This window comes from Lactuca saligna, chromosome 4 (assembly GCF_052625555.1).
Source record: "Lactuca saligna cultivar CGN05327 chromosome 4, ASM5262555v1, whole genome shotgun sequence".
Taxonomy (NCBI): domain Eukaryota; kingdom Viridiplantae; phylum Streptophyta; class Magnoliopsida; order Asterales; family Asteraceae; genus Lactuca; species Lactuca saligna.
Window position 1 is genome coordinate 304,456,991 of NC_136420.1, and position 72,089 is coordinate 304,529,079.

A 72,089-nucleotide genomic window follows, 5' to 3' on the forward strand; every position below is an offset into this window, starting at 1 on the left:
GTAAATGAACCCTAGAATGACTCGTAGATTTCTCCTATAATCGTCCAGCGTATATAAGTTATATAAGATTTAAGTTAGATAAAACGTTGAATATAATGGGTCTGCCCTAGGTCCACAACCAAACAAGGAACATGAGATGAGGCGGGCCCCACCAATTCTAAGCCAATCGAGACTAAAATCTTATACGACTCAAACATATAAGCTCAGCGATTATAATTGAAGTCTTAACAATTCTAGATGAAATATAGTTTTAATGTCATAATAACTATTTTATGTGAACCCGGTACTTTGTATCTGTACCCTTTTCTGTATAAAGATCCGACACTTTGTATTTGTACCCTTTTTGTATAAAAATCCGACACTTTGTATTTGTACCCCTTTTTGTTTAAAGATCCGACACTTTGTATTGGTACCCCTTTTTTTGTATAAAAACCCGGTACTTTGTATTGGTAACCCTTTTTGTATAAAAGTCTTTGGTAATGTAAATGATCATAAATTATACCTATTATAGTTTATTAAAATGTTTTAAATGTATATGCAACCTAACTATACTTATTATAGTTTAGAATGTTTATTTGTGGTGTTTAAGAACCCTTTCTATATAAGTCAAATGTATAGTACAATATAGTTATGTTTATCTTGCTCCGTTTGGTACTATTGGTTATGATGGAGGATTCTTATAAATTCAGTGTGTGTTTTTCTATTATACAAATTGTACCACTACAAGAAATACTTGTAATATATGAAATTATCAAAGATTTAACACTTTGCTCAACATGTTACAAAGTGTTATGAAATTTATATGCTGTTAACTAATTTTAACATTTCTGCGCTGTTTTAGAAAAGTTATAGAAAAATCATACGAAGTCAAAAAATAAATCCGTAAATTCTGAGAGTTCCCAAAATGTGTCTAGTTTACTCATAATTTTATCATGATTTTTAGTGACATCCAACTTGGGTGAAAAAGTCCATAATCACAGACTGGTCCGGATTGGTGTTTGAAATGATAGACAGTTTTGTAAAAATCACCATAAATTGTAGAAAAATCGTATGGAGATGTTCAAGTAGTTATTTTAAAGCTAACAACTTGAACTATTTGCACCTAATACAGTTTTGAAAACTAAAATGTTTAAGTTGTCCAAAACAGTCCGTGAATGGAGTTGAACTTTTCTGATGAAGGCTGTTAGAAAATTTTAGTTATGTTTTTGGTGTTTTAACTTGTATTCCCCCCCTTAAAAACTTGAGAAAACATTAAAATGTAGGGGTATGAACTCACCTTGAGTGATTTCAATAGATGAGTGTTGAAGAAGAGAAGTGTTCAACTCAAGAACACTTGAAGATTCGAAGATCTAATAAGAATGTGATGATGTTTGTGTAAGCAATCTATGATTTTGAGTAGGAGGATGTGTAATAATCATAAGAAAGATGATGACACTTACTAAATGAAGGAGAAAAGTCTTGGAGTATGCCTTGAAGTTCTCGAATTTGAGAGGGAAACATGAGAGAGTTTGGAGTGTGGTTCTTGGTGGAAAAATGAGAGAATGAATGAAGTGTAAGGAGAGAGGAGACTTTTCTAGCTTTTGACCAAATGTGAAGTTGGAAAAAGGTGGGAAAAGTACAATGAAGTGACTTGGTAAGGGCTGATGGTGAATAGTGACATGGAGTGGGTATGGGAGTGGTTGCTTGTGTCATAAGGTAAAGCAAAGTCAACACTCCACCTCAATTATTCACCCACTAGATTTTATTATTTAAATAAGGATTTTCATGAAAATATGATTAAATTATGAATATTTAGGGTTTACTATGTTAAAATACGAGTTTGAGTGAAAATCCCGCGTTAAAATCTCGAAAAACGAGCTTAAAATGTTAAAAATATTGAAAATGGGTGAAAAGCATCAAAAATCTGAAATCTGGCCGGAGGTTCGGTCCTCTAATGCAAAGACCCGAGAGGGGAGAAAGAAGGATCGAGAGAGGGCAAAGAACCGAGAGGAGAGAAAGAAGACTGAGAGGAGAAAAGAGAGGACCGAGATGCGAAGGGAGGACCGAGAGGCGGAAAGAGGACCGAGAGAAGGGGAAGGAAGACCGAGACTCGGTCTCTGTTCTTGGCGGGTTCGGCTCTCAGGTTCGGTTCCAGGTCTCGGCTCTCAGGTTCGGCTACAGGTCTTAGTTTCGGCTGGGGCAGCGAGGTTCGGTCTCGGCTGCTAGTCCCGGTTTCGGTTCATTGCTGCTTTCGGTCCAAGGAGTTCGGCCCTAAGAGGCTTCGGCTCCTTAAGTCCATCTTTCTCGTTTTTAGGCTGTTTTAAGCCGTTTTTGACCCGGTTAAGGGTCAGGATGGCCCGAAAGATTATAAAAAGTTTAAGGAACTTTTGAGAGAGATTCCACATTCTTGGAGAGATTTCTCATAAAAAGAGAGATTTGGGAGAGATTTCACATACTTAGAGAGATTTGGGAGAGATTTCACATTCTTGGAGAGATTTCTCATACAAAGAGAGATTTCACATTCTTGGAGAGATTTCTCATACAAAGAGAGTTTTGGGAGAGATTTCACATTCTTGGAGAGATTTCTCATACAAAGAGAGCTTTCGGAGAGATTTCACATACTTAGAGAGATTTGGGAGAGATTCTAAATAGAGAGATATAGTGAAAACGATTGAGAGAGGTTTCGTGTGTGGCATTTGTGAGTGTCCGGCTTCGCCACGCAAGGTCCGTAAACCCTGTTAAGCCTTGTTTAAGGATCTTACACACTCCCGATGAGTATGCAACATTGTTTTATCGATTTGGCTCGCCACGTACCACAATTTTAGGTTAAGGAGATCTAGATGTTCGCACTTTTTGATTTATGATCTCTCATTATAATAGCGAGTTGTTTAGTAATTACATAACGTAAACCCTAGTACACCAGGGTTAATTGAGTTGACCGGTTTGACTTATTGACTTTATTTGACTTTGAATTGACTAGATTTTGACGGTTGTCACAGTCCAGAAACTGCATCGGACCGAAGTCCGGAACTAACCAGGGCCTTGCCCTCTGCATCGGACTGAAGTCCGAAAACTACATCGGATCGAAGTCCTGAACTGACTGAACATAACATAGCATAATCATAACTACTAGCATAAACACATATACTGCATACTGCATCAGACCGAAGTCCGGAACACATAATACAAAGACATGCTTGAATCACAAAGACATCAAGCACATTGGACTACTGCATCGGACCGAAGTCTGGAACTACTGCTAACTAAACGGGCTGACATTGTGGCCGTAGACCCGTTCCTACTGGAAGGAAAACTCACTTCACAAAGATGATTGGAGAATACTGCGTATAATACCTCATTGCTAGCTGGTAGATCCTCGAACTACTGATCTCACGACTCCCCGAGCTATCAATACCAACTTAACACTTAGTCCAAAACCATTAAGTTTCCTTAGGGTAAAATGACAATCTTACCCCTGATCTAATTTTGTCCAAGGCCTAGGCCCAATTCCATATAGTCTTTCTAAACCCACTAACGGCCCATTTATGGACCAATTTTCTAAATTGGGCCTAACTTCTCAAATGGGCCTTCCCTCTAGCTCAAAATATAATATAACCCAATAACAATCCAACAAAATAGTCCATTAAGGCCTATAATCAACTAGTCCAAGGAAATGACCCAAAAAGGCCCACTAACTTACGAACACAGGGCGTTCCTTTGTGGAACGCTGGGCGTTCCTTCGCAATCCTGGTCACGAGTCTCAATGGGAACGCAACGCGTTCCCAAGCCTTACGCAGCGTGTTCGTGCCTTGATTCCAAAAATTGGCCATTAAGCACTTAATGCTTAAGCCATGCTATCCAAACATAGATCCAAGCTGTTTAAGACCTCCTAAATCATAAAGTCACGGACTTGACGACTTTGCATGCACCGAAAAGTCCCAATCTCGAGAAATAGCAATCAACTTCCATAAAGATGGTCACAACTCTTGCATGGACCCATTAGGACCTTAAAGATGGCAACTTTCCTGCCTAAGGGACTTATATAGCCTCATGGGTGGCAACCCTAAGTCTAGAAACGAATTTGAAACATAAAAATCCATTCTTGAAACCAAAAGGGGACAATATCCATGAGGAACTAGATCTATGATGTAGAAGCACCAAGATGAGAACTTTATACATTCAATAGGCTGGAAATGATGCAAAACCTCTGGATCTACAAGCTCTCTTCAATCTCTTGCTTCTTCTCTAAACACCTTCTTCTTCAAATCACCCAAACAACACCAAAAGTACTCAAGGTAAGCTCAAAATGCATGCAAGAGGTTCAGGGTTTCGTTCTTAGGGTTAGATAGGATGGAGGCTGAAGGAAATAAGGGCTGGGGGTGAATCCAAGACCCGAAAATTAGGGTTTAGTCTTCCCAGACGAACATAACGTGTTCCCTTTGGGAACGCAAGGCGTTCCCATATGCACCCATGTCCATTTTCCTTTTGAACGCCATGCGTACACGGTTTGGCCCAAACCTTTCTAACTTCAAATAGCCATAACTTCTTCTTTACAACTCTTATTTTAACGTTCTTTATATATCCACGGAAAGCTAACGAGAAGCCCTATGCATATATCAACCTTATTTAACCTGAAAGCCAACCGAACTTAAATCCAAAATCCATAAATGGCCCGAACCAACGCCTTTGCCGATACCTTTGGGCTCCAAAACACAACCGAATAAATGGATCATCCAAACCACATCATTCACCTCCAAATGAGTCCAAACTCAACTCTTCAAGGTTTCTAACTCAGCCAATACCCACTCCTTGATCACCACCCTGAAATGGGAACGATTCAAAACGGGGCGTTACACTTTCACGTAAACCTTTGCAAGCTTTTCCACAGACCACTTCTCATTGGCTGCTATGAAATGTGCACCTTTTGTAAATCGATCGATGACCACCCAAATAATGTCGTGACCGCTCTTTGTAGTTTCAAACTGCTTGAACATATCAACATGAAAGTTGGAACAATATAGATTTATGAAGGACATAAGGAGTCTGGGTTACGGGTTAAAAGGGTTATACAGAAGCTTAGCTAAAAAGCAAGTGATAACATATTCTATAAGTCATTTAGGCGGCGTTTGGTTCACAAAATGTTTTTGAAGGAATTGAAATCTGTTAAGGAATTGGAATCTGTTTTGAATTGGAATGCAATTCAATATTCTATTGGATTAGCTGTAAATGGAATTTGAATCCAATTTTATATTTTGTTTGGTTGACAGAAAATGGAATTGGAATAGTGTAAAATGACAGAACTACCCTTCTTGGTTTTTGCTAACTTTTTCTTTCTTTTATAATTATATGTAAATATATTATATAAATTATAAAAATAGTAAATAGTGGTGGTGGCGGCGGCGATGGTGACAAAAGTGACGGTGCTGGTGATGACGGCAGTGTGTGGTGGTGACGACGGTGGAGGTGGTGGTGGTAGTAACATTACTAGTGTTGATGGTAAAGGCAGTGGTGGTTGTGGCGGCGACGGTGGTGGTGGGTGCGGGTGGCGGCGATAGTGGTGATGGTGGTGGTGGCAATAGAGGTGGTCGTGGTGATGATAAAGTTAGTAGTAACAACGATAATGGTAGGGTGGTGTTGTAGGTGGTAACAGATGTTATGGGTGGTGGTGGTGGTGATGGTGACGGTGGTGGTTGTAGTAGTATTGGTGATGGTGGTGGTGGTAATGGAAGTGGTGGTAATGTTGGGTGGCAGTGACGATGTAACGCCCGTAGATCCGGGCAAGTCAATTTAGAGGCAATATGGGTCGAAAACGATTTTTCGGCAAAAGACTATTTAGAATAAATAATTTTAACCAAGTTATAGTATATGTCACAAGGTTTCCGTACATATAAAGAACGCTGAAATCTGAGTTATAACGAAGAAGTTATGGCCTGTCGAAGTTTTACGGCAAAACCGGCACGGCACCGGGAAGCGTAAAAAGTGAATTTATGATAGAAGACTTTTTAGCCTTAGTTATCTAAACCAAAGTCGTAGAGTATGTTAAAATGAGAAAATCCGTAAAAAGAACGCCCAAATCTGACTTCGTATGAGGAAGTTATGATTTTTCAAAGTTTCAGCTTAGTAGTGTACAGCCCGAAACTCGAATTTTAGTTCGAGCAGTTTTTGGCTTACGCGAACTAAATGAGAGTTAAAGATCTCAATAATAGGAACTCAACAGTAAAAAGATGGACGAAAACGGAGTTCGTATGAAAGAGTTACGAATTCTTCGCGGTCATTTAACAGTCTAAACGCCTCATACTGTTAAATTTATGATCGGTCGAGAATTAGCTGACGGAGCCAAAATGAAAGTTGTAGATATTATTTTTACCTACGTATGGATATAAAGAACGTCGAAAACGGAGATAGTATGAGATAGATATAGACGAAGCTTAGTCGCTACTTTTCGAGCGCGGCGAATTCGATACAGTTTTGTAAATCCGAAATAGAATGAGAATTAGCCAACGAGGTCTAAATGAGAGTTGAAGATCTAATTAATAGGAACTCAACAGTAAAAAGACAGACAAAAATGGAGCTCGTATGCGAAATTTATGGACGAAGCTTAGTCCCTACTTTTCGAGCGCGGCGAATTCGATACAGTTTTGTAAATCCGAGATAGAATGAGAATTAGCTAACGAGGTCTAAACAAAAGTTGAAGATCTCATTAATAGGATCTCAACGGTAAAAAGACAGACAAAAACGAAGCTCGTATGCAAAAGTTACGGACGAAGCTTAGAGGCTACTTTACTATAAAACTCCTATAAATACAAGGGTGAACTCCTCATATTTTCTTCACACCATAAGCCTCTCTTTCTCTCTCTAACTTCTCTCTAGCCTCCCTAAACCCCTCCCAAGTCTACGGAACCTCCCTATCACGAGAAGAAAGCCCCGGAGCGCCCGACGGCTCCGAGAAGAAAAGCTTTCGGCTCGGAAACGCTGCTCCAACGAAGCCCGGTTTTTAATAAAAACCCATTGTAAGTGAGTTATGCCTATACTATATTTAATATAGCTTTTATTTAATTATAGTAACATTATTAGGACCTTAAAATAATTATTTGGGCTATTATTATGAGTTATATTGAGTGTTATTTAACGCTTATATAATAGTAATAATAGCTAGACTATTAATTAGTCGTGGTTAACGTTAAAAACTAAACCCTAGTGGTATTGATACTAGGTTTTGTCGAGGAAAATTGTTTTGAGATAACGAAGTGCTGTCTGAGTTCGGAATCACCACCTAATCAGGTGAGTGCATAGTCCCTTTCATCTTACACATAGATATGAAGTATTTATTATATAATTTACGTGTTGTGAGTGCATAGTCCCTTTCATCTAACACATAGATATGAAGTATTTTATATAAACTACGTGCTATGTGTGCATATTATCTGAATACTTGCTGTCTATGCTGGATGAACGTTTTATACATGTTTTAAAGGATTTAAACTGTATACGTATTTTATATATACGAATATGTTGGGTATGATGATGGGTAGATAAATGATGAGAGATAGAAGATGACGTGAGTATACATTGGCAACTATAGACTTAGGGCCTATGGGACAAACACCGGTAGCTATGGACTTAGTACCTGTTAGACGTTGGTAGCTATGGATTTAGTACCTGTTAGAAATTGGTAGCTATGGACTTAGTACCTATTAGTTAGACGCTGGTAGCTATGGATTTAGTACCTGTAGGAATTGGTAGCTATGGAATTAGTACCTGTTGAACGCTGGTAGCTATGGATTTAGTACCCGATGAGTAGGATATAGCAGCTATGGAATTAGTGCTTTACGAACTAACATCGGCAGTTATGGATTTAGTGCCAGTCCTATAACCCTGGAAGTAAGGGACTTAAGAATAAACAAATGCATGATAGACGACTCTTAGGTTAAATCCTTAAGAGTAAAGAAGATAACGGGGATGGGTAATGGGGTTAATTGTTTGATGATTAAACATAACAATTATATTATTGTGGGTTGAAAACCCTATGTACTCACCAGGTTTCCCAACCTGACCCACTCAGTTTATGTATATCACAGGTGACGAAGTGAAGTGACATTACACTGAGAGATTTAAAAGAGATGTAGATCACTAGTGTAAATCATTGTAAGTTCTGTTTATGCTTATGTTTCGGTATTAACGATGACATCCCAAACATTTTAAGATGAATAAAAATACGTTTCTTCAAAAATGTTTTAATAACGTATTTATCGTGTTTTTCTGGGAACAAATTACGCAACCTTTTTATAAAATGAAGTACTCTGATTTTTATAAAGCATAAACAAAATCGGTCTTTTTTGGCCGTGATTTTGGGGATGTCACAGTTGGTATCAGAGCATTAGTTTAAGCGAACTAGGAATATGGATTTATTTCTAGACTTAAACTTAGAATGCTAAGCGATGATTGTCAGGTGTGAGCACTAGCTTATTTTAGGAATGATGCCTAAATTGCTTTTATGTGCTAAATGCTTTGTGCATGATATGTTGTTATTTGTTCGGATCTATGGTCTGTTGCCGACCGGATCTGGAAGCCTTATATGTTTAGGATTCTAAGCGTTTAACTACGATATTAGAACTAGCATATAAACGTTTCGGGGTGATAAGTATGATTTAAGACGTCAATCCTAAATTAAGATCTAGATTCACCTTATTCGGTGTAGAGATCAAGATGGCAAGAACCCGTAGCGGAAACGTAAATGCGAATGGGAACCGAAACCAACCCCCAGTGGTTCAGCAAATACCTGTTGTTGAAGAAGTTGCGCCTGAGCCAGTCACCATGGTTGGAGTTCAAGCCATGATTCGGGCTATGTTAGCTGAAAAAAGGGAAGAAATGAGACAAATGTTGAACAGGGACGAACCTACCGTACATGTTGAATCGACAGAGCCAGTTCCCGAGCAATCAGAGGAAGGGAACTACAGCCGCCAAGTGAGTCAAGTAGGGACTCAAGGTGAGCAAAGGGATGGCCCTGAAGGGAGAAACAACAAGGATGGGCGGATATACAAGAATTTCTTGGGTGCGAAACCCCCAAGTCTCTTAGGAAGCCCGAAGCCGGTTGAGATTATGGATTGGATCTCTGAGATGGAGATGGTGTTTGAGAGCTGCAACTGTAATGAGAAACAGAAGACTGTCTTCGCAGTAAGACAACTGAAAGCTGGAGTCTTGAGCTGGTGGAAGCTATTGGCAGATACGATGCCACGAGGAGAAGCCTTAAGGATGTCGTGGGAAGAGTTTTTGGAGCAGTTGAAAATGCAGTACTGCTCGGAGGTAGATCTGATAGACCTAAACAACGAGTTTCAGAACCTGAAGAAAGGGAAGATGAGTATTGACGAGTATGACACCGCATTCACCGAAAGGATGAAGCTATTCCCCTACTTGGTGCCTACTGAACTCTCCAAGATTGATAGGTTTGCTAACGGACTGCCCATTGACTTTGGCCCAATGGTCAAAACGACAACTACCTTGAAAGCAGCTGTTAGGGCAGCTAAGAACGTAGAGGCCCAGATAAGAGAAAAGGGTCTAGAAAAAGATAAGGTAGGAGAGAAGCGGAAGTTTGAAGGATCTTCGAGGCCGAACAAGGAAAGCAAATTCTGAAAGCTTGGAGGAGCAAATGGAGGTGAAGCAAGATGGTGTGATAGATGCAAGAAGAAGCATGGTGGAAAGTGCAACGAAGAAGTGACTTGTTACAAGTGTGGGAGGACTAGTCACTATTCCAAAGACTGCACGCATAATGACAAAGTATGCTATGGATGTGGAGGCAAGGGGCACATGTCCAGAGACTGCCCAAGGAAAAATAAAGCAGCAAGACCGGAAACGCCACCAAGGCCAAGGGCATTTCACATGATCCTCGACGAAGCAGAGAACCATGCGAGGAATCTAGAATGAGGACTTCTTACCCGAGGATCGGATTATGCAGTAGTCATAGTTTCGTATGATGTAGCCTAGTAGAGGCATAGTCTAGGGTGAACTTGAACACCTATGTAATCGTTTCAAGAAATGATATAAAACCTTCGTTTTGTTATCTGATGTGTTGAATGATTGTATGAATTGCTGCATGGTGACTTGGGAAACTGCGAGACAATACTTGGGACGAGTATGAGTAGGTGTGAATGGTAGTAGAGGCCTATACTACCGGAAGCACAGGACTCACACTTGGATCGGGGAAAGTCACAAGGTTACCAAGAAGCTAGTAATTGATTTCATTTTTTTCAAGTATGTCATTACCATCGTTTCGATAACGACTAAAAAGATTGTTGATTTCCGACCCTAGTGGTCGTACCGAATTGAGTCCGACTACGATGAGTATGTTGCGTGGTTCAGGGAACCAAGTTCGATGTAGCGTCCGAGAAAAACCAAACAATTGAAATCAAAGCGATCAATAGAAGTATCGCGTTCGTTGTTAAAGAAGTTGGTAGCCAGAAACGCTACATGTTAAAGTGTGATTATATCACACTAGAACATGAAGGAAGGCATATTCTATTTTAGAATTTAACTCTAAGAGACCTAAGTCTAAACGTGCATCACATGATGATAGGTCATAATTTGAAGTCTAGCCTGAGGTAGAGAGCAGGTGCACGATCGAGTACTGCTTACAGTCAATGAGTCTAAGAGATAGACTTGAAGGAATATAGAAGTTATAATTATTACCTAGGATGAAGAGATGACGTATGGAGTCATTATACAAGCCCTATTTCGTTGATGATTCTGGGACGTAATCATCCTAAGGGGGAGATAATTGTAACGCCCGTAGATCCGGGCAAGTCAATTTAGAGGCAATATGGGTCGAAAACGACTTTTCGGCAAAATATTATTTAGAATAAATAATTTTAACCAAGTTATAGTATATGTCACAAGGTTTCCGTACATATAAAGAACGCCGAAATCTGAGTTATAACGAAGAAGTTATGGCCTGTCGAAGTTTTACGGCAAAACCGGCACGGCACCGGGAAGCGTAAAAAGTGAATTTATGATAGAAGACTTTTTAGCCTTAGTTATCTAAACCAAAGTCGTATAGTATGTTAAAATGAGAAAATCCGTAAAAAGAACGCCCAAATCTGACTTCGTATGAGGAAGTTATGATTTTTCAAAGTTTCAGCTTAGTAGTGTACAACTCGAAACTCAAATTTTAGTTCGAGTGGTTTTTGGCTTACGCGAACTAAATGAGAGTTAAAGATCTCAATAATAGGAACTCAACAGTAAAAAGATGGACGAAAACGGAGTTCGTATGAAAGAGTTACGAATTCTTCGCGGTCATTTAACAGTCTAAACGCCTCATACTGTTAAATTTATGATCGGTCGAGAATTAGCTGACGGAGCCAAAATGAAAGTTGTAGATATTATTTTTACCTACGTATGGATATAAAGAACGTCGAAAACGGAGATAGTATGAGATAGATATAGACGAAGCTTAGTCGCTACTTTTCGAGCGCGGCGAATTCGATACAGTTTTGTAAATCCGAAATAGAATGAGAATTAGCCAACGAGGTCTAAATGAGAGTTGAAGATCTAATTAATAGGAACTCAACGGTAAAAAGACAGACAAAAATGGAGCTCGTATGCGAAAGTTATGGACGAAGCTTAGTCCCTACTTTTCGAGCGCGGCGAATTCGATACAGTTTTGTAAATCCGAAATAGAATGAGAATTAGCCAACGAGGTCTAAATGAGAGTTGAATATCTAATTAATAGGAACTCAACGGTAAAAAGACAGACAAAAATGGAGCTCGTATGCGAAAGTTATGGACGAAGCTTAGTCCCTACTTTTCGAGCGCGGCGAATTCGATACAGTTTTGTAAATCCGAGATAGAATGAGAATTAGCTAACGAGGTCTAAACGAAAGTTGAAGATCTCATTAATAGGATCTCAACGGTAAAAAGACAGACAAAAACGAAGCTCGTATGCAAAAGTTACGGACGAAGCTTAGAGGCTACTTTACTATAAAACTCCTATAAATACATGGGTGAACTCCTCATATTTTCTTCACACCATAAGCCTCTCTTTCTCTCTCTAACTTCTCTCTAGCCTCCCTAAACCCCTCCCAAGTCTACGGAACCTCCCTATCACGAGAAGAAAGCCCCGGAGCGCCCGACGGCTCCGAGAAGAAAAGCTTTCGGCTCGGAAACGCTGCTCCAACGAAGCCCGGTTTTTAATAAAAACCCATTGTAAGTGAGTCATGCCTATACTATATTTAATATAGCTTTTATTTAATTATAGTAACATTATTAGGACCTTAAAATAATTATTTGGGCTATTATTATGAGTTATATTGAGTGTTATTTAACGCTTATATAATAGTAATAATAGCTAGACCATTAATTAGTCGTGGTTAACGTTAAAAACTAAACCCTAGTGGTATTGATACTAGGTTTTGTCGAGGAAAATTGTTTTGAGATAACGAAGTGTTGTCTGAGTTCGGAATCACCACCTAATCAGGTGAGAGCATAGTCCCTTTCATCTTACACATAGATATGAAGTATTTATTATATAATTTACGTGTTGTGAGTGCATAGTCCCTTTCATCTAACACATAGATATGAAGTATTTTATATAAACTACGTGCTATGTGTGCATATTATCTGAATACTTGCTGTCTATGCTGGATGAACGTTTTATACATGTTTTAAGGGATTTAAACTGTATACGTATTTTATATATACGAATATGTTGGGTATGATGATGGGTAGATAAATGATGAGAGATAGAAGATGACGTGAGTATACATTGGCAACTATAGACTTAGTGCCTATGGGACAAACACCGGTAGCTATGGACTTAGTACCTGTTAGACGTTGGTAGCTATGGATTTAGTACCTGTTAGAAATTGGTAGCTATGGACTTAGTACCTATTAGTTAGACGCTGGTAGCTATGGATTTAGTACCTGTAGGAATTGGTAGCTATGGAATTAGTACCTGTTGAACGCTGGTAGCTATGGATTTAGTACCCGATGAGTAGGATATAACAGCTATGGAATTAGTGCTTTACGAACTAACATCGGCAGTTATGGATTTAGTGCCAGTCCTATAACCCTGGAAGTAAGGGACTTAAGAATAAACAAATGCATGATAGACGACTCTTAGGTTAAATCCTTAAGAGTAAAGAAGATAACGGGGATGGGTAATGGGGTTAATTGTTTGATGATTAAACATAACAATTATATTATTGTGGGTTGAAAACCCTATGTACTCACCAGGTTTCCCAACCTGACCCACTCAGTTTATGTATATCACAGGTGACGAAGTGAAGTGACATTACACTGAGAGATTTAAAAGAGATGTAGATCACTAGTGTAAATCATTGTAAGTTCTGTTTATGCTTATGTTTCGGTATTAACGATGACATCCCAAACATTTTAAGATGAATAAAAATACGTTTCTTCGAAAATGTTTTAATAACGTATTTATCGTGTTTTTCTGGGAACAAATTCCACAACCTTTTTATAAAATGAAGTACTCTGATTTTTATAAAGCATAAACAAAATTGGTCTTTTTTGGCCGTGATTTTGGGGATGTATTAACAGCTAAAATACATTTTGCTTTACTTAAAAAAAATTACTAATTATTATTATTTCAAAGACAATAATTTTTTTTTACGAAAACATATTTTTTATACGAAAACATATTTTTTATACGAAAACGTATTTTTTAGAGACATAAAATAATATATTTTACGTAAAATAAATACATAAAAATACATACAAATTGTTTGTAAAAAACTATTTTTTTATAATACAGCTAAAATACATTTTGCTTTACTTAAAAAAAATTACATAAAAAAAATTGTTTTTTGTAATTTATTTATTATTTATGTATTAACGTTTTCGTTATTATATAAAATAGTTTTCGGAAGATATAACTAAATTAGTTTCCAGTTCAATTGGTAAGGGCCCTTGTGATATAAGGGGAGAGGTCTCGAGTTCAAGCTTTTCGCTTTTCTTCTTTAAGCTAATTATTTCACTTTTTCAAACAAACTTCGAAAATGGTCTCTGTGGTTTATCAAATGTCACGAATTCAGTGCCTTTATACTTGAAAAGACGAAAATGCCCTTACAGATTCAGTCCCTAACGGCTCAATACTAACGGTGTTAGTAAAAAGGGTTATCTTTGCAAGTTTTGCAAAACCAAAAGGACCATTTGCATCAAAAAAAATTAACAGAGACTGACTTTGTAACTTTTGGCAAATCACTGGAATATTTTTGTAATTTTGTCGTTATTTTATGAAAATATTTCCCTAATTTTCAAAGACTTCTTCCTTCCACTTTCCTAAATCCTTAATTTTAAAATAATATTGGGCCTGCCACAGATGATTTGCTTGATGATTTGCTTAAATATATAGGATACATAAATTTTCTTTATTATTTACTTGATAACCTTTATTATATTTAATAATTTTCTTAATTTCAACCCCATATGTTTATATATACGATTTAAATTTCATAGTTTCCAATTCTCATGTAACACTTTAAAATATATTAGTAATTTTAATTTATAATATATTTATCATTTAAATTTATATACGAAAGGATGTTGCTTGGATAATATTGTTTGGTTTTGTTTTTTTTGGTTATATATATAAAATTAGTCTTTTTAAAAGCAGAGTGGTTTAGGTGTTCGGATTTTAGTTTTGGTTTGTTATTATTATTATTATTTTTGCACGACCTTGGTAGTCGTAGTGGTTAGTATTTATACCCTTTAAAAATATATATATATATATATATATATATATATATATATATATATATATATATATATATATATATATATATATAGGGTTAAGTTCATGTGAGACGGTCTAATTTTGTAAGACCGTGAGACACATTTTTTTATTTTATTTTATTTTATTTATTTTAAAAAAAAAAATTTTAGTTAATTCAAGTTCCGAAAATAATATTTCAAAAAAGAATTTTTTGATTTTTCCATTTATTTTGCATTTTAAAATTATTTTTAGAATATATACAGTGTAATATTCTATTTAGAATATTTCACGTATTTTTTTAAAAAAAATAGGATTTTTTTTAGTTAATTCAAGTTCCGGAAATAATATTTAAAAAAGAATTTTTAGATTTTTCCATTTATTTTGCATTTTAAAATTATTTTTTAGAATATATCAGTGTAATATTCTATTTAGAATATTTCACATATTTTATAAAAAAAAAAAAAACGAGATTTTTTTTTTATTTTTTGTATTTATTTATTTATTTTTTATTTTTTTAGTTAATTCAAGTTCCGAAAATAATATTTAAAAAAAGAATTTTTGGATTTTTCCATTTATTTTGCATTTTAAAATTATTTTTAGATTTGGTCTCACGGTCTCACAAAATTAGAATGGTCTCAAATGAACCTGAACATATATATATATATATATATATATATATATATATATATATATATATATATATATATATATATATATATATATATATATATATATATATATATATCCGCTACTATAATAAAACAGTACCATTCATACCACGTGTCTTCTCATGCGCCAATCCCCAGCTTATTTTCCCGCCTATTTTATCAAAGCGAATTTACAAAATTGCCCTTCTTCTACTTTTTACCCCTTGGCCATTTAATGCGTCGTGTACATTCCTGATTTTTTGCAATCTAGCATTACAAAATTTAAATTCTTCCCACTAAGTAAGGAGAATATAATGCAGGTTATTTAAAATTTAAGAAGATATTTCAACTATAATAGATTATTTACCTCTATATATCGGGCCTATTAATTATTATTATTATTATTTTCCTTATTTTCAGCAATTTACATTACAAACAATCCAATTATCTACACTAAATCCGAAAGTAATACAATATTTAGGCAATTATATGATCTTATATTCCACCTATAATAAGAGATTAGGATTCAATTGCTTGAAAATAGGTAATCCTTATTATATCCAGCAACATTTTTCAATAAAAACCTCTTAAAATTATAACCTGTAACAGAAAATATCATATATCCTGTTTTTAATAAACTTTGAAACATAATATCTCCTATTTTCAATGCGATTTGAATCGATTTTATTTGTCAATCCCATGTTTTTTCAAATTATAAATACCTTAAACCTATATCAACATTTCATTCACACATCCGATCTCTCATAAATCATCTGCATAAATTGAAGGATAAAAACATCAACCTTCCATCAGTTTGATACTTCAAATCAGTGTATGGCGTTTTTAGTGTTTGCCTTTTACTCTGTTTGTATGTGTGTATTCCAATAATACTCTATCATTATTAGTTCTAACTCCTCTATTGCCTACCATTTTCTACGATGACATCACAGTGTGTCTCCTTTGAAGCATAAATCGATTTGCAGCCCCATATCTTCTTTTTTGAATTTGACTTATCAAAATCTTCAATTTTTCTTACAAGTAAGTTCCACATAATGACTTAAAAGTTAATTGAGATGTTTATAATAAGTCCACTTTTTTTGTTTATTTTTTTTTTTGCAATATGATTTTTTAGGATTAAGTTTTCTTAATTGTCGCTTTTTTAAACTTTAGATGTAAATGGTTGGTTTCATGTGTAGGAAAAGGACTGCTGGCTGACATAATTTGCATTGTTTGGTGCTGCTTAACAGTTGAGGAAATGTAAGTTTTGAACAAATATGGTTATATTTGTTGCATTCTTTGTATTTGAAATGTGTAATTGCAGTATATTGACATTTGGTAAAAAAAACTTTTACTTGATAGAAGCCCCTTTTATTGGGAAAGTTGTTATTAAAAGGGTAATTTGAGTGGTTGTGTTTGTTAAATTCTGTTATATTCTTTCTTATGTTTAAGGTCATGTCTGGTTTAGCTGGGGCTGGGATAGGAAGAAGTAAGATCACTATCAAAGGGTAACCTCTCCTTTTTGTATTTCATTTAAATGTATTGATGCATTTTTCTTTGAGAATGATGAGAATGCTCATTTACGGCAGTAGCTTCATTCAACGTTTATGAAAGTTTTCTTTGAATTTCACTTAAGATGCCATTGTTGTTGGTGATAATGGAAACAATGGTATTGATGTTGTTGAAGATAAACATAGAGAAGTATTATATACGCTTAAGTAAATGTTTTTATATAACTTATTACTTGTTATGTAATAGTTATAGCTTTTTAAAAATTTATTAGTTTATAACTTACTGAGTTGTCTCAAGACTGACATCACTTTTGACTTTTAATTGTTTTCAAGTTTTATTAGTTCATAGCTTAGTGCAACTTTGTTTAATTGCATATCTTTGTATTTGTCCCATAGAAGATTGCAGATTCATTTATCTCTTTTGAACAATTAAAGAGCAGTTTTTGTTTGTAACAAATTCACTTTAGCACTTGGTATCGGCTATTGGCCATAATACCCACTGCACCACTAGTCAAACAAATGCTTTGCTGTTTTACATTTAGTGTTTCTATACTAATTTTTATTTGCATTTTCTCAAAGTTTAACACGTTTAATTTTTTCATGTTCAATTTTAATTGATTTTCTGGTTAACCAAATTACTCAAAATTGGATAAATCAACATTTACTTGGTTTAGTTACAGTTAGTTTTAAAAAATGTTATAAACACGATAAAACCAGGGCCGATCCAAACATATATGAGGGCCGGGGCGAAAAGAAAAAAAGATCCCCTCAAAGACAAATATAATAAAGATTCAAAAAAAAAATCATTTATTCTTCAATATAGACGTGTTCAATTAGCAATAACAAACAAACTAAATTGTTTATCTTTTGAGCTAATTTGAGTTTCAACCAACTTTAGGAGCTAAAAATCATTTAGGTAATAATTTGTTTTTTATATATAATTAAATAGCCCATAAATTTTGGGCCCCTTGGAGTCATGAGCCCTGGACAGTTGTCCGGGTTGCCTACCGTTTGGACCGGTCCAGGATCAAACCATAAAATAAACTTGATTACATGGAAAATGGTACCATTCAATAAAAACCTCTCAAAATTATAACCTGCAACAGAAAATATCATATATCCTGTTTTTAATAAACTTTGAAACATAATATCTCCTATTTTCAATGTGATGTGAATCGATTTTCTTTGTCAATCCCATGTTTTTTCAAATTATAAATACCTTAAATCTATATCAACATTTCATTCACACGTCCGATCTCTCATAAATCATCTGCATAAATTGAAGGATAAAAACATCAACCTTCCATCAGTTTGATACTTCAAATCAGTGTATGTCATTTTTAGTGTTTACCTTTTACTCTGTTTGTATGTGTGTATTCCACTAATACTCTATCATTATTAGTTCTAACTCCTCTGTTGCCTACCATTTTCTACGATGACATCACAGTGTGTCTCCTTTGAAGCATAAATCGATTTGCAGCCCATATCTTCTTTTTTGAATTTGACTTATCAAAATCTTCAATTTTTCTTACGAGTAAGTTGCACATAATGACTTAAAAGTTAATTGAGATGTTTATAATAAGTCCACTTTTTTTGTTTAATTTTTTTTTTGCAATCTGATTTTTTGGGATTAAGTTTTCTTAATTGTCGCTTTTTTAAACTTTAGATTTAAATGGTTGGTTTCATGTGTAGGAAAAGGACTGCTGGCTGACATAATTTGCATTGTTTGGTGCTGCTTAACAGTTGAGGAAATGTAAGTTTTGAACAAATATGGTTATATTTGTTGCATTCTTTGTATTTGAAATGTGTAATTGCAGTATATTGACATTTGGTAAAAAAAACTTTTACTTGATAGAAGCCACTTTTATTGGGAAAATTGTTATTAAAAGGGTAATTTGAGTGGGTGTGTTTGTTAAATTTTGTTATATTCTTTCTTATGTCTAAGGTCATGTCTGGTTTAGCTGGGGCTGGGATTGGAAGAAGTGAGATCACTATCAAAGGGTAACCTTTCCTTTTTGTATTTCATTTAAATGTATTGATGCATTTTTCTTTGAGAATGATGACGATGCTCATTTACGGCAGTAGCTTTATTCAACGTTCATGAAAATTTTCTTTGAATTTCACTTAAGATGTCATTGTTGTTGGTGATAATGGAAACAAGGGTATTGATGTTGGTGAAGATAAATATAGAGAAGCATTATATACGCTTAAGTAAATGTTTTTATATAACTTATTACTTGTTATGTAATAGTTATAGGTTTTTAAAAATTTATTAGTTTATAACTTACTGAGTTGTCTCACGACTGACATTACTTTTGACTTTTAATTGTTTTCAAGTTTTATTAGTTCATAGCTTAGTGCATCTTTGTTTAATTGCATATTTGTGTATTTGTCCCATAGAAGATTGCAAATTCATTTATCACTTTTAAACAATTAAAGAGAAGTTTTTGTTTGTAACAAATTCATTTTAGCACTTTGTATCGGCTATTGACCATAATACTCACTACACCACTATTCAAACAAATGTTTTTCTGTTTTACAAATGTTTTACATTTAATGTTTCTATACTAGTTTTTATTTGCATTTTCTCAAAGTTTAATATGTTTAATTTTTTCATGTTCAATTTTAATTAATTTTCTGGTTAACCAAATTACTGTTCCGAAACCAAATTACTCAAAATTGGATAAATCAACATTTACTTGGTTTAGTTACAGTTAGTTTTAAAAAATGTTATAAACACGATAAAACCAGGGCTGGTCCAAACAGATATGAGGCCCGGGGAGAAAAGAAAAAAGGACCCCTTAAAGACAAATATAATAAAGATTCGAAAAAAAAAATATCATTTATTCTTCAATATAGACGTGTTCAATTTGAGTTTCAACCAACTTTAGGAGCTAAAAATCATTTAGGTAATAATTTTTTTTATATATAAACTAAATAGCCCATAAATTTTGGGCCCCTTGGAGTCGTGGGCCCTGGATAGTCGTCCGGGTTGCCTACCGTTTGGATCGGTCCTGGATAAAACCATAAAATAAACTTGATTACATGGAAAATGGTACCATTCAATAAAAACCTCTTAAAATTATAACCTGCAACAGAAAATATCATATATCCTGTTTTTAATAAACTTTGAAACATAATATCTCCTATTTTCAATGCGATGTGAATCGATTTTCTTTGTCAATCCCATGTTTTTTCAAATTATAAATACCTTAAACCTATATCAACATTTCATTCACACGTCCGATCTCTCATAAATCATCTGCATAAACTGAAGGAAAAAAACTTCAACCTTCCATCAGTTTGATACTTAAAATCAGTGTATGTCGTTTTTAGTGTTAGCCTTTTACTCTGTTTATATGTGTGTATTCCAATAATACTCTATCATTATTAGTTCTAATTAGTTCTAACTCCTCTGTTGCCTACCATTTTCTACGATGGCATCACAGTCTGTCTCCTTTGAAGCATAAATCGATTTGCAGCCCCATGTCTTCTTTTTTGAAGTTGACTTATCAAAATCTTCAATTTTTCTTACAAGTAAGTTCCACATAATGACTTAAAAGTTAATTGAGATGTTTATAATAAGTCCACTTTTTTGTTTAATTTTTTTTGCCATCTGATTTTTTGGGATTAAGTTTTTTTAATTGTTGCTTTTTTAAACTTTAGATTTAAATGGTTGGTTTCATGTGTAGGAAAAGGACTGCTGGCTGACATAATTTGCATTGTTTGGTGCTGCTTAACAGTTGAGGAAATGTAAGTTTTGAACAAATATGGTTATATTTGTTGCATTCTTTGTATTTGAAATGTGTAATTGCAGTATATTGACATTTGGTAAAAAAAAAACTTTTACTTGGTAGAAGCCCCTTTTATTGGGAAAGTTGTTATTAAAAGGGTAATTTGAGTGGTTGTGTTTGTTAAATTATGTTATATTCTTTCTTATGTCTAAGGTCATGTTTGGTTTAGCTGGGGCTGGGATAGGAAGAAGTGAGATCACTATCAAAGGGTAACCTCTCCTTTTTGTATTTCATTTAAATGTATTATAAGTCCCTAATTTGCCCGTGTATCAATCATATCCGTTTGATGGTGCGGAATCCCGATCAAACGGATGATATCAGATCACAATAGAAGAGAAGGAGAAGAAGAATAATATGAATCTCAATGTATTAATGAATAGAATGATGATCCGGATACAAGAGATTCACACACATAAAAGCTCATGTTTCTCTCTAGCCGAAAACTCTCTAGGGTTCATCAATCTCTACTCCTCACCCTAACACCTATATTTATATTTGGAGAATATGGGCTTAGTGGACATGGGCCGTAAATGGGTTTACGGCCGTAAGGTGTTTACGGCCGTAAACTCAACCTTAAACATGACCGTAAACTGCATAAATATTACAAAAAAATATAATTGCCCAGAAAAGCAAAGTATAAACCATATTTTTGACCCAACAATCTCCCCCTTGGTTTATAGCTTTCTTTTCTTAATTGACCCAACAAGCTCCCCCTAAAAAGTAGTTGGCTCTTCTTGTCAATCTTCAATGGGAGCTTGGCTTCAGCTTTAACCTTCAATTTCTTCACAACATCAGGATGAACATATGAACCTTCAATGAATGACTTCATCTTGAGCACTTGACGCTTTCTTCAGAATTTGGCATTAAACGCACATTGGGTGAGGAGGCTTGACGTACTGATTCTTGAAAGATGGTGCTTTCAGCTTGAGAATCTTCAGAGAGAACAAATCTTCTAGATCACTTCAGCAGGTACAACAATAGCAGTAGATTGATTGAGAAGGCTTCAATGCAATCCATCACATAATCTTCAATTTCTGCTTCACCTTGCTTCTGGGGTTGAAGGATCGAATGTTGAAAGAATAATCTTCATTTCTTGCTCATTCGAATGCAAATTCTTCGATGCTCACAGACGAGGCTTTAGTTCAGAAATCTTCAACACAAACTCCATGAGTCTTATCTATACCTGAAATCACTTTTCAAGATAGAACAAAACTAAAAGAAAACTTAGCACACAAATTAAAACAGAAACAAAAATATTTTTGGATTTTTTTGATTTTTCTGAACAAGAAATAAAACAGAAATAACACTATTTTTGGATTTTTTTTAGTTTTTCTGATTTTTCTTTGATTTTTGAATTTTTCTGATTTTTTTATTACTATTTTTAATTTTTAATTCTCCCATAATATTTAAATTAGAAGAAACTATGACAAATCTATCAAAAATAAAAATGATATCTAACTTTAAGAGTGATTTGGGATCAAAGTTTTTAGACAACCTTTATCCACTTGTCGGTACCTTCTATCTTCACGTCTTTGTCTGGTTGATCGTCGGTATTGTGGTCCACTTAAACACGAAAAATTATGACAAATTTAGGACATACTATTTGTTACAAGACAGGGTGAACTTAAAATCCTAAAATTTATATCAGATCTTAATTCCTTAGATACTATATCTTAAGGACCATTCATCTGACGACGACCAAGGATATTGTTGTCCACCTAAATTGAGCAGCGAGATCTATAGACAATTTGTATGAGTTCAATTTTAAGTGTACTGGAACATGTTTCCCGCTTCCTGATATGCCCCAGCCATCAAGAACTTCCAGAGTACTCCTAACACCGGGTGAGCAGACAACCATTCAGAGAGAGAAGAGATTCAGAATTCTATTGCTAACTACTTCAGAGGGGTTGAGAAGAAGAAGGTTGCATATGCTGTGTACCAGGTCGGATTAGAAGTCGCGCAAAGGAGACAACATATGGCTAACATATAAGAAGTATTTCACACATTTATATATAGCCCGCAGAGAAATAGAGTTGCATATGTTGTGTACCAGGTCGGATTGGAAGTCACGCAAAGGAGACAACATATGACTAACAGACGGAAAGAAAGAAAATGATATTCTACATACCTAATTTATCGGAATTTACTAGTCACCCCATCCAATCGGAATTAAGGATAGAATCCGTACATCGAGGAAAAGTTAAACCACGGTTCCAAGTACGGGTTCATTTAATGTGACGAGTAGATTCTCATATATATCTCCCTGCTCAACCTATCCGAGCGTCGTATTGTCAGGCTGAACGTATCTAACTAGGTCAAGATTTGTCAAGTCTATAAATTTCCTAAGTTAAAATCTCCCTAGTCAAGTCCGTTTAAAATTTTTCGTGCCTACCGACGCATCACACCAGAGCATAGGCCCTTCAACTTTGGGTACGTTACGCAGACTCAGGTTGCCTGTTATCACTTGATAATATCACTTCCCAAAACATCTCCCTCAAGCAAATTTCATTTACACTTTTTTTTTTATTTTTTTTTATTTTCTGATTTTCTAATGTTTTTGGATTTTTGAAAATTTTCTAATTTTTGTTTTGTTTTTATTTCTCCCCCTAAATTTGTGCATAGGAGAGAAACGAAAGTAAATGCGCAAATTTAAACTATCCTAAAACAAAAATTTGTCTTTAAAGCGAATCAGCTTAAGAAAAACTTAGGAGTATAGAGAAGAAAACACAAACCGTAATTCACCGATTGAATCTGCATTCAGAAGGTTTGAGAACAACAAGCATAATCTCAGAATAGATCCAAAAATTCTTCATATCATTAAGCACTAACCCCATGTGATCCCTTCCTTTCTTCCCTTCCCGCAAAGGACACATACTCTCAAATAATGTTCTGAGTGTTGTACAATTGAGAGATGTCCCCAATCATATGCCAGGAGCAGCCACTACCAACAAACCGAAGTCTGATGATATGCCTTCATAGCTGCTCCGACAGAAAGCGGGATCAGTTGGTCTTTGGAACCCAGTCCATTTTGAAACTGGGTCGACCTTTGTCATCATTGAAAGATACTCTCTCCCATGACATATCCTGTTTATCACAAATAGAAGACGATGAAATATTAGAGTCATTAGAAGATTTGGGAGTTTTCACCTTTGGTACCCATCTATATTCAGGTTTAACCCATTTCTTGTTCGATCTGATGGGTGCCTCGACACTTGATTTGGAACTTGAAGCCGGCTGCCGAGATGACTTTGACCTAACTGGTCTTTATTTCACTGGAGCATCTCTTGGATTGGGCTTCTTGGCCGACATTCCCTTCTTGCCCTTGGGATTTTGATTCTTGTCCTTTGAGGTTTGATTCTTGGCCTTGGCAGTTGAATTCTTGGTCTTCATGGCATTCCAGTCGGCATTTTCTGAACGTGACCTTGAGAGGTTTCTTTTGAAGTGTCTCTTTCTTAGTGCGTTCTGCCAGCCTTGTGCATAGTAAGGAACGTATGTGCGATTTGGACAATTTCAGGCAATGTGACCAGGTGTTCCACAGTGAAAACAAGTATTTTTCTTCACTGGGAAATTGTTTCTTCCTGCCCCTGGTGGCGTATCCTTGCCTTGTCTCTTGTTGTTCCCACATGCACACTTGCCACAAGAACTCTGTTGTGTTGGAATTGGTGGCATGTATTTCTCAATGGCAGGTTGATCAGAAGTAGTTGAGTTCGAAGCAACAGATTCAGAGTTCAAGGAGATGTTGGTTTGTTCAATGGTTTTCTCCTTGTTCTCATCTTCTGCTACTTTTCCTGCACATGAAGTAGCAACATTAGTATTTTCAACATTAATAACTCCTCCTGACACAAATCCAGCTCGTTTGTCATATCGAAGATGTGGCTCCCTGTCAGTTTCATCCTGTGTCATAGGGATGGATGTGTAGTTATGATTATAAGGAGGAGGTACACTATCATACCCTAGACCCTTGTTTTGATTTTCTTTGAATTTTAATTGGGTTTCATATAAGGACTCGACTATCTGACTTGACGCAGTATAATTTTTGAAACTGACATCTGTTTTTCCACACTTAATTTTTAAAGCGTCAAGTTCTTCAGTTACGACAACAAGTTGTCTCTTAACATAATCATAATTTTCACACTTGTTGCTATACTCTTCCTGAAGTTTCCTAAAGTCCTTGGTTTTTGCTTCTAATTCAGCCTTCAGGGGTTTCTGTCCTTTCCTGAGTTGATATCCTTCATATCTCAGGTCTTCAACTTCTTTTTTAAATAAATCAATTTGTTCTCGAAGAAATTTAATCGTGGCTTTACAAGCTGGAGTACATGTAACTTCAGTGACCGGAATATTTTCAGAACTCATTGTTTCTCTACACTTTAAAGCATCAAGTTCTTCAATTACTTCAGCAAAACTAAGATGATTGAGATCTTTTGTCTTCTTGATGATAGCCACGTTCATATCCCATGATTTCAGAAGTGAATTTAGTAGCTTTTGGTTTATCTCGGACTAAGTCAAGAAGATCCCGGCTATATTCATCTCAGTAGTGAGTGTAGTGAATCGCTGCAACTGAGTTTCGAGGGTTTCTCCAGGGATATAATCGAAAATGTTGAAATTTTGTCTTAACATATCCTGACGTCTCTCTTTCATGGTAATGGTTATCCTAAATATGGGTTGAACGAATTCAAGGAGATAAGGATCCTTGAAATCATCCAAAGGATAAAGGATAAGGGTTTTCAAGGCTTATCTTATGGTTGCTTTGTGGATAAGCAACTAGATAAGGATAATGACTGAAACTCTATCTCTACACCTATATAAAGACCCTAAGGCCTTAGAATTCGTGTACTTGTTCCCAAGGAGTCCTAAGGACGAATTCTAACCTCTCTCCTCTCTCTTTATACCTTCTCCATTTGCTCTTGGTGTTTGTAAGCCATTAGAAGAGTGACAATTGTGACTCTAAGCCTTCCAAAGTCAATACAAGGAGATTTGGGATTGTTATTACTACATAACAATCAAGGTAACATTATAAACCTATTCTTATGTTAATATGATCACTTGAATGCTAGAATTAGGGTTTATAGTCTTGGATAACTTGCATGTACAATAGAGAAACCTAGATCCAAGCATTAGGGTTTGTATGAGCACATAGGATGTCTTATGACCAAAACCCATCAGTGAGATCACTATCAAAGGGTAACCTCTCCTTTTTGTATTTCATTTAAATGTATTGATGCGTTTTTCTTTGAGAATGATAACCATGCTCGTTTACGGCAGTAGCTTCATTCAACGTTCATGAAAATTTTCTTTGAATTTCACTTAAGATGCCATTGTTGTTGGTGATAATGGAAACAATGGTATTGATGTTGTTGAAGATAAACATAGAGAAGTATTATATACGCTTAAGTAAATGTTTTTATATAACTTATTACTTGTTATGTAATAGTTATAGGTTTTTAATAATTTATTAGTTTATAACTTACTGAGTTGTCTCACGATTGACATCACTTTTGACTTTTAATTGTTTTCAAGTTTTATTAGTTCATAGCTTAGTGCATCTTTGTTTAATTGCATATTTGTGTATTTGTCTCATAGAAGATTGCAGATTCATTTATCACTTTTAAACAATTAATGAGAAGTTTTTGTTTGTAACAAATTCATTTTAGCACTTCGTATCGGCTATTGGCCATAATACTCACTGCACCACTATTCAAACAAATGCTTTTCTGTTATACAAATGTTTTACATTTAATGTTTCTATACTAGTTTTTATTTGCATTTTCTCAAAGTTTAATATGTTTAATTTTTTCATGTTCAATTTTAATTGATTTTCTGGTTAACCAAATTACTATTCCGAAACCAAATTACTCAAAATTGGATAAATCAACATTTACTTGGTTTAGTTACAGTTAGTTTTAAAAAATGTTATAAACACGATAAAACCAAGGTCGATCCAAACATATATGAGGCCCGGGGCGAAAAGAAAAAAAGGGCCCCTCAAGGACAAATATAATAAAGATTCAAAAAAAAAATCATTTATTCTTCAATATAGACGTGTTCAATTAGCAATAACAAACAAACTAAATTGTTTATCTTTTGAGCTAATTTGAGTTTCAACCAACTTTAGGAGCTAAAAATCATTTAGGTAATAATTTTTTTTATAAATAAACTAAATAGCCCACAAATTTTGAGCCCCTTGGAGTGGTAGACCTTGAACAGTCGTCCGGATTGCCAACCGTTTGGACCGGTCCTGAATAAAACCATAAAATAAACTTGATTACATGGAACAACCAATAATAAATGTTAAATATTACTCATATTCTTTGCATTAGTTCTTTTTCCAAAGGGCCGTTAGTTTAATTTGTACATGTTAATTTAACTATGGGTTTATTAAAAATATCATGTGCAAACTCTTGTAAATAGTGCCTTCCATTTAGGAAAATAAGAAGGAATGAAGAGATTTAGGGTTGTCATTGGCATTACCTTTAATAAATATAATGATGTGATAATTAAATGAAAATGAAATACACAAGAAAATGACACGTAGAAAATTTAATGACATCTCTTGTATTAAAAATCATGTTTTTTTCTTTTTGGAGCAAATTGATTTAAATTTATAGTCCTTTGTAATAACTGTTAAGATAATTTTTGACCAATTACCTTTAGTATACTTAAATGGATTTAAAGTCACGTGTGATGTATCCTAAACATATATTTTCCCTACCTCTTAAATTTTTATTCTTCAAAGCTTTTGTCCCATCCAATCCATATATTTCCCATGTAATTTAACAACGTTATCAATTTTAGAACCGTATTAAAAACAATGATCAACTGTAAATATATAAGATAATGGTTGAGAAATGTACTATAATAAAACTATTATATCTTTAAAAAAATGAACAAACAAATGTAGATTATATCCTTTTAATTTCATGCAGTTCTTTAATTATAGGATTCAACTTTCATTTTTTCATTTTAATGTTGATTATACCATTAAACTTTCACTTTAATGTTGATTATAACATTTTAGTTTTACATATTTCAACTTTTTTATACACTAAAAACTTCGTGAGTAATGTATATCTACCTTTTTCTTGATTCACAGAATTTTATTAAATGTCTTAACAAAACTTATATTTTATTAATTTAATAAAATTTTATATATCTTTGATTTTTCATTACCAATTTTAATTATCAATATTGTTTTTTTTTATCCGTGGTTTCCACAGGTTGTAACCTAGTGTGTATATATATATATATATATATATATATATATATATATATATATATATATATATATATATATATATATATATATAGGAGTAGGATCAAATGAGAACACCTAAAAGGTTGAGAACACGAGAACAGATCTGGACTATCTAAGTTTTAAGATGTGTGGCTATAATTAATTGTTATTTTTCTAATTATTAATACATTTAAAATTTAATTTTTAAATTAAAGAAAATTATAAAGGATATTACGGTAAATAAACAATACCCTAATTTTTGTAAACTCCTATAATTACTCTCTGCCTCTTTATTTCGTTGACCTATTTTCCTACAACATACAATCGACACCTCCATCGTCTTACCGTCTCATACCCACGGGACCATGCTACTTTTATTATCATTAGACCTTGCCATTGCCAAAACCCTCCAAGGCGTCACTTGACGGGATTGGAGAAAACAAAGAATCGAAAGCAACAAGGTCGATGAAAGACGTAGGAAGGAAGTGAAGGCAGTCGGCGACGTTTGTGGTCGGCCGTCGTGATGTCGAGGGGAGTGTCTCCAGTGTCGACGAGGTTGAAGAGGAGGAGGCAGCGAGGGGTGGGTCGTCGGCCTTGGTGGATGCAACAATGCGATCAGGGGGTTGAAGATGGGGCACCTTTGGTGCTTGGCTGGATCGAAGAGAAGAAGAAAAGAGAATGGAATTAAGCAACGAATGTGGGGTTTGCCATTGGTTTCCGGTGACAAAGCCCGACATTGGGTTATTTGGTGATCGAGAAAGGCAACAACAAGCAAGGGTTTTTTTTTCTTCTTGTTTGATTTGGCAAAACTGGATAGGCTCAAGTGGGTGTTTGTTTGATTCCCTTTTTTTGTTATGTTTTGACTGAAATTTGTGGAGTTTGAGGTGGGATTTTGGGTTTGCTTTTTAACATAAATTGATGAGCTTAAATAATTTTTGTGGTGTTTTGTTGCTTGAAATAAATAGGAAGAAGATGAACGGGAGTGAGGGGAAGGAAGCATTCAATCCACCTTGGGCTACGATGAACTCAACAATACCGATTCACTCTTGATGTCGTTGTAGTCGATCGGCAATAAAAAACGATTCATGAATGGGGTGCGTGAATGGTTGTATTTATTTATGAATAACACGTGTATTCATTTATGAATAACAATGTAGTTATGTGTGAATGGTTGTGTTTATTTATTAATAGTAGTGTATTCATGTAAATGAGTGTATTTATTTATGATTAGATGTATTCATTATATGAAAGAATGTGTATTAATTTATAAATAAAAGTGTATTCATTTGTGAATTGCAATGTATTCATATGTGAATGATTGTATTTATTTATGCATAATAGTGTATTTATATGAATGAGTGTATTTATTTATGATTAGAGATATTCATTTTATGAAGAAATAATAATTTTTACACTATTTTTATTTTCAATTGATGAAAAATGCATTGAATTATTTGTAATTTGATGTGTTTTCATTTATGATTGGAAGTGTATTGATTTGGGATTGAATTTCCATTTTTTTTTTTTTTAAAACAAAAGCGTGAAATAGTAGAAAACAATAATTTTTTTAAGATTTATAATAAAAGGAAATATTAATTTTTTAAGTAATTTTTTATGAAACGATGATAAATTATTTTTGGGAAAAATCATAAAAAAAAATATTTATATATATTTCATTAACTAAAAGGAAATACTCCTATTAATTTATTTAGGTAATTAAAATCATTATCCCTAGATTTTAGGAAATCATTAATTAATATCTATATAAAGCTTATATATATATATATATATATATATATATATATATATATATATATATATATATATATATATATATATATATATATATATATATATATATATATATATATATATATATATATATATATATATGGAAGGGCTCACTTGAAATAAATAAAAAATAGAGATCTTGAGATTCAATATTAGTCACATATTTCTCATTTACCGCTCTAATGATGGTGATGATGGTGGCGACGGAGAAAGGAACGGGCAACACTGTATAAACATTTATGATTATACCAGGCTTACCGTGCCGGTACACCGGAGAGTTAGAGCGACAGATATGAAATACGTGGCTGAGGTTGAATCTGAAGATCTCTATTATATTTTTAATCTCAACGGAACCTACGTGTGTGTGTATATATATATATATATATATATATATATATATATATAATGTTTAGGTTCTATGGAAAACAAAAAAATCATAAAAATGCATAAAAAAATAGTTAGAGATCACAAAAAAAAAATTTCAAAAATTTTTTTTTATAAAAAATCGCAGGTTTTTGTTAAAATTCGCTGAAAAAAAAAATCATTTTTTTTTGTAAATTTTTTTTTCAAAATTTTTTTCACCGATTTTGTATAAAAAGCTGCGATTTTTTTCAAAAAAAAGTTTTGTGATCTCTAAGTATTTTTTTTTTATGATTTTTAGGGATTTTTTTAGGGTTTTTTTGTTTTTCAAATAACCCTATATATATATATATATATATATATATATATATATATATATATATATATATGTCCCTTTTTAAAGTCCTCTCACTCTCCATTTGTTAGGCTAAAAGTGTTTGTTTGAGGATTGTAAAGGTTGTCGATTTTGTTTTTCATGTATAACCACCCAATGTATTTGGTTTTGAGAATGTCTTAAGTGTTTTTCATTTGTTTTTGAATCAAATCAACACCATACTTTTTCTTAATGGTTGTTCCTAACTTGTTCCCTGAATGACTGTGCAAACTTAAACCTTTTATACCAATAGTGTGTACTTTAATACAAGTGTGAAATAAGAATTTTATTTGCTCATTGGTCAATGTAGGTTTATCTCCCATTGTTAATAACAACAACAAAAAAAACATATGAAATATATACTTTAGCAAACATAACCTTATAACAACAATTTTCAGCTTAACAACAACTTTTATTGATTAAATGAACAAATTTCAGCAAAGATTATTCATATTTCAGCAACAATTATGACATTTCAACAACATTTTATGACATTTCAGCAATAATTCATAACATTTTTAGCAAAAATTCATGAAGTTTCAACAACATTTTATGACATTCAACATCCATTAATGACATTTCAGCAACGTTTCAACAATGATTCAACAATATTTCAACATAATATGACATTTAAGCATAAATTTATGACATTTCATCCGAATAAAAAACATCATCAAAGATCTGATAACATATTTGCATCTATACTCATCAAGAACAAATATATCAACAAAAAAACTCGAAAAATTAAGATGAAGAAAGAAAGTCGAAGTTGCTCCAACAAGAAAAAAAATGAAAATTCAAGATTAACCTTAACAGAATTGTTGCTTCAACACCAGTAAACGAAAAAAAAAACTTAATGTGATTAAAGATCGGCGCAGATGATCGAAAGGAGGGGGCGACCAGAGAGGAGGGAATGCCAGTGGGGAAAAACATAACACGCGCCGATGAAGGCATGATTGCAGATGCGCGCACGCCGGGGGGGGGGGGGGGGGGGGATTATTCGATTTTTAGGTTTATGTTAGAAGAGGGAATTCAAGTGTTGTCTCAAACAGAACATACACATAAGGTTTTTTACTCCGAAGTGGAAAACAAACTGCTACAAGATAAAAAATGTTGTGCGTATGCTGTATGTTTCACGTTATAAAATGGTTTGAAGAGGGTTTTAAAAAAAAGGGATAATGACTTAGGAGAGTAATAAGGTTTTTAGTTTGTCCGTATTAGGTCATTAAGGTTTTTTTTTGTGCGTATTAGATCATAATGGTTGTTATTAATGTTTAAAAATAATAATTTTTACCGGTTAAACCTGATAAAAGTACTATTTCTAAACGGTAATAACAATTATATTGATCTAATACGCAAAAAAAAAAAAAAAAAACCTTAGTGATTTAATACAAACTGAAAATCTAATTACCCTCCCAAATCATTATCCTTAAAAAAAAAAAAAAAAAAAAAAAAAAAAAAAAAAAAAAAAAAAAAAAAAAAAAATCGAAGATTATGGTTTGTCCAAAATTATACATATATGTATGTCTTTTATCAATTTATTAAGAAAATGGTTGGGTTGTTGACAAAATGCATTTAATAATGGTGACCGTAGTCCACACTCCACCGCTGTCATTTCATCCTTCTTGATCCACACACACAGTGTATGTGAACACAACACAAACACATTCTGTGATCACATCCCACAAGATTTCACACCCCCCAAAATAATGGACACTATAACTTTACCTTCTACAATGCCTTTCTCTCGTTCCTGAATTCCAAAGAAAGATAAAGAAAAAAAAAATCCTCAGTCGAACAACTTTTGCTTTTTCTTTAATCCCACACTCCAATCATCTGCCTCTCTCTATCTGTTCTGCAAAAAAGTTTTTGGGGTTTTGCAGTGCAGCTCATGAAGAAATCATTGCTTCTAGTTGATGCAAATGAGTATCTTTTACTTCTTCTATTCGTTTCAGCTACCTTCTTCTTCTTCACCTCCTTCGCTTGCTCCAATGGCGGATGCCAGGTTTGTCAATTTTCCGTTTCTCTAAACCCGTGTTACTTTTCGCATCGATTTCTGTAGATCTATTCAATTTCGGTTTGATTTTATGCGAATTGTTGAATGGTTTGATTCCGAAATGTGAACAGCTACTTGAATCGTGCTCTGCAGCGACTGATTGTGCAGTTGGTTTGTATTGTGGTAATTGCGCTCAATCGGGGAAAACTCAACCTTTTTGCATTAGAGGTCAAGCTAATGTCCCTACCTCCATTGTAAGTCCTTCCGAAATTGAAGTCTTAATCACGCCTGTTAGTTTCAAAATTTAAGCTCACGTTTCAATGGTTTTGGTCATTAATGGAGGTCAGATCGGTGGGTTGCCTTTCAACAAATACACATGGCTTGTAACACATAATGCGTTTTCCATTGTCGATGCTCCCCTCTTGACAGGTCCTGAGAGAATCACATTTTACAATCAAGAAGATTCTGTCACCAACCAGTTAAGAGTATGTTTATATTGATTTTTTCTACTTTTCTTCAATTGTTATGATCAATGTGTTTACTTTTATCTGTTTGAATCGATATTAGAATGGAGTAAGAGGATTAATGTTGGATATGTACGACTTTGAGAACGATATCTGGCTCTGCCACTCATTTCATGGCCAATGTTTCAACATCACTGCCTTTGTAATCATCTTCTCTCAAATTTAAATTGTTCATACAAAAAATCATAATTACATAAGGAGTGAACCTGATTGTTTGAATTATGTATTGTGAATAGCAACCTGCGATTAACACATTGAGGGAAGTGGAAGCGTTCTTGAGTTCCAATCCTAGTGAGATTGTGACAATTATAATAGAGGATTATGTTCATACTCCAAAAGGGTTGAATAAGCTATTCATGGATGCTGGTTTGGATAAATACTGGTTTCCTGTTTCCAAAATGCCCAAAAAAGGTGAGGATTGGCCAACTGTCACCAATATGGCACAAGACAATCATCGGTTGTTGGTTTTCACTTCTGATTCTTCAAAAGAAGCTTCCGAAGGTGTCGCTTATCAATGGAGATACATGGTGGAAAATGATCGTAAGTACACTTATTTTCTTCTCTGTGTGATCATAATATTCTTACAAATTCTTCTAACAACCCCTGATCTGGCCCACACTAAATTAGGTACACAACAAGCCTGCTAAGATCTCTTTTATGTCAGCTAGCTAGCAGGCTGTTGTGTACCTTATTCTTCCAACAACCCTTAAGCTGACCCACATTGATTTCAGGTACACAAAAGTCTGCTAGATGTCTTTTATGTCAGCTAGCAGGCAGGCTGTTGTGTACCTTATTCTTCCGACAGCCCGTGAGCTGACCCACACTGATTTCAGGTTCACAACAGCCTGCCATATGTCAGCTAGCTAGCAGGCTGTTGTGTACCTTATTCTTCCAACAACCCTTGGCCCACACTGATTTTAGGTACACAACAGCCTGCTAGATGTCTTTGTATGTCAGATCTAGCTAGCAGGCTGTTGCGTACCTTTTTTCATAGATAGATATCTGATTAAATTTTTTTTTTCAGCTGGGGATCCGGGGATACAACAAGGGTCATGTCAAAACAGAAAAGAATCAAAGTCACTTACATCAAAATCATCATCTCTTTTTCTCCAAAATTATTTTCCAACAATGCCTGTGCAAGCAGAAGCTTGCAAAGAGCATTCAACTCCATTGATGGACATGGTCGGGACCTGCTACAAGGCTGCTGGGAATGTTATGCCCAACTTCTTGGCTGTCAATTTCTACATGGTATTTTCATAGTCTCCTTACAAGGGTAAATTGGTCAATTATTAGTATTATGCTAACTTGTGAGTTTGTTTATCAGAGAAGTGATGGAGGTGGTGTTTTTGATGCTTTGGATCGAATGAATGGCCAAACTTTATGTGGCTGTGTTTCCATCACTGCTTGCCAGGTCAGCATTCATATCTTTTTTTTATAATTAAATTCAAGAAATAGAAATTTACTAATAATAAAGAAAGTGAAATAGAAACAAATGAAAGTATAATTATATAACATACAAATAAATAAAAGTATGTTGCTATTATTATATGTAGGCTGGAGCACCTTTTGGAACTTGTAGAAACAATGCGGTGTTGAATTCAACTTCACCAACGGGTCCTTCCGGAAGCTTTTCAGGAACTGTGCAGTTGACTGGATCTGCTTCTAGAATAAAACCTACAAGTTTTTTAGTCATTTATGGATTTCAATTTTTCGTAATATTGTTGGTATTATATTTTAATACATAAATAAATAAATAAATATATATGTATAATGTTGTGACTTCATATATTAAGTTAAAAATTAGACTAGGTATATATATACTTCATGCTCGTTTTACACACATCAAAATGTCAAGAAGCATGGTGGATGGATCATGAAGCAAGTAATTTCAAATTTGGGTATGTTTAATTTTTTTTTTTTTTTTTTTTTTTTATTTTTTATTTTTTATTTTTTTAAACTCATGGCATTTTATATACAAATTGAATTTTAAATTATTATAAATTTAATTACAGAGAGTAAGTAGGGGAGATTGAGAAGGAGGATTCGGGAGTTGCTTGTATTCGTTTATTTGAAGTGTAATGTTCCCAATTTATCGCATGTTATATTATGAAAGGGTGATTTTAATTTTAATTTTTTTTTTTCATCTTCATTAATCCACAATTAATTCCATCATTCTTCCATATAAAATTTCATATAACTTGTTTCCAATTTTCAAGATATCCGAAACTGAAGTTCAGCATCAAAGTTCATATATTCGTCATTAACGTTCAAGATTTATGTCGAGATTAGTTCTTAAGTTTTTTTTCCACGTTCGAGTCCAACATATCCAAATAAATAATCTGTGATCACGACCTTTATTTCACAATTGTATTAATTGTTGAACATTGTCTAAAATTGGATGCAAAATACCTAAGATAATATCCGAACGTATCAGTTATTTATGTTTGTGTTGTTGTTTATGATTGTTTATACGTTGTAATGTGTATAAATTATGATATTTCTTCTATAAACAATAATAAATGTGAATCCGAAATAATATTTGGTTATAACTAGCAGTGATGTTCCCTTGCATTGAGTTTATTAACAGGGCCGGTTCAAACTGTGTGCAATCCGGGCGACCGTTCAAGGCTCATGTCTCCAAGGGGCCCAAAATTCATGGGCTATGTAGTGTATATATATATATAAAATTATCACATAAAATTTTTTTAGAACGTAAAGTTGATTCAAACTCAAATTAACTCAAAAGATAAATAATTTGGCTTTTTTTTATTGCTAATTAAACACATCTATACCGAAGCATAAATGAATTTTTTTTAATCTTTATTATATTTGTTTTTGAAGAGCTATTTTTTTCCTCCCCGTACCCCGTATATGTTTGTACCGACCCTGTTTATTAATAATACTATATGTTTTATTGAATGAAATAATATAAAAGGTTGGTACGTAAGATTACTTATGTAATTTAAGAGAAATACCATATTTATTAAAACAAATAATAAGTGATTATAGAAAGTAGGGGTGAGCATTTAGACATGTGGATAGGATCAGACAGTTTTTTTGGACCACTGGGCCGGTTTTCTGTTCTAAGATTTGAGGGCGGCCTGTCACGGTTTTTTACCGGTCAGGTCCGGCCGGTTCCGGGTAAAAACGATTGGACCGGCTTATTTATAAAATAAAAAGTTAAGTTTTTAAACACGTATATCTCATTCGTTTTAAGTCGGATTGATATTCGATTTTTTTTTTTCAGCGTGTAATTTAGAGTTTGCAGATGATTTTATACTATAATTTTGTTGTTATATTCAATGAGTTACACTCCATCAAAGTTTGGATATCAAAGCTGAAATATTTTAGCTTTTCAGTAATAAATTAAAATTTTGTATTCTGTAAAATTGTTTAAACGAATATATCTCATTCATTTTTAGTCGAATTGACATGCGTTTTTTTAAAGTGTAATTTAGAGTTTGTAGATGATTTTAGACTATAATTTTGTTATTTTTGATATTATATTCAGTGAGTTACTATCGATCAAAGTAAGGATATCAAAGCTGAAATATTTCAGCTTTTCAACAATTATTTTATACAATTATTACTTTTTATTAAATGTTAACAACATTTTCATTATGTGTTTATTTAGAGATTACACAAGCTTTAAACATGTTAGATTTAGATGACAATGATATGGAGAAGAGGCCAATAGAAGACTAGATTATGACGTTTGTTAGTTGGATTAATTTTAAAGTTTAAACTATGATTTTTGGTGTTACGGTAATTACTTTTGTATGTTTGTGTTTAGAACTTTAGATTGTTAACTTTTGTTGGTAAACTTGATATATATGTTAGTTGGTAAACATGTTAGATTTAGATGACAATATATGTCTGTTTGTGTTAAATTGTTACCGATCCAAACGGGTCCAAGAATCGGAAAACCCAGACCTGGACCCGGACACGGACACCATGGTGGGCGTTAAGGGAGGACAAAGTGGGCAGGTGCAAAGGGCCATATTTTATTTAATTATATATCATGTATATTTTTATTTAAAAATAAAAACTTATAATAACAATGAAGGCTCTTTTTTTGGCTCGTCCTGAGCCTTTTAGGATATTTAATTTTTCAGGATTGACCCTGACGGACACGGGCCCGAACACGACTTATCCGGTCTGATCCACGGTCCACAATATTCTCCGTAGCCGGTTCGGTACAAATACTCACCCCTAATAGAAACCATCGTTCAAGATTGTAATTGAGTTTTCTTGTAAATAATATCAAAACTGGATTTAAAGTGGTGATAATTGCAAATTAAAAACTACACAAATCAAAAGTGTAATTTCAGAATATTAAAGTTAGAACAAATTACTGAAATCGTCCCTATGGTTTGATCAGAATTACAAGTTTGGTCCCTAACTTTTTTTTGCACTTGGACCGTCCTCAAAGTTTGATTTATTGCGTTTTTCATCCCTATCCGACATGAAAAGACTATATTGCCCTCTCTAATTTATTTTTTACTTATTTTTTATTATTAATTTTATATTTTTTAATAAAAAAAATAGATTGGGCGCATACCTACCCCTTTGTCTTCTTAAGTTCAAGCCTCTTTCAATTTGCTGCCATTCACCACCACTACTATGCCTTTACTAACCTCCTAAATCATCACCATCTCCGGCGAGACCAGAATTCCGGCGAAACTAGAACACTGGCGCACACCACACACCCACCCTTATCGTGCTTTTATTCCCTCTCGTTCCTCCATTGGACTGCCGCTGGAGATCTTAAATCGAAAATCAAAGATTTGCAATACAAGATCTTGAACTCAAATCAAAGATCTGCAATGCAATATAAGCTCTGGAACTGAAATTGAATATCTTCACTCAACCTATATCTCAAATCTCCCACCACCATCACCCTCTTACTGAAATTAGAACCATCACCACCATCATGTTACAGAAACAAGTGTTTTATGAAATAGGAGAAACCAACACCATCGCCTCACATGAATCAAGCCACCACCCTCATCGCTTCTGAAAACCTTTACTTCTTCGACCAAATCCATTACGCATTTTCATTGCTACTAAACTGTTGATGAACTCAAACTACACAGATCAATGGATTAGAGGTCGAGGTTAGTGTTTTCAGATGGAGGATTTACCTTTTCATTGATGGATTGAGCAGCTAGTTGTTCTTGATTTCTAGAACCTCCGACGACACTTTCGTTCAACATTTTTCTTGTTTGATTTTGATTTTAGTTATGGGTTACAGGTTTTTTTGTTGGATTCTAGGTTTTGGTTGTGATTACATAAAGTTTTTTTGTTTTGTTTGGTTCAAATTCAATTAATTTGGTGTGGTGACTGATGATGGTCCGAGTGCAAAAAAAAGTTATGGACCAAACTTGTAATTTTGATCAAACCATATGGACAACTTCAGTAATTTGTTCTTAAAGTTAGGACCAAAAATATGATTCACACGAAGACAAAATTTCAAAAATGGTCCATGTGGTTATCAAAATTATGTGGTCTTGGTTAAAAAAATGTTTGGTGGTGTATTAGTCATCCATTTTTGTAAAACTTATGTGTTTTTGGTCCAAAAATATTAACTTTAACAGTTTGGTTGTTAACTTTTTTAAAATGATAATTTTATATTTATGGATCATTTCTACAACCAACCTACAAGGACCATTTCTGCATCTCTTCTTTTTAAGTGCTTCAATTATTATACATTAATCTTTTAACTAATTTATTGTTTTAATTTTTTTATTAGATTAATTCTTTTATATTGTATTATTATATATTAATAAATATCATTTTTAATATATATATATATATATATATATATATATATATATATAATTTTAATAGGTTATTAATTTTATTTTTAATTTCTTTCTTAGTAAATTAATTCTTTTTGATTGGATTATTATGTCATTTTTAATGTATAATATTTATATATTAAAAAATATTATTTTATTTGATTATTAGTTTCTTTATTTATTGGATTATATATATATATATATATATATATATATATATATATATATATATATATATATATATATATAACAATTATTATTTTATTGGATTAATAATTTTTTAATTAAGTGATTTAGTGCTACGTTGTTATTCTTTCTAGCTATTTTAGTTTTGTTATAACTCAATTTTTGATTCTTGATTCGTTTCATGTTGGTCGATTGAATTGGGGTTAGTTTATTATCGTTATTTGATTTTGTAAAATTCGTAATTGTTTTATGAATTAATGGTAAGTGACACATATAGAACTAGTTCTCTGATGGGATTAACTTTAATGCAAACTAAAATTACACGTTTTATGTTTCCAAGCTTGTAAGTACTATTGAATGTGTTTGGGAACATTTGTACCAAACTTAATGCGATTTTTCAATATATTTTTAATATATATTTTTTAGAGTAGGTTAGTAAGTTTAGATTTAAATCAAAGAGCTTGTCTTAATTAAACAATTTGGTGAATGGAAGATGCTAGAGCTTGGTGGTATCTTCAAGTACTAACTTAGACCAATATCTCTAAGTATCAACTAAGTGACACCTAGTCTAAGTTGGTACGTGAAAATACTAAACTCAAGCATATTTCATTTACCAAATTGTTTAATCAAAACAAATTCTTTAAATTAAACCTAACCTTACTAACATGCTCTAAACAAACTCTTATTAATATTGAAAGCTTGTATAACGATAATGAACTAACCTCAATTCATGCGACCAACATGAACCAGATCAAGAATCAAATGTTGGGTTATAACAAAACTAAAATGGCTAGAAAGAATAACAACATAACATCAAAATTAGTAAATCTAATAAAATAATACTTATTAATATATAAGTATTATATATTAAAAATAATATTTATTAGTATACAATAATCCTATAAAAAATTATTCTAATAAAAAAGAAGTTAATAATCCAATAAAGTAATATATTTACTAATATATAAATATTATACATTAAAAATATTATTTGTTAATATATAACAATCCAATAAAAATAATTATTTATTTTAAAAAGAAATTAAAAATAGAATTAATTAAATAAAATTAATACTCAAATAAAACAATATTTGTTAATATATAATAATAATAATATAAAAAACAATTTATCTAATAAAAATAAATTAAAAAAAATAGTTAGAAAAATTAATGTATAATATTTAAATAAAATTAAAAAGAAGAGATAAAAAAATAACCCTTGTAGTTTGGTTGCAAAAATGGTCCATGTGGATAAAATTGTTATTTCAAAAAGTTAACAATCAAATTGTTAAAGTTAACGTTTTTGGATCAAAATGTATCCAAAATTGAACCACTAATGCACCATCAATTTTTTATGACCAAAACCACATAATTTTTACAAACACATAGAACATGTTTATAGTTTTGTCTTCAAACAAACTAAAACCTTCAACGATCAAATACATGATTTTAGAAAATTAAAATTACAAGGACCAAATTTGTATTTTTCTTATTTCCTTCTTGCACATTAAAAGGTCCATAGACAAAAGTATAATCTCCATAATTAAAATTATATATATATATATATATATATATATATATATATATATATATATATATATATATATATATATATATATATATATATATATATATATATATATATATACGATCAAAAATATAATTTTGAAAAATTAAAATTAAAGGGACTAAAAGTGTCAATTGATTATTTACTGGAACTTACTTGATTAGAGATAGAGATGTCAACGGGGGCAAACGGGGCGGGGAGTGCATCTCCCGTCCCCGCCCCCGAAATTTCCCCGTCCCCCCGCCCCCGCCCCCATCCCCAGAATGTTCAATGTTCCTACCCCTGCCCCGCCCCCGAATCCCCTTTATTACCCCCGCCCCCAATTGATTTTGGGCTACTTTTTCTTTTGTTAAAAGAAGTTGTTATTTAGGTTAAAATAAACTGTTTTTTAGGTAACAAATAATTATTTATAGCAAAAATTTATATGTTAAAAATAAAAAAGTTATAACATTTAAAAAAATCATACTAACAACTTAAAAACATGTTTTTTGATGAATTTTGGAAGCTCAAAATCATGTTATAGTTTATTATATTTATATAATTAATATATATAAATATATGTGTAATTTATTAAGGGTCCTATAGGGATTTCTTCTTGCAATCCTTTTCTTCTCCCATTTTCAATGTGATATACTACTAGCACCACATATGGTCATTTATGGTGGTGGTCTTTGTTGACTTGGAAGTTCTTCAGGCCCTTCGTGTCCTTCGTGATGGTCAAATATGTTGCGACTTGTAAGTGATGATAGGACAATGATATAATTGTCTACGGATGATTTAATTTTAAAGAATATATAAATTTTATATAAAATTCTTAAAAGGTAATGGGATCATTTTTTTTAATTACTATTATAGTAATGACCTTAATGTCTTTTATATTTAGAGTTTTTTCATAAATTTTGGCAAATTTAATCTCTATAATTTTTTATTTTACAAAAAGGTCATTATAAGCTTTTCTTTTACAAAAGCAGTCTATATGTCTAAAATTTTACCTTATGTAAAAAATAAGTTATAAAAATTGTCTCGGTAATTTACAAAAAATCGTTGTTGTGTATTTTTTTTTAAACAAAAACAATCATATGTTTAAAAAAATTACAAAAATTATCCCTATAATTTACATAAAATGTCATTGTGTATTTTTTTTACAGAAACAGTCAATATATTTAAAAATTAACAAAAATTAGTTCCCACCTAATAGAAAATTTGTAGATTTGGTCTTTACACTTTCATATGTGGGCAACTTTGGTCCCCCACACAGTGTACATTTTAATGTTTCTTTTTATGTACATTTCCTATGTATAACTTTAGTCACATATAATATGTTTTCCTATGACAATATAAATTGAAGTTGGTTATGTAAATCCAAAGAAATAACATGGTGAATCAAAAAGTTCACAATACTAAGGTGCTGTTTGTTTTTTTTGAGGCAAAATGTCTATAGTCTGCGGACCACATCTGTAGACCTCTACAGTAGAAGAGGTGGACCAAACGTCTGCAGTCTGAAAAAAGAAAACTGTTTGTTTTTTTAACATTTACGAGCTACTAAAATAAACTGAAATATAAATAAACTGATTTTTTTAAATTTCAAAGTGATTTTTTAATATTTTTATGACTTTGTTATAAATAATTAACGAATCTAAATCAACTTTTATGTATTATTGTATAAAAAATAAAAATAAAAATGATATGAATTAACGTATATATTGGATAAAAATCAACAACTTAAGCTTTGTAATTTTTTTTCAAATTGTTTATCATTAATAAAGTTAAAAAAATTATAAATTAAAAAAAAAACTTAAAAAATAAGATATATATATATATATATATATATATATATATATATATATATATATATATATATATATGTTTTTTTAGACTAGAAGATGTTACAAGACTCTGGTCCACATCTACGCCAAGAATAGGGTGTGCAGACATTTTTAGGTCTGCAGTCTTCAAAAAAACAAACAGTCTGTGAAAGCTAATATCTACGTGTGGTCTGTGCAACGCAGACAGAAGAGACCACACAGATCTGCAGACAAAAAACAAACGCTACCTAAATCTCTATCAACAATGGACAAACACGTTGGCATCCCCAGCAAAGTGAGGAGTTGGCAACTTCTAGTTTCACATAAATGCATAATAGAATCTAAATATTAAATTTACAAAAGTATAATATTAAAAAAAGAGCTATCAACCTATAGTTATACCATCAAAATGAGAAATACGGGATATGTTTTGTAAAATTAAAAATTATTAAAAATTTTATCTTTTTGTTTCATTAAAATAACACGAGTAGTATTATATTTTTAGTTTTATAAAAGTATTTTTTTTGTTCAACGTTCTAATATACAATATAAAAATTAAATTAACAATTGAAATGATAGGACCCATTTATAAATTGTAAAACAATTTATGGATAATAAAGATAAGTTTATAAAAAGTAGAAATTTATATACATGTTAGTGATTTGGTGTGACAAATGTTTTTGGAACTCTGGCTCGAAGAAAACAAAAGATAATTGGTTGAATAACCAACCACTTACATATTCAGTTACCATATTGGTTACTAAACATAAACTTGTATCTATTGCTATCATCGTTTGATTACAAACGAAGTTTACTATAAAAAATATATCTCTGTCTAATGAGAATATGTTTCGAAAAAAGAGTTTCCAAATTAACTCATTTCAGCATTCTAATGATATGATGAAAAATGATCGCAGTTAATTATATGCATTTACAATAACCCCTCTCTCTCTCTCTATCTATATTATTTATCTTACGTGTTTTTCAAAAGTAGGATTATGTTAAACAATCAAATAAAGTATGTCTTATACTCTTATACAGATTGGGAACTATTCCTTACGACAAAGGAAAGACTTTGAAATGACAGATCGATCAAAATGATCTCTTTGGTAGCACTCTAAAGTTGCACTTTAACAACAGTTGGTGATCCAATCAAAATCATTCTTGAAGCTCCCAAATCATCCTTATACCTATAAACCTATATATATATATATATATATATATATATATATATATATATATATATATATATATATATATATATATATATATATATATATATATATATATATATATATATATATATATTCAACCTCCATAGCTTTGTTCATGCATCAGCAATAACTTTCAGCTTCTTCAACGAAAGAGCGAGACGAAAAAGATATGGGTGGTCTTTTGCGAATTTTCTTGTCGTTGGTAGCAATAACATCTCTTCTTCCCTTGTCTTTTGGTGAAACTACCAGGAGCTATGAGTTTAACGTATGTTTCATTAGATATACAATATATATCCACGATGTTAATTAATTAATTAACCATTGTTATAATCCATCTATATCTTGATCATTTACATGCAGATCCAACTACAAAACGTGACACGACTGTGCCACACAAGAAGCATGGTTACAGTCAATGGGAAATTTCCAGGTCCACGTATTGTCGCTCGTGAGGGTGATCGCCTTCTTATCAAAGTTACCAACCATGTCTCCAATAATATAACAATCCATTGGTATAAAATTTGTGTACATATTATATACTATATACTTTTTAAATCTTTGTATACGATAAGTTGTCACAATATATATATATATATATATATATATATATATAACATTGTTTTACGTTTCCGATGCCTAAACAGGCATGGTATTAAACAACTTCGGAGTGGATGGGCCGATGGGCCAGCTTACATTACACAATGCCCCATACAAACGGGCCAAACTTATGTGTACAATTACACCGTTGTTGGACAAAGAGGAACGTTGTTTTGGCATGCACATATATCATGGTTAAGAGCAAGTGTTTATGGCCCTCTCATTATACTTCCAAAGCTTAATGTCCCCTACCCTTTTACAAAGCCATATAAAGAAGTTCCCATCGTCTTTGGTAATTAAAATCTTGTATATATACTTAATTATGTATTGACATATATATAGGTTCATAATGTTTTACGTAAACAGGTGAGTGGTTCAACAACGACCCTGAAGCCATAATTTCACAAGCAACACAAACTGGTGGAGGTCCAAATGTTTCCGATGCATATACCCTTAACGGACTTCCTGGGCCTTTGTATAATTGTTCAGCTAAAGGTACGTATTTGGATTTTACATAATTGATATTTATAGTATACGTATATAGATGATTGAATTGAATGAATGTTGAGTTATTAATTATTGCTCATGAAATTGGCAGACACATTCAGATTGAAGGTCAAGCCTAGGAAGACATACCTCCTTCGATTAATCAACGCAGCACTTAATGATGAACTCTTTTTTAGCATAGCAAACCACACTCTCACCATTGTTGAAGCTGATGCTGTTTACGTAAAGCCTTTTGACACTAAAACGATCATACTAGCTCCTGGTCAAACCACAAACGTTCTCCTTAAAACCAAATTAAGATTTCCCAATGCCACCTTTCTCATGTCTGCTAGACCATATGTAACGGGTCAAGGAACATTTGACAATTCCACAGTTGCTGGCGTTCTTGAATATGAAACATCCATTGATCACATGAAGAATCTTCCACTCTTTACACCGATATTACCATCTTTAAATGACACTTCATTCGTGTCAAAGTTTTCAAATAGACTTAGAAGCTTGGGAAGCGTTGAATTTCCTGCTAATGTCCCACAAAAGATTGATAAAAAATTGTTTTTCACAATAGGACTTGGGACAGCTCCTTGTGCGCAAAATCAAACTTGTCAAGGACCAAATGGGACTAGGTTTGCCGCATCTATTAATAATGTGTCATTTGTACAACCTAATGTTGCCCTACTTCAGTCCCACTTTTATAATAAATCAAAGGGTGTTTATAGTTCTTATTTTCCAATCAATCCGTTACATTGGTTTAACTATACTGGGACTCCTCCAAATAATACCTTTGTGAGCAATGGGACAAAACTCATGGTTCTTCGATTTAACACTAGTGTGGAGTTAGTCTTGCAAGATACGAGCGTTCTTGGTGCTGAAAGCCACCCTCTTCATCTCCATGGCTTCAATTTCTTTGTTGTTGGTCAAGGGTTTGGAAACTACAATCCCAAGAAGGACCCTAAGAACTTCAATCTTGTGGATCCTATTGAACGAAACACGGTTGGTGTGCCTTCTGGTGGGTGGGTTGCTATACGATTTCTAGCTAATAACCCAGGTTAGTTATGTGAATTCAGGTTGGTTTCTTATGGTGCATGATGTTTTCTAATTTGTCATTAATATATGATTCTTGTTGCTTATTGAGTAGGGGTATGGTTCATGCATTGCCATTTGGAAGTTCATACAGGTTGGGGTTTGAAGATGGCATGGCTCGTTTTAGATGGAAAACTACCTAACCAAAAGCTCTTACCTCCACCGGCTGATCTTCCAAAATGTTAAAGCTTATTCCTTTTCTTGACATCTTCTCACTCAATTTTTTTGACGATATAAGTTCAACGGGTCTCATTTGTTTTTTCTACAATTTAACATTGAATGTTTATAGTGAGTTGAAGAAAGTTATGTAACGAGTTACTTCATTGAATAAATTCTAACAATTTCTTTCCTAATGAATTAGACTTTTGTTAGGGTATCACAATGCATTGAACTTTATAGAGTTCAATGAAATGCTACATCATCATTATTTTTTTCATACAATTCTATCAATTTCCTTCTACATAACATTCTACAAAGTTTAATAACACGTTAAAAAAAATCATTTGACATTAAATCCTATATCCATTGAAAAAGGTTTTATTTTTCTAATTAAAGAGTTCAGTTGTCATTGGTCATTGATCGAACTTTATATCCATTGAACACCAACGTGACGTCTCACTGTAGTTGAGCTTAATCCACTGGATGTCAACTAGATACTTATTTTGCTTGTCACATCGTAACCACCCAATGGTCACGTCGTGACACTTGATTTTCTCCAAAAATCAACCTTTCGACCCCTTAAAATCCATCCTAAAAACGGGTGTTACAATTTTTTTATTGAATTAAGCACCTTTTTTAAGTCCAACTCAGTTCCTAATAAGCAATATCATTATAGTTTATACAAATAGCACATAGTATAATTAGTACAGTTAACATTTAATAACTACTTTTATTAAATTATATTCTTGAAAATATTTACGCACTTACCTGATAAAAGTAGGTGATTTAAGGTTAGGTCAGCGATTCACCTTAACACTTGATCCTTCCAAAAGACCTGATGATATAGCACTACGTCTTAGTCTAGTTTCATAATCCTGGTTAATGATATTCTAGATTCCTCAACAATCCCAATGTCTATATCAAGATCTATCAACTAAAAAAAATAACCAGATAAGATCATATCGGATGTAGGTTCCTTTTGATATACATAATATGTTGTTTGGAAATTGCACTTCAAACAGCTCACTAAATCTAGCCTAGACATTACTCCCGTAAGTAGATCAATCAGTATTATGACTTGGAATCACTGGTAAGTCTTATTTATAGGTTCCTAATAATGACTATGATTATAAATAAAGTTTACACTTAAAACATAATAAATGCAACTTAACTTACAAAGTTCTCTAACGAGAAACGATAATCATGCGGGGAAAACTTCGATCAGGGAACTTCTATTTCTCTGGCTCTCTGAAGCCGCAAGCCCTCGCAAAAGTAGTCAGGAACTAGGGAGTAAAAGGGACTAAGGGTACGAGAGAGTTCCAAAGATATTAGATAGAAATGGTGTGAGAAAATAGGTTTAATTCGTGCCTATTTATAGATGAAATATGGAGGGCGCGCCATGCATCTTGTCTGGGCACACCGCACCTCTTGTCAGGGGTATTGCCATGGATCCAGTAGAAAGCTGACATGTGGAAAAGTGTTGGTGGTTGTCGGGGTGCACCGCGCCTCTTGTCGAAGCACGCCCAAACGCGCATAAATTTTTATTATTTTTCAAAAATTCATAACTTCTTCATACCTGCTCTGTTTTTTTTACAATTTTTATATCCACACATAGTTATTGATGAGATCTACAACTTTCGTTTGGATTCTATCGGCTAATTCTCAATTTATTTTTAAGCTATATTTTTAACAAGCTTATACTGTTAAAGTCTATGTAAAAATCATAACTTTCTCATACGGCCTCTGTTCTTGACTGTATTTATATCGAAGGAATCCTATCGACGAGATCTTCAAATACTGTTTAGATTGTTTTTCCTAACAATCAACCAATTTTAATTTCAGTTTCTGAGTCTCACTGCTACGTTGAAACTTTCAAATACTGTTTAGATTGTTTTTCCTAACAATCATGGAAAGTCTTAATCAGTATCCCAAATCCTTCAAGTTGGACCCAAGTTCAAACTTATCAACAAGTCAACAGTGAGCTGTCATCGAAAATCAAAAATCAACAGCCCCTTGCGATGTGGCCAACTATGGCTCATGTCTTGAGCCACTACAAGACAAAATAATTGAGACTCATGAGCCTCACAACGTAACAGACATAGCCTCACATCGTAAGGTCCATATGAATGACATATTGATCCAAAAACTTCTTAATCCTTTAAGACCTTGTATGTATAATACAATACTTAAGCTCAAACTAGGTCATTCATGAAGAAAAAGGAGATAAAAACTCAATACTCATCAAATCTTCGGATCCATAATATTCTCTTCTTCTACAAACCAACACTTCACCAAAAGCTCAAGAATCACAAGGAGAGGTTGGGGTTAGGGTTTTACTATGATTAGGAATGAAGGAGGCTATTTTGGAACCCTAAAATGATGTTTATGGGGTTTAAATACGAAGGAAACCCTAAAAGCTCATGGGCTTGGGCTGCAGCGCTTCTCACGTCGTGAGCTTCTCTTCCTCACATCGTGAGCTTAGTTTAAATAAGAATTTTTTTTGATCACTACTCACATCGTGACCTCTCCATGGTCAAGTCGTGAGCCTTGGTTTTACCCAAAAATCATGCCTTTAACTCCTCGAAGCCCTAAATCGATCTAATCTAGAAACCGGGTGTTACAAATTGGTTCAAGCCAACTCCAAGTACAAGCAAGTTGTAGATAAGAAATGCATAGAAATTTCTTTAAGGTGAATGTCTTTCTTTGGCCTGTTTTGACTAAGGATTGTTTTTTGGTTGGTGAGTACATCAAGTTGTCAGCCAATAAGATTGGATTGGAGGAGATTTTGAAGAAGATCAATTCCAATGTTTATCGTCTGTAGTTTTTAATTCATATTTGTTGTTATGATGTTTTCCATGTAAAGCATTTGTTGCAATTACATGGGTGTTGTTCGGATGGCGAGCTTTTTGCACAATCGAGGTTGAATTTTATCTCCCCAATGGAAAAATAATATAGGCCCTAGCATGAAGGATCGTTTCCTTATGTTCCTAGAGGCCCATGATAGAGTTACCAAAGGGACTTCAGACAAATAACCATAACTTTGGCTTTGATGCTTTATTTTCGGCTTGCGACTAGCCAAATTGAAGCTTGAAAAAAAGAGCATGACATCTTAAGCTCCTAAAGGGGTCTTATCCATTTTTATTCCCAAAAATGCTTTCTAAGTGGAGTTATGGACGTGTGTATGATTTTTTTCTTAATTTTTGGGTTTTGTTTTTGGTTTTCTATTTGGCATATAGTCCTTTTGGAGCCTTTTTAATTTTTGCATCTTATTTAAGTGTTCATGAAGTCGAAGATCTCTTGGATCACTGGCATTGGCTACAGTTTATCAAGTGGTAACAAAGAGTTTTATTTCTAGAAATTCACTTTAATTTGTAATATATGGCATTAGAATACATCTTACTACACCTTAATCACCGCAACAAACAATAAAGTGGAACATTGAAATCAATATGTTATGAAAATTGCTCATATTCCTCTAAAATGCATGTAAATTCACGAGGAATTTTAGGGAGACGATGTAATGTTGGATTAGTGTCTAAGTCCATAACTATTTTGGTATGTACTTGACCCGATCGTGCATGGTCCTTTTGGGTTGCCTTCACCAAAGCAACTTGATTGGAGAAATATATAGAGAGAGGTTATTATGATTTATTAATATGTTATAAGAATAATATATTAAAGGAGAAATAATATTTGTTTAATTAATATTGGTCAATAATTAATTGGGAATTAATTTTGTGATCAAGTGTAATTAATTAAACTAGAGGGGCTGATTTGTAATTATGTGATAGTTACAAAATAAGGTAAGGATTATCTTATTATTAGGGTGAACGAATTTGAGGTGATAAGGCCTTAGAATTCGACTATGATAAGGATTCAAAGATTATCTTATGGGTTGCTTTGTGGATAAGCATTTAGATAAGGATAATGACTAAAACCATATCTGAACACCTATATAAACACCCCTTGGCACATGCATTCGTGTATCCCTTCCCAAGAAGTCCTAAGGACGAATTCTAACCTCTCTCCTCTCTCTTTATACCTTCTCCATTTGCTCTTGGTGTTTGTAAGCCATTAGAGGAGTGACACTTGTGACTCTAAGCATTCCAAAGTCAATTCAAGGAGGAATTAGGATTGTTATTGCTACATAACAATCAAGGTAATATCTTAAACCTAATTATATGTTAATATCGATTTCCATATGCTAGAATTAGGGTCTATAGTCTTGGATTCAAAGTATGTACAATAGAGAAACCTAGATCCAAGCATTAGGGTTTGTATGAGCACATAGGATGTCTTATGACCAAAACCCATCAGTGGTATCAGAGACTAGGATGGTTTCAATTGTATTGATGCATTGTATATCTAAAAAATTCGTTTTTTTGGTGTATTAGAGGTTGGACTCGCCGAGTCCATAGCTGAACTCGCCGAGTCCAGGGTGACTCGACGAGTCCAGGCTTGACTCGACGAGTCAACTCGTCAGATAATGCTTATCTCGGGATTTCTTGCTGTTTTTGCATATGGATAGTTACCTTATCATGTTAGATCAATATTAATCCGATTATATGATATATTTGATTATATTTTTGATCTAAATGAAGATATTTATCAATTAATAAGATAATTGTTTCCTTATAAGATAATTGATTAATTGTTTTGAGTAAATTGATAAATTATTTTGCAAGAAACCATTAAATAAATCAAATATGGATAATTATGTGATTAAATGTTAATTTAAAATTATTTGTTATTTGATCCTTGTTGTTATGAAAAGTTTCATATTTTCCCCTTTAGGTTTTATAGTTTAAATTTGAACCCAAAAGTTTTGAAGTTTTGAAATTTAAATAGTTAAAACCCTAATGTTTTGAAAAAGGTTTCAAAACTTGCCCTCAAGTTTTGGAATTTAAAAGTTGATTAAAAGTTTAATTAGGAATGTTAAATTCTAAAACCCTAGTTTTGAAAAGTTCAAATACACCCTTATGGTTTTATTAATTAATTAAGGTGTATAGTTAAAAGAGATTTAATAAATCCATAGAAGTTTAGGTTAACCAATTAATTGAATTAAAATTGTAATTGTTAAAGTTAACCACATAGTATTTTAAAAGTGTAAAATGTACCCTATACTATATATATAACATTAAAAGTCTAACATTATATATATGTATGAGTAAAAGTCAGTCTTACCGTTAGTAGGCCTCATTCACGAAGCTGGTCTACAAGGGGTGTTTAAGGAAATTGCCTATAAAATGGCGATTGAATGGGTATCCACTCTTATCCACCGCACTCTTGACTAGTGGAGGGTCGTTAGCCGAATGGGTAGGATAGGACGAAACCTTCCATTATAAGTATAATGAAATACAAAGTAACTAAATGTTTTTCAAATTCCCAATCTTAGTTACTTAGGAAAAAGTGAATTGATGTAATTCCATGAAATTACACTTTGTGCCCTTGCGAAGACGTTAGTGGAGTGTGTGTGGTTTACCGGCACACTAAATGGTTCTAAGCAAAGGTAGCAAAGGGTGACTTAATGTTTGTCATAGTTCGGTGGAGCATGTGTGGTTTACCGGCACATCGAATAGGTGACTGTAACATGTGAGGGCACCATGTAAGTTTGCATGGTTATTCACACCCGCTTTGTGATCTTCGGCATCCCAGTCACAAACAAGAGGGGCATATCGAGATTTAAATATGCCATTGAAAGTTCAATGAATCTCAAAGGATCTAGGAGTTTTCATAGATTTAAAACTTAAATTTCTTTTTCGTTTTTCGTAGTGGAAATTAGTGAATCGTCATTCACTTACCTTCAAATATTCGGCAATTAGGGTTACGACATCCCTCTCCCGAGTTGTAGAATATTGTGTTGGGTCCTAGCCTTAATATTTCATTTGGGTGATTTACTAAGGACTCAATCTATCAACTAACTTGAATTCGTTTTTCTCCCGTTTTGTAGATGTCAAAGTTCGGCAACTATGGTCTTCCCAAATCCTGTGGAACAAGCCTTCCACATGAAGATGATATTCCACGATTCGATCGAGGAACAAGAGATCATGCTTCACTTCCTCCTCCTCCTCCAATTATTCTCCCTAACCCACAAGTTCAAAGGCTTGAAAAGTTCAAGATCACTCAAGCCCTTTTGGCAAGTGAACATAAAGAAAGAAAGTCGGTGTGTGCACACGTCCTAGGGATGAAGTCACACATTGATAGGTTAAGAATGTTGGGATCCGTTGTCTGTGAGGAAATGGCTGTTGATTGGGTTCTTCAGTCACTTCCTAACTCATATAGTGAGTTCGTAAGAGAGTACTATATGATGAACCGCGACGTGACCCTTATAGATCTTACCTACATGCTTATTGCTGCTGAATCAGCAATGGTTTGGCGCAATAGAAAAGCAAAGTTGATTGGTGAATCTGCCTTCGAGACCTCTATGGATATAGACAATGGCAACGAAAGACATGCTATGATTGAAAATATTGATCATAAGAGAAAGACGATGTCTGAAGTAGTTCCATGTCCTGTTCCAAAAAGAGTCAATTTGCTTTTATTGCCAAGAGAAGGGGCATTGGAGACGAAGCTGCCCTATTTACCTAAGAGATCTAAGAGATGGGAGAGTCGAAACGTATGGCTCTAATATAGGTAAAATCGATTAACTAACTCTTTTAAGCTTCTATTCTAGATTCTTAATACATAAAGTGATAAGATTACAATTGATGTCTTGTAAGATCGAAGAAAAGAAAGGAAGCTTAAGGGAAGAAGTGAGCATAATCTAACCGTAAAGGAATGGATTTCGTGTTGGATAAGGTGTCTAAGTCCATAACTTATTTGGTATATACTTGACCCGACCCGGCATGGTCCATTTGGGTTGCATCTCATCCAAACTATTTATGGATAATTTTATGAGAGTTATACACATATGTTTATTAATATATTATAAGTTATAATATATTAATATGAGATTATGTTATTTAATTAGTTTTAGTCTTAAATTAATTATGAATTAGTTTAGAGATTAAAAGGAAGACTAATTAGATTATGGGCTATTGGTTTTATATAGTGTGGGCTAATGCTCTTTTGTTAATGGGCTAAGCTAATATGGAAGTCCATAGATGATCCATGGAGCTTTTAATCCATGGATCCTTGGAAAAGGAAAGGTCGTGGGTTATTAGGGTTTCACCCTAACCATGCACACTATATAAGCATGCTTATGGAGCATGAAATGGGGCCTATGTGTAACTAGTGAATTAGTGTGTGTGAGCTTGTGTGTGGCCGCAATATACAAGTGTATACACTCTCTCAAAGTTTTCCAAGAGTTTGTGGTGTTTTGTGATTCCATTTGAGGCATTCACACTATTGGTGCTTGGCCCTCAAACTCCTCAAGAACCAAACTCATCAAAAAGGTATGTAATCTCTTCTAACTCTTTATGTTGAATTGTTCCTCATGCTATGTTAGATAGGTTATAAACCTTGGAAAAATTATTATTTTGCATGTATTTAGACAAACATAGATCCAAGGTTTATTAGGGTTGCATGCACACTCAGGAAGTGTTAGATTGCTCAAAACCCAACAGTGGTATCAGAGCCTAGGCTTGCTTGTTTGAATCCTTGATGCAAATTGCTGAAAATCGAAGATTTTATGCTGTCTGCACAGCTGACTCGCCGAGTCCATGAAGGGACTCGATGAGTCTAAGGCAAAACTCATCCAACTCGGCGAGTTGGTTCATGCACTCGACGAGTTGGACCCCCCGGCAGCATATCTTCGAGTTTTGGTGCTGGAATTGGTCTAGAATCATTACCTTAAACTGTTTTGGACTCATAAAACCTGTTTTTGATGTGGTAATGATGATGGTGGACCAATTTCAAAGTTATAATCAAAATTTCAATTTTATATGTGTTCATATGATTCTTGAAATTGTTGATGTGGATGTTCATGTTCATATGAGTTTTGTTAGATCATAGGAATTATTTGCAAATTGTTTGTTAGTTAATTCTTGATCTTAATGTGTTTTAATGGAATTCTTAATTTTTCCTCAAGTTATGGAATTCCAAGAGGTTTTCTTTTAAATGTTTTTTAAGAAGTTGTAGGTTACATTTTCTTGAAGAGTTCCCATAAATGTTTTATGGACTCCATAACTTGTCCTCAAGTTATGGATTTCCAAGAGACTCTTCATTAAAAACTTTAAAACACTTAATTAAAACTCATAAGTTATGAATATCCAAAAGTTTATGAATTGTTCAAAACATGCCCTCAAGTTTTGGAATTTGGAAAAGTTTCACACACTTTAATAAACTTTAATTCCAACACTTAGAATTTTAAAAGTTAAAATTCAACACTTATACTATTTATAACATTAATGGTTAATTATATATATATATATATATATATATATATATATATATATATATATATATATATATATATATATGTATGTATAAGAACAAGTCGTTTTACCGTTAGTAAGCCTCATTCACAAAGCCGGTCTATAAGGTGGGTATAAGGTTGTTGCCTATAAAATGGCGACTTAATGGGTGTCCACTCTCACCCACCGCTTGCTTGATCGGTGGAGGGTCGTTAGCCGAACGGGTAGGACAATGACTTTAAATTCTCATTAAAAGTATAATGATTATTATAAAGTAACTAAATATATATATATATATATATATATATATATATATATATATATATATATATATATATATATATATTTTAATTCCCAATCTTAGTTACTTTAGAAAAAATGTGAATTTGGTGCTAGCCCATGGAATTCACACTTTGTACCTTACCAAGTCGTTGGTGGAGCGTGTGTGGTTAACCGGCACACTAACTTGGACTAGTAAGGATCACGAAGGGTGACTTAATGTTTGTCATAGATCAATGGAGCGTGTGTGGGTAACCGACACATTAATTAGGTGATAATATTAAGGGTACCAAGTGAATTGGTATGGTTATTCACACCTTGTTTTGTGATCCTCGGCATCCCAGTCACAAAATTTGAGAGGGCACACTCGAGATTGAAACATGCCATTGAAAAAGTTCAATGAATCTCAAAAGATCTAGGAATTTCAAATCCAATTAAAACCTAATAAATTATTTCGTTTTTCATGGTGGAAATTGGTGAATCGTCATTCGCCTACCTTCAAATATTTTATAGCTTGGATTAAGGCATCCCTCTTCCAAATTATAAAATATTGTGTTGGGTCCTAGCCTTAATATTTCATATTGGGTGTTATATTAAGGATTTTGAATCAACTAACTTGATTTCTCCCATTAAAAATGTCTGGTTCAGACAACTATGATCTTTCCAAATCTCTTGAAGATGGTGTCCCTCAATATCATGCTTCACTTCCTCCACCTCCTCCAATTATTCTCCCTCACCCACCAGTTCTTGAAAAATTTAAAGTCACTCAATCCCTATTGGCAAGCATAGTCTATGTGTGCTCACATCTTGAAGATAAAGTCACATATTGACAAGCCGGGAGAGTTGGGTGTCAAAGTCTCGTGAAAGTTGGATGTTCAATCACTTTCTTAGTAACATAGTGAGTCTCTTTGGGACTACTATGAGACAGACTATGAGACGAGCCTTAATGATCTTATCTATTTGCTTTGTGCTGTGGAATCAGCAATGATTTGGAACACCAGTAAAGCAAATTTTATTAGAAGATCAACTTCCCAAACCTTAAATGGACATTAGCAATGGTGGCATTGGATATCTAGAAAAGCATTTCTCTTCCCAATGGAAAGGGATCAGCCATAGTCAACTCGGTTGACCAAATGGTAAAGAGAAAGGCTGAGTCTGAGATAGTCTCATGTGCCATTACCAAAGGGTCTATATGTTTTATTGCCAAAGGAAGGGGCATTGATTGCGAAGCTGCCATATTTACCTGAAAGATCATAAGATTGATCAAGTCAAAAAGTTCGACTCTACTTCAGTTAAAGTCCACTGAGTAACTCTATTGAGTTCCTATTTGGAGATTCTTATTACATAATGTGAATGGGTCACATATTGATGTTTTTAAGAATCAAAAGAAAAGATAGGAAGCTTAAAGTAAGTATATGCTGATTCTGATTGCGAAGGTGGGTTTCGATTGCATGGTTCGGTAATCAGAATTTTGAGTTGTTGCTTAAGAGTTATAATATATTGCTTATGAATAGATAATAACAAGGTTTTCATGTGGATTGTAAGGATAAGTTTTTCCGCAAAGTTTTAAAATAAAAGAAAAAAAGGGTTTTAAATTTTATTTATTTTAAAAATATCCTTACAATGACATCTGTGGAAAATTGTTGCTTATATGTTTCTAGTAATAGCAATATTGGAAAGTGGATTTGATTCTTTCATTTGTGGTAGTGTCTGAATTTACCAAATGAAGAAAGTTTTTCATCACCCAAGTTTCAATTGGACAGAAACTTGGAATCATACAAGTTGTATTGTATGATGAATGAGAATTTTCATCTTTGAAAATTAAGACTAATTCTTTGATCACATGTATATGTGAGTCAATTGAAGGACTAAGGAATTAGGTACACTGGGTGTGCGCTAGTCAAGGTCCACCACAAAGATTGATTTGTCATGATTTACTAAAGATTAGTAAATATGATTATACTTATGAGGTTAAGTATAATTCTGTAACATTGGAAAGGTTACAATGTATGACAAAACAAATGAGAAGAGTCAAATTAGGCAGAAAGATAAAAGTTTCTCAAATCTGAAAGGATGGGAGAGTACTTTAGTATCATATTTCATGATTCTCTTAATGATTATGAAACCATATCGCAAATTCATACTCTAAGGACGTCTTAGTGCATTGTTATGGCTAAGAAGAGAGGTCATGAATTGTTGCATTGGTTAAAATCAAGAAGATGAGTCATACTTCGTTCCAAAACAATTCTTAGAGTCATACTTCAAGATTGTAACATTGAGTGACATAAAGTAAGGTTTAAAACACTAGTAAAATGTAAGAGTAAAATGTTTTCTACTCTTGTACATTTGAGATTGGTAAGTTGTGATGTCTTGGATGAGACAAAGACCAACTAAGACCAATTGTGTGAAGTGTTAGTGTTGATAAGAATCCGCACTATCCCTTGAATATTTGTTTTGTCAAGGAATGGTTGTTGACTGGGGAAACTTATATGTCAAGGGGACAGTGGGAGCCTTAAAGATCCTGAAAGAGTTTCAAGATTTAATCAAGAGTAAAACCTGTAATTTATCACTAGCACACGACTTAAGGTTTGCAACCTATCGTGTTGACATAATTCTTATTTCTGTACCTACTTCAATAAGTTGAATTTGCATGTGAGTTATCAGAGTTCAACTTGGAAGCATTGGTGGACCTTGTGCTACCAAGGTGACAAGAAACTAAGATTGAACAAGTTTAATCCGTGTAAGGCTGAATTTGTCACTAACCTTATCTTGTAATTATGGTTTTGACAAATTCACATGGATAAGAACTCATACACTATAAAATCTAAGTGTCATAAGGTTTCTCTCCGATTCATGAAAATGATGGTGAGGAAACGCTTTCACTAAGTAGATTTTACGTAGATATCAATTGAGTTATTTGCATTTTCAAAAGTCGTTAGTGGAGCGCGTGTGGTTAACCGGCACACTAACATGGACTTGTGAGAAATGGAAAATGCCTAAGCAATTGAGACTATGATTACGGCATCCGTTTTCATAGTTCTGAAAATTGTTTATACACACATGTGAGCTATCTAAGAAAGGGTGTATGAATCTAAATTTCAGAAGTCCAGCAGATTTCTGGAAATATATCAGAGCTAGTGGGAGCATAAGTGTTATGCTAATAATCATCATGTTAGTGGGAGCATGATAATTATGATTAGTATTGCAAGCTAGCAATGTTAATTATAGAAAACAAAGTTTCAATTCGTGAAGTTGCAGGGGTAGAAAAGTTGTTTTCCTATAATTAAGGGAGAGGAAATTATACTTCATTTCAATTCTAAAGCTTAGATTGAGATTTTAATCATCTTTAGTCAATGATATATATATATATGAATTTTATGTCTGAATGGTTCGACTTAAGGAAATTCTATATATATTGCGTTCTCAAAATCCAGTTATGACTACGACATCCCTATTCATAGTTAAATCTTGAAAACATGGAAAATAAAAAAAAAATTGTAGCAAAAGACTAGTCTAGTATCATGTCTTTATGTGAAACATCATGAATCGTGGCCCATATGCTTCGGATATAGGATCGATTGCATGTGCTATAATATTCATCTTTTTTAAATTTTCCAAATGCTTAAGGCATTGAGAAGGGAAAAGTCTAGAACTGGATATGACTAAAGTGATTAAGCAATTGTCGAGGACAATCTGAGGTTCGCCAAAGATTGGTTGCTCAGGGAAAGTTGGAAGTATGATGTAAGTTGTCGGAAAGGACCGTATTGACATGTTCTGAAAAGAAGTAACTCTTGTTCGGAAATGATAGTCAAAATGGGACTATGGAAATGTCTCCATAGGTGGAAGTTATTCAATCTATGTAAGATTAGAAAACCTTAATGCAAGAAGGATGTTCAAAGCAATGTACTTTGAATATGAGACTTCCGTTCCATAGAAGTTGACCTTCTTTGGAATACTCTGTAATGACTGGTGACAAGGTTTTGGTGACTTTGTGCATAATCATTACAAGAGGAACATTGCATAAAAGTTTAAAATCTAACAGTTTTTTTTTTGTAAATGATAGGAATCGGGGATTCTCACATTTACAATAAGGATTTGGGATTGTGAAATGAGTATCATTGGAATCATGTTCAATTGATCTACATCACAATGTAAGGATCATAGAAAAACATAGTGTGCATACTTGGAGTATGACATAACTATTGTTTAGAAAAACAAAGTGTACATGCCAGGAGCATGGGACGACTGTTGTTTTTATTCAAGTCTTAAGTTGATTATTTGAAACATTGAATAATGTGTAATCAATATGGTGATAAATAAAAGGTGGTTTTATTTATATTCAAAAGGGTTCTGAGACCATATTGGATTCGATTATTATTGTGTTTCACTTTGAATGTTTTGACTTCCAAAATAGCTAGGTTATTCTTTCCGAATGACTAAGTTATTTAAACACTCCACAGTCGTTCATATGTTGGAAGTAGATATGAATCAAGACTGTCATGAATCGGGTTTGTAGATGGCTAAATGGGTTTAGTCATAGCAATGGTTGCTACAACATTCATGAGTGCTCATAAGTTATGAGTATTGGAATAAACCCACGCTCACTTGTATCACTTCATGGAATTTATCTCGAGTGATCGTGAGACGGTAATATCATATAAATCTTCAAACCTAGAGATATGAGTTGTTACCTATGAGTTGGTTGTGCATTGATTGCACATAAACGCATCAGTAACTTGATGTTATAAAACGTGCCTTTGTGTACAATTCAACAAGTAGTTGAACAAGCATATGAGTCGAAGTTTATCTGTTCCTTCTAGAAATAGAAGCGATATCTGGGCCCCTCGATGATTTTGTTGTGACCTATGTACCGGCCGGTCAGAACTAAATTGATGTGTTCGATTAAGTTCTTTGTCAAACAAATCGGAAATCGGGAAACAAACTGCTGGACAATAAGTACGACGTTGTTCCATGTATTTGTCCGACTGATATCATGAGGACAGAGGATTATATGATCACTTATCTAAAATGGTGCTTCATAGTTCAACAGAGTCTTCATAGTTCAACGGAGTTTTTGAGAGCTACGATTGCTGGTTGGTTCCTGAAGTAACATACGCAAATATAGTTATTAGACTTATCCAAGTAGGAGTCTGTTGGATAAGGTGTCTAAGTCCATAACTTATTTGGTATATATTTGACCCGACCCGGCATGGTCCATTTGGGTTGCATCTCATCCAAACTATTTATGGATAATTTTATGAGAGTTATACACATATGTTTATTAATATATTATAAGTTATAATATATTAATATGAGATTATGTTATTTAATTAGTTTTAGTCTTAAATTAATTATGAATTAATTTAGAGATTAAAAGGAAGACTAATTAGATTATGGGCTATTGGTTTTATATAGTGTGGGCTAATGCTCTTTTGTTAATGGGCTAAGCTAATATGGAAGTCCATGGATGATCCATGGAGCTTTTAACCCATGGATCCTTGGAAAAGGAAAGGTCATGGGTTATTAGGGTTTCACCCTAACCATGCACACTATATAAGCATGCTTATGGAGCATGAAATGGGGCCTAAGTGTAACTAGTGAATTAGTGTGTGTGAGCTTGTGTGTGGCCGAAATATACAAGTGTATACACTCTCTCAAAGTTTTCCAAGAGTTTGTGGTGTTTTGTGATTCCATTTGAGGCATTCACACTATTGGTGCTTGGTCCTCAAACTCCTCAAGAACCAAACTCATGAAAAAGGTATGTAATCTCTTCTAACTCTTTATGTTGAAATGTTCCCCATGCCATGTTAGATAGGTTATAAACCTTGGAAAAATTATTATTTTGCATGTATTTAGACAAACATAGATCCAAGGTTTATTGGGGTTGCATGCACACTTAGGAAGTGTTAGATTGCTCAAAACCCAACATTTCGATCACGTTTCTCGAAGATTAGATTCTTGAGCTACTACTTAGAGTTGGAATTAGATTGCTAAGAAATATGTATTAGCATAAGTTTTTCAATGAGTTGCATTGTGCAGGACAAATTTTTCCGCAATAAAATAAATTTTGATTTTAATTTTTTTTTATTTATCCTTACAATGGCGTGTATGAAAAATTGATGTTAAAATTATTAGTAATAATGGATTTGTTTCTTATTGTGTTATGGAAAGTCAAGAATTTACCAAATAGGGAGAGTTTCTCATCGCCCAAGTTTCAATTGGACAAAAACTTGGAATCATGCAACTTGGTTGCATGATGAATGAGAAATTTCGTATTTGGAAATTAGACAAATTCATTGACAAAGTGTCAAGTGAAGGACTAGGAGATCGAGTACACAAAGTTGTGTGTTGATCAAGTTCACCATAAGAGTAACAAAGATATTCGTCATGATTTACTAAAGGCTTAGTAAATATGATTACACTTACAAGATTAAGTGTAATTTTGAATTGATTAAAGGGTTTAGATCAATAGTATAACGAATAAGAAGAATCAAGTAGGCAGAAATATAAAAGTTTCTCCATTCTAAGAAGAAGGGAGAGTACCTTTTATGCTCTATGATAGATCTTAATGATTAAGAACTATATCTCAATTGATCCTCTAAGTGAGTCTTAGTACAATTGTATGCCTAAGAAGAGGAATCAAGGATTGAAGAAATGGTTAAATCAAGAAGTCAATCATACTTCGTTCCAATAAACAAGTCTTAAAGTTAAGATTGTGACAATGAGTGAAAAGTATTAAAGGTTTATAACATTCATCAAATATGGAAAGTTGTGATGTCTTGAATAAGACAAAGACCGACTAAGACCAATTTATGAAGTGTTTTGATAAAACTACACTAACTCTTAAATATTTGTTTGTCAAGAAATGTTTATTGACAAAAGAATCTTATATGTCAAGGAGTCAGTGAGAGTCTTAATGGTATGGAAAGGTTTCAAGAACAAATCAAATAAACCTTATTGATCATCACTAGCACACGAGTTGAGGTTTGCAACCTATCGTGTTGACATTATTTTATTTCTGTGCTATTCCAATTAAGTTAATTATACATGTGAGTTCTTTGAGTTCTCATTTTGAATGCATAAAAGGCAAGGCACCTTGATCAATGAAAGGTACATTGATAGGAAAAAGGTGAGATGCTTAACTACTTGGAAGACGTGATGGGAAGCTGTGCTACCATAAGGCAAGAAATCAAGATTAAGAAAGTTCGTTCCATATGAGTTTGAATTTGTCGTAAAATTTGGTTTTAACAAATTCACATGGATAGGAACACATACACCGTTTAAATCTAAGTGTCATAAGATTTCCTCCTTCATGAAAATGATTGTGAGGAAATGCTTTCACTAAGAAAGATTTTAAGAAGATAGTGATTGTAAAATTGCATTCTCGAATTCGATCATGGTTACGGTATCCCTTTCCATAATTTGAATTGTGAGGTTTGGCAATTAGTCTTAATTGTTGAATCACACATATGAACTATCTAAGGCAAAGGTGTATAAGTTCAAGAAGCCTTGATAAAAGATTATCAAAGCACTAAGTATTAGAAACATGAACTTAAGAAATTCAATAAGTATTGTTTTTCTGAAAGTTAAGATGTTTATGAATACATGTCGAAGCTAGTGGGAGCATAAGTGTTATGTTTTATAGTAATCATCATGATAGTGGGAGCATAAAAGTTATGATTGTATGATTATTATGGAAAGTATTGCAAGTTGGCAATATTAATTATAGAAAAACAAGAGTTATACCTTGCAAAGTCATAAGGGTTGTAAAGTTGTTTTGCTATAATTAAGGGAGAGAATATTATGCTTCATTTCAAATCTAAAGGATTAGGTTGTCAAACGTTAATAGATTTAGTCAAAGGTACATAGTGTGTTCTTAAAATTTCGATTATGATTATGGCATTCCTCTTCACAATTCGAATTTTGAGAACATAGCAAATAAAACATTGTGCATCGTGTCCCATACATTTCGGTTATAGGATCGATTGCAAATGCTTTAATGTTTGACCATTCTTAAATTTTCCAAATGTCTAGCGCATTTAGAGGGAAAAGGGACTAGAATCGGTTTTGATTAAAATAATTAAACAACTATCAAAGAACAATCCAAAGTTCGACGAGGATTGGTTGCTTGTGAGTAGTTGGAAGCATGGTATTGGATGGACCATATTGACATTATTATGAATAGATAAGATTCTATTAAGAATAAGTTGTCATATGGAAAATATGGAAGCGTGTCCATATTGGGAAGTAAATATTGAAAATCTATGACTAGATTAGAAACTTTTATGCAAAAGGATGCTCAAAGGAATGTATTTTGAGTGAGAGACAATCTCCGATAGAAGATTTTGTAACATCATTAGCAATAGTCTTTGTGACTTTGGTGCAGTGACATTACGAAAGGATCATTGCATAAAGTGTTAGAATCTAGCATATTCTATAAGTAGCAAGAATTTGATATTCTTACACTTATGAAAAAGGATTTGGAGTTGTAAAATGAGAATGATTGGAAATGTGTTCAATTTGTCTATTTTACAAAGTAAGAACCATAGGTAAACATTGTGTGCATGCTAGGAGCATGGGACAAGTGTAATAATTCAAGTAAGAAGTTAATTACCCGAAACGACAAATAATTAGTAATCGGTATGGTGATAAATAAAAGGAGTTTCATTTATACTCAAAGGTTTGAGGCCATATGGGATTAGTATTATTCTTGTGTTTCACCTTGCATGTTTTGACTTCCAGAATAATTGAGTTTATTAAGAATAACCGAATTATTCGAATGAGCCACAGTCGTTCATATGTTGGAAGTAGATATGAATGAAGACTGTCGTGAATTGGTGTGTGGATTTTCTAGAAGAGTGTTAGACATAAGCAAATGCTTGCTGCAACGTTCATGAGTGCTTATGAATATGAATTTGAGCATTGGATTAAACCCACACTCACTTGGATCACTCCATGAATTGTATCACGAGTGATTAGTGAGACGATAACATCTTATATTCTTGAAACCGAGATGTGTGAGTTGTATCTTGCTAATCGGTTGCACATTGATAATATGTAAACGCACTAGTAACTTGGTGTTATAAAACATATTGTTGTGTGTGATTTGGTTAGTGAGTGCAAGCAAGCATTGTATCAAAGTTTATCCGTTCCTTTTATCCAAGGTAGGATAAAAGCGATATATTTTGGGCCCCTCGATGGTTTAGTGATGACATACGTAAATGCTCGGCCGGGCTAGGGCTAATTTGATTTGTTCAATTAGTCAGTCGTTATAAATCAGAAATCGAGATATAGTACAAAGAGAATGGTTTGAAATCATATCTCATATGATATCTAGAATGGAGGAATATTTGATCCCTTATCTAAGGACACACGTATCTGATAGGATCAGAGTTGATAGCGGCTTTGGAAAGTTACGATTGCAGATCAGGATCTGAAGTCATACGCATAATAGTTATTAGACTTATCCAAGTGGGAGACTGTTGGATTAGTGTCTAAGTCCATAACTATTTTGGTATGTACTTGACCCGATGATGCATGGTCCTTTTGGGTTGCCTTCACCAAAGCAACTTGATTGGAGAAATATATATAGAGAGAGGTTATTATGATTTATTAATATGTTATAAGAATAATATATTAAAGGAGAAATAATATTTGTTTAATTAATATTGGTCAATAATTAATTGGGAATTAATTTTGTGATCAAGTGTAATTAATTAAACTAGAGGGGCTGATTTGTAATTATGTGATAGTTACAAAATAAGGTAAGGATTATCTTATTATTAGGGTGAACAAATTTGAGGTGATAAGGCCTTAGAATTCGACTATGATAAGGATTCAAAGATTATCTTATGGGTTGCTTTGTGGATAAGCATCTAGATAAGGATAATGACTGAAACCCTATCTGAACACCTATATAAACACCCATTGGCACATGAATTCGTGTATCCCTTCCCAAGAAGTCCTAAAGACGAATTCTAACCTCTCTCCTCTCTCTTTATACCTTCTCCATTTTCTCTTGGTGTTTGTAAGCCATTAGAGGAGTGACACTTGTGACTCTAAGCATTCCAAAGTCAATTCAAGGAGGAATTAGGATTGTTATTGCTACATAATAATCAAGGTAATATCTTAAACCTAATTATATGTTAATATCGATTTCCATATGCTAGAATTAGGGTTTATAGTCTTGGATTCAAAGTATGTACAATAGAGAAACCTAGATCCAAGCATTAGGGTTTGTATGAGCACATAGGATGTCTTATGACCAAAACCCATCATGTAAGACATGCGATGTACTTACTTAATTGTTTAACAACTAAGTCTCTTCCTAATTTCATATTAAACAAGGTTTGGATATGTTATTTACATTATTTTGGAAGGAATATAGCATTAGAAGACATCTCACTACACCTTATTCACCATAACAAAACATTATATTTGAACGTCAATACTAAACATTTACGGTAATGGATTAAAGTCTTCTAAAAGGAATGCAAATTCTCGAGGAGTTTTAGGGGGATCGTAAGCCATGTAGTGTACTTAACTGGTTTCCAACTAAGGCTCTTCCTTATGTCACATTGTATGAGGCTTAGACCAGTAAGAAGCCAAACCTTGATTTTTTAAAAGTATTTGATAATTTGACACATGTTAAAATTTTAGGTTTATCTAAAGAAGTTGGATGATTTTAGTGAGCAAATGGTCTATATCGAGTTGAAAAAAGGTATAAAAGGACATCGTTTTTTATCCAATAAAGTGAAAAATACAGGTAAATATCAAGATGTGTTTTATGAGAAAAAGGTGGAGTTGGACTGAAACATGGTTTTTTCCTTCAGATCAAACAACTCCATAACATTATACTTTACGCCTACCTTACCGTTAGTGTATCTTATATTTCAATATAGTAATGTGATTAGGACCTTATAGTAAGTATTTGGGCTATTATTATAAGTTATATAAGTGTCGTTATAATATATTTTTAACCACTCATGGTACGGGGAATCCTGTTTAAAGGGCCGCATAGGGTTGTTGGATTTTAGAAGTGCTATATGCCAAAAGGGTCCTGCCCTCCGGTGTTTTATGTCTGGCCCCTGTTTGTATATAGTTGTTGAGAAATATTGTTTCATGCTTATATAATAGTAATAATAGCAAGAATATTGATTAGTCTCAGTGAAGATTAGACTAAACTCTAGTGGTAATGATACTAGGTTTTGTCAAAGGATAATTGTGTTAAGAGTAACGAAGTGTTGTCCGAGTGTCGATTCACCACCTATTCAAGTGAGTGCATAGTTACTTTTATCTTACACATAGATATGAAGTATTTAATATAAATTACATGCTATGTGTGCATATTGTCTGTATACTTGCCGTCTATGCTGGGTGAAAGATTTTTATACAAGTTTTAAATGATTTAAACTGTATATGTATTTTATATCTATAAAATATGTTGGGTAAAACTTGGGTTGATATAATAGACGATGTGTGATAAAATGATGAGAGGTGATATAGACCATGAGATAAGGGTGAGAGGTGAACCATGAGAGAAGCCTTTTACCCAAGTGTTGACCCCATCATCTAGCATAGTATGGATGACAACCACATACTATTCTAGACAGTCCAGTGGAACACTAGTAGGCTTGCAACCTATAGGTGTTATTTGAATTGTGTATCACTAGCTGTACTCTAAAAAACCATTGACATGTATTGCGAGTGGATTCTCAGAAACGATACTGTCGATAAACGAGATAAAAACCCATTGACATGTATTGTGAGTGGATTCTCGGAAACGATACTGTCAATAAACGAGATAACCTTGGAAGATGCGCCTAAAGGACTCTACCGACAGAAGTACCTAATAGAGAACCTCATAACCCCGGCAGATGCGCCTAAATGACAATACCAGTAGATGTGCCTCATAGAGAATGTCACAATTCTGGCAGTTGCGCCTAAGTGATAGAACTAGCAGTTGTGCTTGATAGCTGTGTCATTGACAACGATGGACTTCGTACCTATTCCTTAGGATAATCCTTAGGAATGAATGAATGAGAAATAGTTGATTCTTAGGGTAGATCCTTAAGAGTAAAGAAGATAATGGGGATGGGTATGGGTTAACTGTTAGATGATTAAACATAATAATTATATTATTATGGGTTGAAAACCCTATGTACTCACCAGGTTTCCCAATCTGACCCACTAAATTTATTTATATCACAGGTGTTGATATGAAGTCACATTACACTGAGAGATTAAGGAGATATAAATCACTGTGATAATGAATGTAAGTTCTGTTTATGCTTATGCTTCTGTATTGACGATGACATCCCAAATGTTTTTAAATGAATAAAAATACTTTTCTTCGGAAATGCTTTGATAACGTATTTCCAGCTTGGATCCAGAAGATAGGGCCTTGATTGAAGAATAAGGACTTAATGCATTAAGAAGGTTGACGGACTGAAGAACTCGACGATTTATTTTGGAAGTATCCCGACTCTGTTTGGAAAATAGGGACACAACGAGTTGTAGGAAAAACTCAAACAGTTGGATCGTGATATCATGATTATGTTATTTATGGAAACTCGACGAGTTGAAGAGTAAATCGGCGAGTTGATTCAACTCGGAATGTTGACTTTGACTTTGACCAGGATGTTGACTTTGACTTTGACTTTGACTTTGACCAAAGTTGACCCTCAAGGGGTTATGAGTATGAAAGGATACTTAAAGGAAATCTTTTATGTTGAGGAGTTTGAGTTGGGTTGATATTTAGAGCCGATGAATTTTCAGCTACTTTCCAGTATTCGAGGTGAGTTACATTTCCGGTAGTAGTGGGTCTAAGGTACCAAGGCCGACCCACTAGTAGGAGTTTATAGTTAAATGATTGTCTTTGTGATAATTTCCAGGTGTGTCACTATCTGTTATGATTTAGGTGCTAGTATGCTATGATATTATGTGGTAGTGGTAGGGGTGAAATAGACCCCGTATTCGGTTGATAAGACCGATGGGGTAGGTCGGGCACCTAGATATGTCTGCCTGTATGTTTATATATGATTATGTATGCTGTTATGTGGTAGTGGTAGGGGTGAAATAGACCACGTAACCGGTTGGAAGAGACCGAAGGGGTAGGCCAGCACCTAGATATGCTAGGCAGTTACCGGTTGAAAAAGACCGAAGGGGTAGGCCAACACCCTTCTATGCTAGGCAGTTACCGGTTGAAAGAGACCGAATGGGTAGGCCAACACCCTGATATGCTAGGCAGTACCGGTTGAAAGAGACCGAATGGGTAGGCAAGCACCCGTATATGCTAGGCAATATGTTTATTGTGTGGTATGTGGTATGAATGGGGGGGGGGGGGACTCATTAAGCTTTGTGCTTACGATTTTCAATTTTGGTTTTAGGTACTTCTTCTTTGAAAGGAAAGGAGTCGACATGATCGCAGCACATCACACCATGATTTTCCGCATGACTAGATCTTTGGGAGTTGTACTCTGATACTATCTTTTATGACTTGATTCAATGTTTCATATACTGATTTATTTATGACATGAGATGGCACTATTAATGTTTTCAGACTATAGGTTTTATTAAATACTTAATTAAAAAATGAAATTTTTGATCTTAAATTTTGGGATGTTACATTAAAACCACGAAGGAGACCCATACCACCGCATCCTCCATAGATACATAAAGCCCGACCATAGCAATAATAAACAAGAAAGGCGAAATCGGATCCCCTTATCTCAACCCTTTGAACAAACTGAATTCATCTAGGGCTTCCATTAACAAGAATAGAGGATCTCGAGTTCTTGAACCAACCTCTAATCCACAAACACCATTTATCTCCAAATCCCATGAGTACCATAATTTGATCTAAGTATTCCCAACTAATCGAGTCATAGGCTTTCTTAATGTCGACTTAAAAAATGAGAAACTTCTGCTTTTTCTTCTTAAACCACGAAATAAACTCACAAACCATAAGAGGATCGTCTAAAATTTGGCGACCCTTAAGAAAAGTTGACTACTCCATCCCAATCACATCATGCAGAACAATAGACAACCGTTTAGCTAAGAGCTTAAAAATAACTTTAAACTGCATCCCAATCAAAGTAATTGTCCGAAAATTCTTCACCGGTAAAGGATTATCAATCTTCGGGATTAGGGTAATAAAAGAAAAATTACACCCGACTGAAATAATTGGTTTATAAAAGAATTCTTGCACAAAAGTTATCACATTGTTACCTAAAATATCCCAGTATTACTTTAGAAACCTGAAAGAAACCCCATCGGGACCTGGAGATCGATCACCTCCATAATTCGACAGCACCTCCTTAATTTCTTACACCAAAATCTATTTTTTCTAAAAAAGAAACATCCTCGGAACCGAGACTAGAAAACCTATTACTTCGGGTTGACATCTTGATACTATTGAAAGCTTGAAATTTCACAACATAAAAATCATAAAATTCTTTTTTAACAGCAACATGATTAGTAACCTGATCACCATCAATGGAAATCCCACTAATATTTAATATTGAACTTTAAAAAAAATTCAAAAAAGTCATTGTTACACATATCAAGATGGATCATATACTTTCTATTTTTTATAATATTTTTCATAGTTCTCCAAATATTATATAGGCAAAAATTGGAGTTTAATTTATTATATTTTACTTTTGATATTTTTTATTGGAAGCGTAAGCAGCAAAATTAGCCACAAGATTTTTTTGTGTGCTAGGTTTGATCCGTGTGTAAAAAAAAATTACAAAAATCGTAATTACAGAAAAGTAATCTTTGCAATTTTGTTTAAAGAAATGGTCCATGCATCTAAAGACTTTCTTACGTTAGTCAGGTTGACTTTGTGTAGAAAATAAATTATAAAAACTAGTATTGTAATTTAAAGAAAATCTTAATGTGCAATTTTTTAAATATAATGGGCTATGTTTTTGAAAATAAGTTATAAAAAATATCCTTCTAATTTAAGGAAAAAGTCCATATGTTATTTTATTTTTATTTTTTTACAAAAGTTATCCATATGTTTAAAAAATTATAATGATTGTCTTTGCCTTATAGAAAATTTACAGGTTATGGCCCCATAAAGCGGGGCAATATCACTCTAGTTATATTTATTATGTATAGTAAAATTGCTAATCAAACATAATAGATATTTGGTTTTAGTTTTATTATTTAACTAGGTGTATACGGATTGATTAAAAAAAGATTAAATATTAAAGGGTAACAATAAGTATTTTTTAAAACAAAATTTCGAAATAAAGAATAAAGAAAATATATTAATTGCAATTTACTATCACATTTATTATATTTAATACTTTACATATATAAATACAAGTATTATGTGACTTTTTTAATTTTAAAATTTGAACAAAACGTGGATATTGTTTATTTTCAAAAATATCACAAAATGACAAATATCAAAACTCATAAGAGATTGACATGTAACAAAATAGATCTTCATTTATTATATTAGATTTAAATAAAGCTCATGTTTAATTTAAGCTGCCAAAAATATTATTTTCTAAATTTTCCAATACTTTTAGTGAGATAAAGGAACCTTTTATTTTAACGCTATTAAATAAAAAAATTAAATATTCTCTTAGTTTTTGTTTCTATTTATCCTCTTATTTATATAAAACAATGACATGTGAATTTCAATAATTTTTCCTCGTAGTCTCCTCTTTTAATTTTGACACTTGTCTTATCTTCACTTGTCTTATCTAATTAATATGGAACAAAAAGTAGGATGATATTTGATTTCTTATATAAATGATTATTTATTATTTATCACAAAATGATATAATAGTCGATTATTTAGATTCTAACAATATATTCGGTCTAAAAAATAAACAATATCTATATTAGCAACACATTAACATTCGGTAAAATAGTCAATTATTTTGATTCAGACAACACTTTATTTATTCGGTTGTACAAGAGTCACTTTGAGAGCAACACCGTTTTATGTTTTTCTCAAATAAAAAGTGATTCTCAATTGAAGTGTTAAATTGCAAGAATCATAGTAATTCTACAAATACCTACATAAATACAATGAAGAAAAATGACTTTTGTTTCATACACACTTAAGAATATTCTTTATCAACTTGCCAAATGAAAAGAATGGAAAGAAAAGAGAAGTTAACTATATAGTGATACGGCTATGTTTTTTGAAAGACAATGAACTAATACAAAATTATTCAATAATACAATGTTGTAATAAGAAGAAATCCAAACATGATGCTATGATAAAAAAATATATCGTATTTGTCGAACTTAAAATCTAAATGTCGTATTTACCCTTCTTAACATTTAAAATATTGTAACAAAGTATGAACTCAAGAACTCAACATATTTCCAACATCGACATTTCATTCACTATGAAACAGTTGGTTTTCATCATACAAATACAAACGAAATATCTCACTACAATCACACTCAAACTCTCAGATGATTACAAGGAATCAAAAACTACACTAAAATGAGTTTATACAGAAACCCTAATATGAAAACCCTCTTCAGAAGACGAAAAGAAGAAACAAGAGAATATCAATTAGAAACGCCTTGAGTTATCTCTGAAATGAACTTCACCTGCACATTAAATACCCGGGGCAAGATATAACTCATGGACAGTTCATGGATCGAGATCGATTTAACAACCCGCGACCATTCTTTATTTGCATACATAATCACACATGCAACCCTTACAAATAATATAACTTTACATTATATACCATGCATCACAATCTAATCACACAAATGATAAGTTTTGTAATTGTTATAATACTTTTAACACCCCCTATCAAACTTGTCATTTGAGACAATAACACATCACTTAATTGCAAACAAATTTAAAAGACCAAGCCTTTTTGATAAAAAAAATCATGTTGTATAGAAGTTAAAGACTTAGTCAGAATATTTGCATTTTGATTAGATGAATGAATTTTTAAAATTCAATTTTCAATCTTTTCTCTAATGAAATGAACATCTATTTCAAAATGTTTGGTTTTCTCATAAAAAACTGGATTAAATGTTAACTTTATTGCATATTCATTATCACAAAACAATTTGAAAGACAAACTGGATTAAATGTTAACTTTATTGCATATTCATTATCACAAAACAATTTGAAAGACCCCAACTTTCGTATTTATGAAAGATCCAAACTTTCATACTATTTCAAAAAAAAAAAAAAATTCTTAAGTTACTTCCTCAAAAAATGCTACATACATATTTATAAAACAATATTTTATATTGATAAAGTGATTACAAAACTTTGGTTACAAACCGACTATGTTTTATTACATTTCATGTCTGCCCAGAAATCTACTATTCATATACATACATGAACATTAAAATACAGAGAAATAGTATTAACTATTCTAAATCTTTCAGCAGTATAAAACTATATTGGATACTTATCACCTGCAATTGTTAAACATTGAGAGGGATAAGCGATAACGCTTAGTGAATTTAATAAATAGATACAATATAATCTTATGTCTTATATATACCAATATGACAGAAGCAAAAGGGAACAAGAACAACAATAGCATATGCGTATCATATGTCAGGCTTTCAATATCAACTCAAGATTTGATTCAAAGATTTAC

At 33.2% G+C, this 72,089-nt stretch overlaps 2 protein-coding genes and 1 long non-coding RNA gene across 4 annotated transcripts; all 3 read left to right on the plus strand.

The window, feature by feature from the left end:
• The first annotated feature begins 13,239 nt into the window (after positions 1 to 13,239).
• Positions 13,240 to 18,614, plus strand: LOC145039296 (uncharacterized). Its single transcript, XR_013679807.1, has 4 exons — positions 13,240 to 13,309; positions 16,548 to 16,608; positions 16,801 to 16,856; positions 18,552 to 18,614. It is a non-coding gene; the product is annotated as an uncharacterized LOC145039296 (long non-coding RNA).
• Positions 18,615 to 32,019: 13,405 nt separating this feature from the next.
• Positions 32,020 to 35,058, plus strand: LOC145043912 (PLC-like phosphodiesterases superfamily protein). 2 transcript variants are annotated; one of them, XM_078992683.1, is made up of 9 exons: positions 32,020 to 32,413; positions 32,536 to 32,658; positions 32,752 to 32,889; positions 32,972 to 33,070; positions 33,165 to 33,468; positions 33,953 to 34,176; positions 34,253 to 34,339; positions 34,482 to 34,826; positions 34,941 to 35,058. In XM_078992683.1, the coding sequence occupies exons 1-8, from the start codon at positions 32,300 to 32,302 to the stop codon at positions 34,671 to 34,673; spliced, it is 1,281 nt and encodes a 426-aa protein (XP_078848809.1). In that variant the 5' UTR covers positions 32,020 to 32,299; the 3' UTR covers positions 34,674 to 34,826; positions 34,941 to 35,058. The 2 variants fall into 2 exon arrangements, with proteins under 2 accessions (XP_078848809.1, XP_078848810.1); XM_078992684.1 differs by having other exon boundaries at positions 32,558 to 32,658.
• An 8,563-nt stretch (positions 35,059 to 43,621) lies between these two features.
• LOC145043913 (laccase-17-like) lies at positions 43,622 to 46,038 on the plus strand. The gene is made up of 6 exons (XM_078992685.1): positions 43,622 to 43,766; positions 43,862 to 44,013; positions 44,146 to 44,390; positions 44,465 to 44,593; positions 44,697 to 45,650; positions 45,741 to 46,038. The coding sequence occupies exons 1-6, from the start codon at positions 43,671 to 43,673 to the stop codon at positions 45,869 to 45,871; spliced, it is 1,707 nt and encodes a 568-aa protein (XP_078848811.1). The 5' UTR covers positions 43,622 to 43,670; the 3' UTR covers positions 45,872 to 46,038.
• The last annotated feature ends 26,051 nt before the right edge of the window (positions 46,039 to 72,089 follow it).

Excerpts from the sequence above, each read along its gene's own strand:
- LOC145043912 (XM_078992683.1), top strand. The coding sequence starts at position 32,300 with ATGAAGAAATCATTGCTTCTAGTTGATGCAAATGAGTATCTTTTACTT. Across the intron at positions 32,890-32,971 it reads CTGTCACCAACCAGTTAAGA|AATGGAGTAAGAGGATTAAT; the intron begins GTATGTTTATAT and ends AATCGATATTAG. Across the intron at positions 33,469-33,952 it reads ATACATGGTGGAAAATGATC|CTGGGGATCCGGGGATACAA; the intron begins GTAAGTACACTT and ends TTTTTTTTTCAG.
- LOC145043913 (XM_078992685.1), top strand. The coding sequence starts at position 43,671 with ATGGGTGGTCTTTTGCGAATTTTCTTGTCGTTGGTAGCAATAACATCT. Across the intron at positions 43,767-43,861 it reads CCAGGAGCTATGAGTTTAAC|ATCCAACTACAAAACGTGAC; the intron begins GTATGTTTCATT and ends ATTTACATGCAG. Across the intron at positions 44,594-44,696 it reads GTATAATTGTTCAGCTAAAG|ACACATTCAGATTGAAGGTC; the intron begins GTACGTATTTGG and ends TGAAATTGGCAG.